Raw genomic sequence first — 72,089 nt, 5'->3', positions numbered from 1 at the left:
AAGCGCGTTGACAAATCTTCTCTTATGGGGGCTGCATGGTGCCTGACACAAAAAAATCTATTCAAATGGCGACCGAATACTTTTCTTAATGAATATTATTTAAAAAAAAATCACACCCGTGTGAACCGAGTGGTGCAAATCCCCCCCCTCCCCCCTCTCTGTCTCTCTCTCTCTCTCTCTCTCTCATTAGCAGGCAACATGCAGCACTATCTCTCTCTCTCCGTTTCTGGCACAACAGCGCCACTTTTGGTACTCATTGGTACTGGTCACATAGTCACACACAAACACGGACACGAACATTGCTGTTCGTTGGAGTGGTTGCACCACTCAAAAAAAGCTGTTTAGTGTGAAACTTTAACAACACACATAGTTTTTTCTGATTAAAGGCGATCAGGCTTATCATTAGACCAGGAGTGTGTGCTATCATGGAGCGTTTCCAAACCGCTGGCTCTTGGAACACGAGCGTATGTGACAGGCTGTGGCAGGCCATTAGTTATCCTGAGCACAATGAATTCTTAAGTTGTTGTTCCCTCTGAGCTGAATACAACGAGGCACCGCGGAGCGTTCTGCTTCTGCTCCCTGTATTTACCCATAAGGTTGCTTGACTTTCTACTGGTACGGTTTCATCAATAACTCTTACAACACGGAGACAGAGTTTCGGCTGATAATGTAACTATACTTCTATAACCGGTCTGGATCTGTAGTCAAAGGCGTCGTTTCAGAAAAAATACATGTATTTAAAGATGGAGTGCCATAGTTTTCTACTTGTATCTGTTTTGCACGTGTCTATGGAGTTAACATTACTCTGATTTTGCGGCTCGGGGCACCCAATCTGCTCTGGAACTCCCTGCCCTTATTGGCTCTTAGGCTAGCAGAGTCAGTGTATTCTTTTAAAACGCTATATAAATAAAATTCATTCATAATCTTTTATTGACAATCTGCATGGATGTGTTGCAACTCCCCAGTCCCGGCAGAGTAGTTCGGGAGCAGCAGATTGTGTGGCCCTGGTCTTTCCCTAATGGGACTGATCGAGGGTAGCTATACTGGGACGTATAAGTCGGGACTTGATCAACCCCGGCTGGGTCACCTGAGTGAGGGGTATGATGTTGCGGGACCCGAAACCCCGATGACCTTGAGATACATCACTGAGGATACGTCCCAGGTGAAACCCTGATGACCTTGAGATACATCACTGAGGATACGTCCCAGGTGAAACCCTGATGACCTTGAGATACATCACTGAGGATACGTCCCAGGTGAAACCCCGATGACCTTGGGATACATCACTGAGGATACGTCCCAGGTGAAACCCTGATGACCTTGAGATACATCACTGAGGATACGTCCCAGGTGAAACCCTGATGACCTTGAGATACATCACTGAGGATACGTCCCAGGTGAAACCCCGATGACCTTGGGATACATCACTGAGGATACGTCCCAGGTGAAACCCCGATGACCTTGGGATACATCACTGAGGATACGTCCCAGGTGAAACCCTGATGACCTTGGGATACATCACTGAGGATACGTCCCAGGTGAAACCCTGATGACCTTGGGATACATCACTGAGGATACGTCCCAGGTGAAACCCCGATGACCTTGGGATACATCACTGAGGATACGTCCCTGGTGAAACCCTGATGACCTTGAGATACATCACTGAGGATACGTCCCAGGTGAAACCCTGATGACCTTGGGATACATCACTGAGGATACGTCCCAGGTGAAACCCTGATGACCTTGGGATACATCACTGAGGATACGTCCCAGGTGAAACCCTGATGACCTTGGGATACATCACTGAGGATACGTCCCAGGTGAAACCCTGATGACCTTGGGATACATCACTGAGGATACGTCCCAGGTGAAACCCTGATGACCTTGAGATACATCACTGAGGATACGTCCCAGGTGAAACCCCGATGACCTTGAGATACATCACTGAGGATACGTCCCAGGTGAAACCCTGATGACCTTGGGATACATCACTGAGGATACGTCCCAGGTGAAACCCTGATGACCTTGAGATACATCACTGAGGATACGTCCCAGGTGAAACCCTGATGACCTTGAGGTACATCACTGAGGATACGTCCCAGGTGAAACCCTGATGACCTTGAGATACATCACTGAGGATACGTCCCAGGTGAAACCCTGATGACCTTGGGATACATCACTGAGGATACGTCCCAGGTGAAACCCTGATGACCTTGAGATACATCACTGAGGATACGTCCCAGGTGAAACCCTGATGACCTTGAGATACATCACTGAGGATACGTCCCAGGTGAAACCCCGATGACCTTGGGATACATCACTGAGGATACGTCCCAGGTGAAACCCCGATGACCTTGGGATACATCACTGAGGATACGTCCCAGGTGAAACCCTGATGACCTTGAGATACATCACTGAGGATACGTCCCAGGTGAAACCCCGATGACCTTGGGATACATCACTGAGGATACGTCCCAGGTGAAACCCCGATGACCTTGGGATACATCACTGAGGATACGTCCCAGGTGAAACCCCGATGACCTTGAGATACATCACTGAGGATACGTCCCAGGTGAAACCCTGATGACCTTGAGATACATCACTGAGGATACGTCCCAGGTGAAACCCTGATGACCTTGAGATACATCACTGAGGATACGTCCCAGGTGAAACCCTGATGACCTTGGGATACATCACTGAGGATACGTCCCAAGTGAAACCCTGATGACCTTGAGATACATCACTGAGGATACGTCCCAGGTGAAACCCCGATGACCTTGGGATACATCACTGAGGATACGTCCCAGGTGAAACCCCGATGACCTTGGGATACATCACTGAGGATACGTCCCAGGTGAAACCCCGATGACCTTGAGATACATCACTGAGGATACGTCCCAGGTGAAACCCTGATGACCTTGAGATACATCACTGAGGATACGTCCCAGGTGAAACCCTGATGACCTTGAGATACATCACTGAGGATACGTCCCAGGTGAAACCCCGATGACCTTGAGATACATCACTGAGGATACGTCCCAGGTGCAACCCTGATGACCTTGGGATACATCACTGAGGATACGTCCCAGGTGAAACCCCGATGACCTTGGGATACATCACTGAGGATACGTCCCAGGTGAAACCCTGATGACCTTGAGATACATCACTGAGGATACGTCCCAGGTGAAACCCTGATGACCTTGGGATACATCACTGAGGATACGTCCCAGGTGAAACCCCGATGACCTTGGGATACATCACTGAGGATACGTCCCAGGTGAAACCCCGATGACCTTGGGATACATCACTGAGGATACGTCCCAGGTGAAACCCTGATGACCTTGAGATACATCACTGAGGATACGTCCCAGGTGAAACCCCGATGACCTTGGGATACATCACTGAGGATACGTCCCAGGTGAAACCCCGATGACCTTGGGATACATCACTGAGGATACGTCCCAGGTGAAACCCCGATGACCTTGAGATACATCACTGAGGATACGTCCCAGGTGAAACCCTGATGACCTTGAGATACATCACTGAGGATACGTCCCAGGTGAAACCCTGATGACCTTGAGATACATCACTGAGGATACGTCCCAGGTGAAACCCCGATGACCTTGGGATACATCACTGAGGATACGTCCCAGGTGAAACCCTGATGACCTTGAGATACATCACTGAGGATACGTCCCAGGTGAAACCCCGATGACCTTGGGATACATCACTGAGGATACGTCCCAGGTGAAACCCCGATGACCTTGGGATACATCACTGAGGATACGTCCCAGGTGAAACCCCGATGACCTTGAGATACATCACTGAGGATACGTCCCAGGTGAAACCCTGATGACCTTGAGATACATCACTGAGGATACGTCCCAGGTGAAACCCTGATGACCTTGAGATACATCACTGAGGATACGTCCCAGGTGAAACCCCGATGACCTTGAGATACATCACTGAGGATACGTCCCAGGTGCAACCCTGATGACCTTGGGATACATCACTGAGGATACGTCCCAGGTGAAACCCCGATGACCTTGGGATACATCACTGAGGATACGTCCCAGGTGAAACCCTGATGACCTTGAGATACATCACTGAGGATACGTCCCAGGTGAAACCCTGATGACCTTGGGATACATCACTGAGGATACGTCCCAGGTGAAACCCCGATGACCTTGGGATACATCACTGAGGATACGTCCCAGGTGAAACCCCGATGACCTTGGGATACATCACTGAGGATACGTCCCAGGTGAAACCCTGATGACCTTGAGATACATCACTGAGGATACGTCCCAGGTGAAACCCCGATGACCTTGGGATACATCACTGAGGATACGTCCCAGGTGAAACCCCGATGACCTTGGGATACATCACTGAGGATACGTCCCAGGTGAAACCCCGATGACCTTGAGATACATCACTGAGGATACGTCCCAGGTGAAACCCTGATGACCTTGAGATACATCACTGAGGATACGTCCCAGGTGAAACCCTGATGACCTTGAGATACATCACTGAGGATACGTCCCAGGTGAAACCCCGATGACCTTGGGATACATCACTGAGGATACGTCCCAGGTGAAACCCTGATGACCTTGAGATACATCACTGAGGATACGTCCCAGGTGAAACCCCGATGACCTTGGGATACATCACTGAGGATACGTCCCAGGTGAAACCCCGATGACCTTGGGATACATCACTGAGGATACGTCCCAGGTGAAACCCCGATGACCTTGAGATACATCACTGAGGATACGTCCCAGGTGAAACCCTGATGACCTTGAGATACATCACTGAGGATACGTCCCAGGTGAAACCCTGATGACCTTGGGATACATCACTGAGGATACGTCCCAGGTGAAACCCCGATGACCTTGAGATACATCACTGAGGATACGTCCCAGGTGAAACCCTGATGACCTTGGGATACATCACTGAGGATACGTCCCAGGTGAAACCCTGATGACCTTGGGATACATCACTGAGGATACGTCCCAGGTGCATCCATGCAATGCCTTTTCCTTCGTTCTATCCATCTATCCACATCTATCAATCAATCTATCTATATATCTGTGAGGGAAGTAAGGAAGGGGCCAACATTTATTGCCAATATATGGCTGCTGTGCATACAGTATATATTGTGTATATATGTATTGTGTATATATGTATTCGCGACCTTATTCTTTCAGTCATGACCCACACTTCATGACCATAGGTGAGAGTAGGAACGAAGATTGCTCGGTAGACAGAGAGCTTTGCCTTCTGGCTCAACTCTTGTGAATATCTAGTGTATGTTATCGTTGTGCTTCAAAACACAATGATAGATTGTGGATTGAGTCTTGCCCGAAATATAGAGCTTGGAGAAAAGATTGATTCATGAAACAATGTCATGTCATTCAGTCAACCATGATGCAGTTATCCAGGCACATTTACATAATAAGTGTAGCGTTTGAAGGACTTTTTATTTTATTTTTTTTATTTGTGTCAGTAAAGTCTAAAAATAAAAATGCATTAATTCATTAACAGGACATCTATGTTCATGTATTGTATTGTACAGTACGCTTTATGGCACATCAAAGGCCCTGAGTTCAACAAAACAATATTTTACAGACGTCTTTCAATACTTTTTATCGAGCATTTTTGTCCTTTTTCTGATTTGACAACGTTCATAGTATAATAACCTATTTAGACCTGAGGACAAAATGCCTTCTAAATCCTGACAGTTTTCTGGAAAAACCCATATTATTTCTGTCAGTGATTCTCAACCTTTCTCATGTCCAAGGACCCAGAGAATTATCTGAATTTGACTGTGGACCCCCCATCTGAAAATATGTTGCTGGGACTCCCCTCATGCAGAAGCAAAGATTTGAGTTAAAAAAACGTTCGCTCTGAAATAATATATGTTCAAAGATTTGCGCCACATTTTCACGATTTGTCCAAAAAATAGCAGACCTACAAGCTCGTAGCGCGGCACTCGGTGCGCTACGAGCTTGTAGATCTGCTATTTTTCCAATAGCTAAAGTATAACACAATGCTTAAAACACCAAAAGGGGGCCTGGGCCATGGCTCAGCGGTCCAGGCACCTTGGCTGGTAATCCAGTCTGGCAGTGTGCCGCGGGTTCGACTCCCGATCCAGACGGCCTTTATTACTGCATGTCTTCCCCCCCCCCATCTCTCTCCCCATTTCCTGTCAGCCTACTGTCTGTCCCTCCATAAAAAAAATATAAAATAAAGGCGAAAGCCACAAAGAAAACACACCAAAAGGGGTTCCCGCCCAGAATGGGATAATATTTGGGCACGGTGCAAATCCTTCCCTCATTCCTGGATCCGTTCTGCCTACCGAGGCGGAATACAGAACAACCGCAAAGTAAAACTCCAAGTAAACAACATAATAACAACCTGACACGGAGAGAGAAGGATGACGTGAAGTTTACAAAGACATGACCAAAATACAATTAAACACTTTAACCCATTTTGGGCGGGAACCCCTTTTGGTGTTAGCATTATGTTATGCTTTAGCTATTGAAAAATAGCAGATCTACAAGCTCATAGGTCTGCTATTTTTGAAAAGTCGAAGAACCACTGACATAGAAACATAGCTTTTTCAGAAAACTGTCAGGATGTAGAAGACATATTTAGAATCTGATCGGTCAAAATGGGTTAAATAAATACGATGAAACTAAAGCAAGAAAAACAAGTGAAAGCTGAAAACAAGCGCTATAATTATATACCCTAACAAAAAGACAATCTTTTAAAGGACCACTTTTTTTTAGTTTTTAGCTGTTGCCAACCAGACAGGCGCGGCCGTTTTCTGCTGTCGGCCGGCGTCTTTTCCGGGTTTTTAGACAGCTGGTGGATGGAAAAGAAGCTCCACCCACGTCCCACACGGCTGACTGCCGCGGGGGGGCAAAGCGTTTCCGGGAATCTGGCCCGTCGCGGCATTCAGCCGCGTGGGTGGAGCTTCTTTTCCATCCACCAGCTGTCTAAAAACCCGGAAAAAAGACGCTCATGGCCGACAGCAGAACACGGCCGCGGCTGCCTGCTCAGGTGTGGAAACAGTGACTCAGTCTGTGCCTCTACGTACTCTCTCTGCCGCAACCCCGTTCTCTGCCCCCCCCCCCCCACAAAGGGAGGGGCTGAAAGGAGCACCGTCCGTGGCTTGTGATTGGGTGAGACAACGGGCAACGTTCGACACGGCAACGCGCTCGCGGTGTTGTCTCTCATGGCTCAAGTTCGCTTGACACGGCGCCCCTCCGTCGCGGACTAAAACTATACGGTGAAAGCAGTGTTGTTTTTTGTCTTTTTGAATAGTTTTCATTTAGTTTAAGTCACATTTTAGTCACCTGGAATGTGTTAGTGTTAGTCTAGTTTTAGTCGACTAAATGTCATGAGATTTTAGTCGACTAAATCTACAGTTTATTTAGTCGACTAAAATGTATTTTGGCGGGCCTTGATGCCGTCGAAATGGCTGATTTTACACCGGCTGAAAATAGCCGGTCTACAAGCCCACAACGCGATGCGATGCGTTGTGAGCTTGTAGATCAGCTATTTTCAGCATGCAACAAAGTGTAAAATTACTTATACTGGATCTCTTATCCACTAGTCCCTTCCTGACATTTTAGTCTAGTTTTTATTTGTCGACAAAATTGTCAATATATTTAGTCTTAGTTTTAGTCATCGTAGTTTAGTTTTCATTTAGTTTTTCTCAGTGAAAAATGGTAGTCGACAAACATTTTTCGTCATAGTTTTAGTCGACGAAAACAACACTGGGTCAAAGTCCCGTTCGTGGGGCAGAAAACTGTGTCGCCCGTAGACATATAAAGGCAGACGCCTCTGACGCCTCTGGGCCGTCTGTACGTCAACGGAAGGCAACATGGAGGCAACGGGAGGCGATGGCGATGCGTGATTGCATTTCCCAAGGCCCCAGTGAGGCTCTTCAACGTTGAAGCACTGGGCCCTAGTGGTAAGAGGAGGGACTGCAGGCGGACCCGTGGATTCGGAGCTTCGCGCCAGTTCAGTCTCTATCCTTCTTTATACTCTATGAGCTTTCCCCAGATTCCTTGCGAACCATATAGCGGAAGCATAGCGGAAGAACGGAAGGGGCCAATCAGACGTGACACTACTATCTTTTTCAAAGATATGGTTGAAGCAGATTCAGCTGTTCAAACACCCTGTTACAACATCCATATGAAGCATGTTTATTATGAGAACGCCAAATGATAACAATAAGCACTGTATTTTCATATTATTTGAATATAGCCAGCATTAAAAAAAGTAATGATCTGTTGTTGCCCCAATGAAGAAGTGTGACGGAAAAGCAATATACTGAGCATTATCAGCACGCACGCACTCATGCACACACACACACACACACACACACACACACACACACACACACACACACACACACACACACACACACACACACACACACACACACACACACACACACACACACACACACACACACACACACACAGAGAGAGAGTTTGTTTTGTTTCACAGATTCCTGAGTTCATATCTTTTTCTCCGGTGATAAGACATGCTGACTAATTGGCTATAGAGTTCACCTTCATGGGGGAAATGGAGTGGGGAAAAAAAGTAAATACAAATAAATATGTTCTAACCTGTGTGTCCATAAAGTATTACATTTCAGGAAATTGGAAAAACCTAAAAGGTATTGGCAGGGCAACTTAATTATGCACATCTCAACAACAAGGTAATTAACCCATTTAGACCTGAGTTAAAAACATTCACTTTGAATATATATTCAAAGATTTGCGCCACATTTTTAAGATTTTTCAAAAATAGCAGACCTACAAGCTCGCTAAATTATAACATAATGTTTAAAACACCAAAAGGGGTTCCCGCCTAAAATGGGTTAAATGTGACACAACATCACGCAAAGGAGACATTATAAATTGACATTAGGAATACAACTGAAATGAAATGAAATAAAATGATTACTATATTTACCCAGGGTATCAAGGGCACTTCAGCGGTGGTAATTTTAACGTGTCGGACCGCTGATTCGAACTGGCGACCTTCCGGTATCAAGACCGCTCCGCAATCCGTTCGGCCACCGCTGCCACTATAACATAGTGTATTAGTTTATGAAGGACATAGAAAGATGAAATAATGCAGATGCAAGCTCGATCTCTGCCCTTCACTGACGTTTATATTCCATCTTTTATGCTGACTAATTGGCCAGGGGTTCACCTTCACAGGTGGAAAGAAGATAAAACAAATAAATAAAAATACACAGTGAGTGTTGTAACGTTGCACTGCTTCGGGGGAAGGGGTTACAAATATGATCCAGTGTCAGAGACCACCAATAACCTCTGCATGTGAACAGGAGAACACTGTGCTTTGGAATGTCTTCTCTGAGCCATATAGAACCATTATACCATGGGCTCTATTTGGAATGTCTTCTCTGAGCCATATAGAACCATTATACCATGGGCTCTATCTTTGGAATGTCTTCTCTGAGCCATATAGAACCATTATACCATGGGCTCTATCTTTGGAATGTCTTCTCTGAGCCATATAGAACCATTATACCATGGGCTCTATTTTGGAATGTCTTCTCTGAGCCATATAGAACCATTATACCATGGGCTCTATCTTTGGAATGTCTTCTCTCAGCCATATAGAACCATTATACCATGGGCTCTATCTTTGGAATGTCTTCTCTGAGCCATATAGAACCATTATACCATGGGCTCTATCTTTGGAATGTCTTCTCTCAGCCATATAGAACCATTATACCATGGGCTCTATCTTTGGAATGTCTTGTCTCAGCCATATAGAACCATTATACCATGGGCTCTATTTGGAATGTCTTCTCTCAGCCATATAGAACCATTATACCATGGGCTCTATTTTGGAATGTCTTCTCTGAGCCATATAGAACCATTATACCATGGGCTCTATTTTGGAATGTCTTCTCTGAGCCATATAGAACCATTATACCATGGGCTCTATTTGGAATGTCTTCTCTGAGCCATATAGAACCATTATACCATGGGCTCTATTTGGAATGTCTTCTCTGAGCCATATAGAACCATTATACCATGGGCTCTATCTTTGGAATGTCTTCTCTGAGCCATATAGAACCATTATACCATGGGCTCTATTTGGAATGTCTTCTCTGAGCCATATAGAACCATTATACCATGGGCTCTATTTGGAATGTCTTCTCTGAGCCATATAGAACCATTATACCATGGGCTCTATTTGGAATGTCTTCTCTGAGCCATATAGAACCATTATACCATGGGCTCTATTTGGAATGTCTTCTCTGAGCCATATAGAACCATTATACCATGGGCTCTATTTTGGAATGTCTTCTCTGAGCCATATAGAACCATTATACCATGGGCTCTATCTTTGGAATGTCTTCTCTCAGCCATATAGAACCATTATACCATGGGCTCTATTTTGGAATGTCTTCTCTGAGCCATATAGAACCATTATACCATGGGCTCTATTGGGAATGTCTTCTCTGAGCCATATAGAACCATTATACCATGGGCTCTATTTGGAATGTCTTCTCTGAGCCATATAGAACCATGTGAAAAACTAAAAATACAAGTTCCTATAGAGCACCGAAGTCCTGACGTCACTGTCAGTAGAGGGCGTCAGTCCCCAGGTTTGTGTACTTTTTATTTGCATTGTAATCTCCATAGGGGGATTTTAGATCGCCTCAAGAACTGTGTTTGAAAAATAAACCGATCACCCTGGCCTTTTCACTCATATGGATATGAAGCATCGACTGAAGGTGGAAATGTACAAATATACCCAAAGAGTAACAAAATAAGCGTTAGAAACGAGCCAAACAACCCAGAGACTACATTTCCTTTTAGGCAGGGTGGCTGCATCTGCCCGTCGCACAACAGAAACTGAATGATAATTACGTTTATTTTTATTTTATTGATATTTAATGTTTCATGGTTAGTACGAGTCGAGTCACCACCAGCTGAGCTTACGTCAACGAGGAATCTCAGGAACGCAATGTGTTGACAGCTGGGCAGCGACATTGCCTTCATATGTAGTTTCAAGGCTTTTGCGGCCACATTAATTCCATTTTCTCCAGAAACTGGCTGTATCAAATATGAATGGACATCATTAACGACGCACAGCCACTCCCCTGACAGAAAGGCCGGGGTGGTCGGTTTATAGACATATAAAGGCTAGATGGCTCAAGGCGGAGTCTCTGACGTAATTCACCCGGCAGCCATCTTGCTGAGGTGCTACTGTACAGTATGTTCTATGGCAGCTCAAACAAAAATACTCATAACTCGCTTGTTGGTTTATTACAAACGTTATCAACGTGGCTATGATTCAGGATGCAGACGTCTCTGACGTTTATAACAAACCAAACCGTTTGAAATTCGGTTGAAAATTGAGCAAGTTATGGTTATTTAAAAAGTACATGCCCCGCAGACACAATGTTATGCTGCACCCAAGATGGCCGCCACGTAGCGACGTCACTCTCCATCTAGCCTTTCTTATTTACAACCTTGCCTCTTGACTTTAAACTCAGAACTGAGGCCTTTAGACAGTGTTTTTTGTTGAGAACGCAGTGAGCACTAACTATGAGACCTAGCAGAACATGTCTGTCTGTCTGTCTGTGTGTGTGTCACGCTGTAACACCACCCGCCCACCACCAGAGGGCGCAGCTGTATCACACACAAAACACACACACACACACACACACACACACACACACACACACACACACACACACACAACTTAACTTAACTTAAAAAAAAAACTTAAAGAAAACTTAAAAAGAAAAAAAAAACACACACACACACGCACACATACACACACTAAAAAAAGAACTTACAAAAAAACGTAACTTAAAAAAAAACTTAAAAAAGGACGTAATTTATTCTAATTGTTGTTATTGCAATTTACGAGCTGCGTTCGCTTCCTGTGTTTGCGTGTCTTACTTGTATTAGTACAGTATAGATGCCCGAACTACCTAAGCTGGCTTCTTTCCTTTCCATGTTTAGAAGCAGCGGCTCTACTCCGAGTCTCCATCGTGCACACTGTTGGTTTTCATGGCTGCCAGTTCCCACCTGAGGTCGTGCGGGAGTTCAGACTGTTCCAGACCGTACTGAATAACAGTTAGCTTGCATAACGTCTTCAGGCTAGGACTCAAGTCTAAGATGAACATGTCACCAGTGATACCAGTGTTTGTGTTCCCTCCAAAGAGGATGAAACGATCTCCCACCATGCAACAGCTCATACCAAACATTGGACCCGGGGGGGCGTTTCCCTTTGGGTTCAACCTTCTTCCAGGAGAAGGTCTCCGAGCTGAATTTCCACAAATCATTGAGGATTGGCTGATGGCTGTGGTCGCCAGCGCCACCAAATATGTACAGCTCTCCATTGTAGGTAAAGGCCGAATGACCAAATCGTCCTTCTGGAAGAAGCTGTGCACAAGGCGTGTTCAGCCAGTAATTAGTCTCTGTGTCAAACACTGTGATGGTGTTGAAGAAAGGCCAAGGGCCATTGGGAGCCGAGGTCAACTCGCCCCCAAATACAAACATCGTTGTTCCAATGATGGTGGCAGAGTGACGTGCTGAAGCAGAAGGTGGAGTTCCTCTGGTGTTAATGAAAGACCAGACCATTGTGCTGGTGTCCAACTTGTACATGTCAGTAGTAGGTCCAAGAAGCTGCTGGCTCTGGTTGTCTCCTCCATGGATAAACATGACCTTCCCCAAGACACAGGCCGAGTGGTACCTCCTCTCCTCTGGAACAGCTCCAGAGACCCTGCTGAGTTTCAAGCATCTGTGGGCGTCCACATCAAATGCATAAAGCACATTGCAGACAAAACCACCTCCCCAGATGTAGACTGTATCTTCTACCTGCACAGCTGTGTGGCCGAGGCGCGCGGATGGAACCTCAGGCTGACCATCTCCTCTTCTATCTCTCACTGGAGGCAACTTCTTCCAGCATAAAGACATTGTGTCAAAGACATGGACATCCATCTGACCCTTGTCGTACTCTCCATTATACACGCCCGCCCGCCCGCCCGTCCGTCCGTCCGTCCGTCCGTCCGTCCGTCCGGAACCATGGAACCAGGGGCTCGGCCAAAGAGACAGACAGAGCCGGGGACCCCCAGGCTCCAGGGACCCCGTCCCAATAATGTACCCAGGCCATGGAACCAGGGGCCCGGCCACAGAGACAGACAGAGCCGGGGACCCCCAGGCTCCAGGGACCCCGTCCCAATAATGTACCCAGGCCATGGAACCAGGGGCCCGGCCACAGAGACAGACAGAGCCGGGGACCCCCAGGCTCCAGGGACCCCGTCCCAATAATGTACCCAGGCATATATATACATATATTCATGAATCCACTTGCTGACCGGCCGTCGGTATTGGTCAAAACGTTTTATACGGTTTTCTTGTGACCCTACCCATAACTAACCTGACTCCGCCAGATGGGGCAGCAGAGAGTACACTGGGTTCCCCCTCCTGCTCCCATCTGGGAACTCTCAGGCAGACTTGATGCCCGGCCACAAAACGGCCTGGCCAATCAGCAGCAGCTACAGGCGGGATAGCTGCTGCTGATTGGCCAGGCTGTTTAGTCAGGTTAACCCATAACATCCTATGGCAGGCAATAATGTCCTTTTGCTTTAAGTAGCATGTACTGTAACATGTCCAACTAGGGGGTTTTCATGATTCTGAATCCATTCCAAGCATTAGCTTTGCACAAAATACACTTCTTGGGCTAAAAACAGCCATAGCCACTTGCCCAACATGTGCTGACCTCATCACATTTGTGCTGACCTCATCACATTTGTCATGGCGTCTATGGCCGTTTTTAGCCCAAGGGGTGTTTTTGTGCAAAACTAATGCACAAAAATGGACAATAATGGATTCAGAATCATGAAAAACCCCCATGTCACATGCTACTTAAAGCATAAGGAAGGTTTGACATTAAATGTCAAACCTTCCTTATATCCTATGGCAGGACAAATTTTGTCCTGCCATAGGATGTTAATGAAAAACAAAGTTTCCCAATAGTGACATCCGGTCAGCAAGTGGATTCATGAATGTATGTATATAGACAATATTTATTTTTAGGCCAATAAAAAAGCCTATGGGCTCCATGTTGCGCCACCCCTTACCCCTTATCCCTAAACTAATTTGCCATTTTTTACTATTTTAAAACATTTAGTTCAACTAGCCAATCTACATCGACACGTTGTTAGCTTGTAGATCGGCTATTTTTACTTGCGCAAGCAGAGCGTGCAAGTAATGTTTTTCGTCAGGTGCTACGATGCGTATGTCCCGTAGCAGCATATGAGCATATGACGTGATGACTCCTTGACGGAGTTCCAGGGGGTCCCCAGCTAAATGATAGTATAGGAACCAAATGGACCCTTATGGGTCTGTAACTCAGAATGTACAAATGGACCATAACGGGACCCATTAGGGTCCAGAAATGGATCCATTTGTACACTCTGAGTTAAATTAACTTTGATTTTACAATATACATTGGGGTCCCAGAGACAGAAATGGAGTCAGTCAGTCAGTCAGCCAGTCAGTCTCTCTCTCTCTCTCTCTCTCTCCCCCCCTCCCCCCCAGCCTACCTATCTATCTATTCATCTGATTTGCTTGATGTATTCTGTGTTTATGTAATGCATCCCCGCTTGCACTAGACACGAGCCGCCACACAATACAGTCACAGCACTTCAATCAAACGATCACATAAAGCAGATATGACCTCATATCATCCACTATAATTAGCCCTCCAGATTTAGCCCTCCTGACGAACTTCATCACAGCGTGGCTGTCGGATGGAAACCTCCTATCTTCGATCAGTCGTTTCATGACTGTTTTCCTTCATATCGCCCTATACTTCGTTGTACAAGAGTGTATCGCCCTATACTTCGTTGTACAAGAGAGTGAATCGCCCTATACTTCGTTGTACAAGAGAGTGTATCGCCCTATACTTCGTTGTACAAGAGAGTGTATCGCCCTATACTTCGTTGTACAAGAGAGTGTATCGCCCTATACTTCGTTGTACAAGAGAGTGTATCGCCCTATACTTCGTTGTACAAGAGAGTGTATCGCCCTATACTTCGTTGTACAAGAGAGTGTATCGCCCTATACTTCGTTGTACAAGAGAGTGAATCGCCCTATACTTCGTTGTACAAGAGAGTGTATCGCCCTATACTTCGTTGTACAAGAGAGTGTATCGCCCTATACTTCGTTGTACAAGAGAGTGTATCGCCCTATACTTCGTTGTACAAGAGAGTGTATCGCCCTATACTTCGTTGTACAAGAGAGTGTATCGCCCTATACTTCGTTGTACAAGAGAGTGTATCGCCCTATACTTCGTTGTACAAGAGAGTGTATCGCCCTATACTTCGTTGTACAAGAGAGTGAATCGCCCTATACTTCGTTGTACAAGAGAGTGAATCGCCCTATACTTCGTTGTACAAGAGAGTGTATCGCCCTATACTTCGTTGTACAAGAGAGTGTATCGCCCTATACTTCGTTGTACAAGAGAGTGTATCGCCCTATACTTCGTTGTACAAGAGAGTGTATCGCCCTATACTTCGTTGTACAAGAGAGTGTATCGCCCTATACTTCGTTGTACAAGAGAGTGTATCGCCCTATACTTCGTTGTACAAGAGAGTGTATCGCCCTATACTTCGTTGTACAAGAGAGTGTATCGCCCTATACTTCGTTGTACAAGAGAGTGTATCGCCCTATACTTCGTTGTACAAGAGAGTGTATCGCCCTATACTTCGTTGTACAAGAGAGTGTATCGCCCTATACTTCGTTGTACAAGAGAGTGAATCGCCCTATACTTCGTTGTACAAGAGAGTGTATCGCCCTATACTTTGTTGTACAAGAGAGTGTATCGCCCTATACTTCGTTGTACAAGAGTGTATCGCCCTATACTTCGTTGTACAAGAGAGTGTATCGCCCTATACTTCGTTGTACAAGAGAGTGTATCGCCCTATACTTCGTTGTACAAGAGAGTGTATCGCCCTATACTTCGTTGTACAAGAGAGTGTATCGCCCTATACTTCGTTGTACAAGAGAGTGTATCGCCCTATACTTCGTTGTACAAGAGAGTGTATCGCCCTATACTTCGTTGTACAAGAGAGTGTATCGCCCTATACTTCGTTGTACAAGAGAGTGTATCGCCCTATACTTCGTTGTACAAGAGAGTGTATCGCCCTATACTTCGTTGTACAAGAGAGTGTATCGCCCTATACTTCGTTGTACAAGAGAGTGTATCGCCCTATACTTCGTTGTACAAGAGTGTATCGCCCTATACTTCGTTGTACAAGAGAGTGTATCGCCCTATACTTCGTTGTACAAGAGAGTGTATCGCCCTATACTTCGTTGTACAAGAGAGTGTATCGCCCTATACTTCGTTGTACAAGAGAGTGTATCGCCCTATACTTCGTTGTACAAGAGAGTGTATCGCCCTATACTTCGTTGTACAAGAGAGTGTATCGCCCTATACTTCGTTGTACTAGAGAGTGTATCGCCCTATACTTCGTTGTACAAGAGAGTGTATCGCCCTATACTTCGTTGTACAAGAGAGTGTATCGCCCTATACTTCGTTGTACAAGAGAGTGTATCGCCCTATACTTCGTTGTACAAGAGAGTGTATCGCCCTATACTTCGTTGTACAAGAGAGTGTATCGCCCTATACTTCGTTGTACAAGAGAGTGTATCGCCCTATACTTCGTTGTACAAGAGAGTGAATCGCCCTATACTTCGTTGTACAAGAGAGTGTATCGCCCTATACTTCGTTGTACAAGAGTGTATCGCCCTATACTTCGTTGTACAAGAGAGTGTATCGCCCTATACTTCGTTGTACAAGAGAGTGTATCGCCCTATACTTCGTTGTACAAGAGAGTGTATCGCCCTATACTTCGTTGTACAAGAGAGTGTATCGCCCTATACTTCGTTGTACAAGAGTGTATCGCCCTATACTTCGTTGTACAAGAGAGTGTATCGCCCTATACTTCGTTGTACAAGAGAGTGTATCGCCCTATACTTCGTTGTACAAGAGAGTGTATCGCCCTATACTTCGTTGTACAAGAGAGTGTATCGCCCTATACTTCGTTGTACAAGAGAGTGAATCGCCCTATACTTCGTTGTACAAGAGAGTGAATCGCCCTATACTTCGTTGTACAAGAGAGTGAATCGCCCTATACTTCGTTGTACAAGAGAGTGTATCGCCCTATACTTCGTTGTACAAGAGAGTGTATCGCCCTATACTTCGTTGTACAAGAGAGTGTATCGCCCTATACTTCGTTGTACAAGAGAGTGTATCGCCCTATACTTCGTTGTACAAGAGAGTGTATCGCCCTATACTTCGTTGTACAAGAGAGTGTATCGCCCTATACTACGTTGTACAAGAGTGTATCGCCCTATACTTCGTTGTACAAGAGAGTGTATAGCCCTATACTTCGTTGTACAAGAGAGTGTATCGCCCTATACTACGTTGTACAAGAGAGTGTATCGCCCTATACTTCGTTGTACAAGAGAGTGTATCGCCCTATACTACGTTGTACAAGAGAGTCGCAGAATAGTAGGGGGAAAGAAATAGCTTGTAGAGCTGCAATGATTATAGTTATGAGATTTTTTACAGTGGAAGTGAAAGTGTGTAAGAGGGTCTGGTGTGTTCCGTTATAAATATTGAACCAAGGGAGGGAGGGAGGGAGGTAGGGGGGGGGGGGGGGGGGAGGGAGCGGGGGGGGGGGAGGGAGGGAGCGAGGGAGGGAGGGAGGGACCCACCTGAGAAAGCCACTTAGTTGTGACCCATTTCATACAAGATTAACTTTATAGTTCCCTGTGGGTGAAATTAGGGCAAGTCATCATTTCACAGAAAAGACGATGGAGGAGGTCCTAGAGGAGAGCCCGATAAGGTTATCCACCAAACATTACAACGTCACATCACAGAGCCCCTGATTAGCTAATTAACGCTAGCTGGGAGTTGGTCTACCCGCTAAATGCTCAGAGTTTTCAACGCAAAGTCAGTAATGATAATGAAGCCACGACGCTCCTTTCAATTACTGAGAGGTTAACGAGAGAGAGGCAACAACAAAGGCACAGGCTTTTCACTGTGACAGGCGCGCACGCACGCAACGCACGCACGCACGCACGCACGCACGCACGCACGCACACGCACGCACACATACACACACAGCACTTGTGAGTACATCAACAATGTAGGATGGGACTTTAATGAATTCCATTTTTGACGTTTTTGCCAATTGAAACAATTAAAGCCGAAAATAGCCGATCTGCATGACTCACTCTACTCAGCTTTTATTCAGTGGGTAGGTAAAAATAAATCAGGTACAAATACAACCCTAACCCATCGTGCGCGCGCACGCACGCACAAACTCAACTATGAATAGGCCTTCAGACCTACTGATGCTGGACAGGAGGGAGTGGACGGGAGCCATCCAGGAAATGGCATTTACAGTATATAGTGTGACTGTGGCTCAGGAGGTAGAGCAGGTCGTCCAATGATCCATGGGTCGGCGGTTCGAATCCCGGCTCCTCCTGTCTACATGTCGAAGTGTCCTACTCCTTGGGCAAGACACTGAACCCCAAATTGCTCCCGATGTGCTGGTTGGTGCCTTGCATGGCTTCCGCTGCCATCGGTGTATGAACACACACACACACACACACACACACACACACACACACACACACACACACACACACACACACACACACACACACACACACACACACACACACACACACACACACACACACACACACACACACACACACACACACACACACACACACAGGGAGAGCTTTCTAATATAAGGCACCCTTGAGATTGAAAGCAGGCCACGTCTGACAGTCCTGAGCTCCAAACAAGCAGGAAGTCCATTAAAATGTGTGCTGTTGGTGACAATGACACCGACCCGGGTCCTCGCTGGAACGGGGCAGGCTTCCAAAATTAACATCAGCAGGAGGCACGCACGAGCACGCACGCACGCACGCACGCACGCACGCACGCACGCACGCACGCACGCACGCACGCGGTTTTGAAGGAGCGGTTTTGAAGGAGTCAAGGGATTTGCATGTCTTAATGACATTTTGGTGGCATAGGAGCGAAAATAATCTAGTCCCTTGTTTGTGCCGAATCTGGGTTGTACATGGTTCGTTGCACTCCCTCTGGTGTTGTGGGTGTTGACTTCGTTAACATTAAGGAAGTATCTAGACAGGTACATGGGTATCTTGGTGGAGTATCGAATCTTGTGGACCAGACCCATTGCAAGATGCTGTACTCTGTCGTCGACCCTAAGCCATTCCAGCCTGTCAAAGTGGGCAGGGGTGAGGTGGGTTCGGGGGAGTGAGGCCATGTAGGAGCCTGACCACGTCGTGAATCTGTGAAATGCCAGTGTTTGCTTCAAAATAAACGGAACACTGCGGAGCAGAGCTGTCTGCAGACTTCTCTTCTCTTCACATTCCACCGGTCATTTGAAGTTCTCTTTCGCTTGTTGTTTTATTCATGCTTTTCCTGTTTGTTTGTCTGCGTTTTCCTCCTCAGTGATTTAGTTTATTTTTTTCATTTAGTTCTTCTCTCATAATTTGAGTTGATAAATTATTCACAAGCCCTTTGGGGTTTAACCCATTTATGCCCGACGTCGAAATAAAAACAAAAAAGTCTTCTGATATATATTCAAAGATTTGTGCCACATTTTCACGATTTTTTTTAAAATAGCAGACCTACAAGCTTGTAGATCTGCTATTTTTCAACAGCTAAAGTATAACATAATGCTTAGTTAAAACACCAAAAGGGGTTCCCGTACAGAATGGTTTAAGACTACCTGCACAATCTGTCAATGTTTATTTTCCTCTTGTGTTTCTGTTTTGTTTTTTTGTCATTTTAAATGCACAAAATAATAAGTGGCAATACATGTTCATTTTCTAGACAGGTAGGTGTGTTTGGAATCGAGCAGAATGACTCCGAGACATTGACTGAACGGAATGACTCCGAGACATTGACTGAACGGAATGACTCCGAGACATTGACTGAACGGAATGACTCCGAGACATTGACTGAACGGAATGACTCCGAGACATTGACTGAACGGAATGACTCCGAGACATTGACTGAACGGAATGACTCCGAGACATTGACTGAACGGAATGACTCCGAGACATTGACTGAACGTGACTCCGAGACATTGACTGAACGTGACTCCGAGACATTGACTGAACGTGAATGACTCCGAGACATTGACTGAACGGAATGACTCCGAGACATTGACTGAACGGAATGACTCCGAGACATTGACTGAACGGAATGACTCCGAGACATTGACTGAACGGAATGACTCCGAGACATTGACTGAACGGAATGACTCCGAGACATTGACTGAACGGAATGACTCCTAGACATTGACTGAACGGAATGACTCCTAGACATTGACTGAACGGAATGACTCCGAGACATTGACTGAACGGAATGACTCCTAGACATTGACTGAACGGAATGACTCCGAGACATTGACTGAACGTGCACAACAGTAAACACACACACACACACACACACACACACACACACACACACCGGAATGACTCCGAGACATTGACTGAACGGAATGACTCCGAGACATTGACTGAACGGAATGACTCCGAGACATTGACTGAACGGAATGACTCCAAGACATTGACTGAACGGAATGACTCCGAGACATTGACTGAACGTGAATGACTCCGAGACATTGACTGAACGTGAATGACTCCGAGACATTGACTGAACGGAATGACTCCAAGACATTGACTGAACGTGAATGACTCCAAGACATTGACTGAACGTGAATGACTCCGAGACATTGACTGAACGTGAATGACTCCGAGACATTGACTGAACGTGAATGACTCCGAGACATTGACTGAACGGAATGACTCCGAGACATTGACTGAACGGAATGACTCCGAGACATTGACTGAACGTGACTGTGAGACATTGACTGAACGGAATGACTCCGAGACATTGACTGAACGTGACTGTGAGACATTGACTGAACGGAATGACTCCGAGACATTGACTGAACGGAATGACTCCGAGACATTGACTGAACGGAATGACTCCGAGACATTGACTGAACGGAATGACTCCGAGACATTGACTGAACGGAATGACTCCGAGACATTGACTGAACGTGAATGACTCCGAGACATTGACTGAACGTGCACAACAGTAAACACACACACACACACACACACCGGAATGACTCCGAGACATTGACTGAACGACTGAATGACTCCGAGACATTGACTGAACGTGCACAACAGTAAATTGAAAGAATTAATTTAAACGATAAAAAACAATATTGATTTTAATAAAATTATACATTTTCTAAAATAACGAAAATAGACAATCTATCACAAAGATAACTGAGCCCTAAATATGAGCCTTGATGTTTGATGAGAAAGTCTCGCCTCACGCGTGCGTGCGTGCGTGCGTGCGTGCGTGCGTGCGTGCGTGCGTGCGTGCGTGCGTGCGTGCGCGCGTGCGTGCATGCGTGCGAGTGCGTGCGTGCGAGTGCGTGCGTGTGATCGTGCGTGCGTGTGATCGTGCGCGCATGCGAGAGCGTGCATGTGATCGTGCGAGAGCGTGCATGTGATCGTGTGTGATCGTGCGTGCGTGCGTGCGTGCGTGCGTGCGTGCGTGCGTGCGTGCGTGCGTGCGTGCGTGCGTGCGTGCGTGCGTGCGTGCGTGCGTGCGTGCGTGCGTGCGTGCGTGCGTGCGTGCGTGCGTGGGTGCGTGCGTGCGTGCGTGCGATCGTGCGTGTCGTGTTCTTGAAATAGGCCAATTTTTGGGACAAAATGTTGGGACATGAAACCAGGGTCAGCATGTCAAAATTGGAGACCAAATTGGTGTCCCGAATTTCCCTCTCTATAGGCCGCCCTCAATCAAGCCCTCCAGCAGCGGTGTCTCCAGTCATCTCCACCCTTCATACATCTGGACAGCTCACCATTACTTTATCCCAGTCATTTTTTTATATATATAATTTTCATCCCACGATTTTGCAACCCATTTTTTCCCACCAAGTGTCAATTCTCTAATGTAATCCTGGGCGCTACACTTCCTCTGCCAACCTGGGGAGGGCAGCTCATGATTCCTTCCATGCATGTTTCTTTTCACCTGACAGGGGGGGAGTTTCCCCAGCCAGACGTATAGCGTGTGGAAGGAACACGTTATTCCAACCAGTTTCTTTCCCCTCCATCAGGCGCCCTGGCTGGCCAGGGGGAGGTAGTTATACTTTAGCTGTTGAAAAATAGCAGATCTACATGCTATTTTTGAAAAATCTTGAAAATGGGGCGCAAATGTTCGAATATAATTTATTCTATAATGTTTTTAACTCAAATCTTTGCTTCCGGGTGGGTCCCTGCCTGGTACAACATATTGTCAGATGCGGGTCCACAGCCAATTACATATAATTTTGGGGGTCCTTGACATGAAATAGTTTGAGAACCACTATTTTATTTGAAACATTTTCCTGAAAACTGTCTGATTTAGAAGCCATTTTTTTTTAGAATGGGTTACATCTCTCCATCCTCCATACATCTGTATTATGGCGGGAACGTTCACCGAAAATAGCAGATCTACAAGCTCACAACATGTCACAACGTGACACGTTGTCAGCTTGTAGATCTGCTATTTTTGGTGAAGAGAGTTGGCGTACATGGAAAAATAACTCATCAACTACATCGCAACAACAGGTCACATCGCCGTGCGTTGTGTGAGCTTGTAGATCGGCTCGTAGATTGCTCTTTTTGCGTGACACGACAAATCTATGAAAAAAAAACGACATTGAAATATGGAGCTACGAGTTTTTCCGCCCCAAATGTCTGGAACTTTGATAAAGGCATGTCAGGTTTAACCCATTTAAGCCTGACATCGAAATAAAATAAAAATCTTCTAAATTCTGACAGTTTTCTGAAATACCTATAAGTTTCTGTATCAGTGAAGCTAAATATTTCATGTCAAGGACCCCAAAGATTATATGTAATTGGCCACCGACTCCCATCTGAAAATATGTTGTTCCAGTGACCTCCTGGAAGCAAAGATTTGAGTTAAAAACGTTCGCCGATAAGAACATATATTAAAATATTTTAAACGATTTTTCAAAAATAGCAGATCTACAAGTTCATAGCGCAGCACTCGGTGCCGCGCTATGAGCTTGTAGATCTGCTATTTTTCAACGGCTAACGCATAAAAACACCAAACGGGGTTCCCGCCCGAAAATGGGTCAAAAGCCAGACTGCACCTTATTGAAGGCAGGATGAGAAGAATACCCTATAGTAAATAGTAAGCAGTGTGTGACTTGAAGAATACCCTATAGTAAATAGTAAGCAGTGTGTGACTTGCCTAAAGGTTTGAAGCTTGTCTCTGTAATGCTTTCTACCAATCTTTTTTTTATGTGCTTGTCAAACCGTATCGGAGAGTCACAAACAATTGGGAGACACTTAAAAAGCAGCCTTTAGAGAGGACGATAATAGATGGATGGATGGAGGAGACAGAACGTGATGGAGAGACGGAATAAAGGTGGACGGATAGGACAGGGTGGTGTAAAGAAAAGATGGAGAGAGGATATAAAGGTGGAAGGATAGGACAGGGTGGTGTAAAGAAAAGATGGAGAGACGGAATAAAGGTGGAAGGATAGGACAGGGTGGTGTAAAGAAAAGATGGAGAGACGGAATAAAGGTGGAAGGATAGGACAGGGTGGTGTAAAGAAAAGATGGAGAGAGATGCTCTGAGATATAGAACATGAAAGAATGAGAGATGACTCGTATACAGTTGGACAATTAAGGGCCACACTAAATCCAAGCGTTTAGGTTCTCATAATAAACAATTATTTGTTAACACTTTTGTTTAATCGCCGGTAATAAATGTGTTTAGTTTACACCATCAACAGTCAGTCGTATACTACGTGAGGTGTTCTCGTGAGGTGTGTTTGCAGTCGTATACTACGTGAGGTGTTCTCGTGAGGTCAGTCGTATACTACGTGAGGTGTTCTCGTGAGGTCAGTCGTATACTACGTGAGGTGTTCTCGTGAGGTCAGTCGTATACTACGTGAGGTGTTCTCGTGAGGTCAGTCGTATACTACGTGAGGTGTTCTCGTGAGGTCAGTCGTATACTACGTGAGGTGTTCTCGTGAGGTCAGTCGTATACTACGTGAGGTGTTCTCGTGAGGTCAGTCGTATACTACGTGAGGTGTTCTCGTGAGGTCAGTCGTATACTACGTGAGGTGTTCTCGTGAGGTCAGTCGTATACTACGTGAGGTGTTCTCGTGAGGTCAGTCGTATACTACGTGAGGTGTTCTCGTGAGGTCAGTCGTATACTAGGTGAGGTGTTCTCGTGAGGTCAGTCGTATACTACGTGAGGTGTTCTCGTGAGGGCAGTCGTATACTACGTGAGGTGTTCTCGTGAGGTCAGTCGTATACTACGTGAGGTGTTCTCGTGAGGTCAGTCGTATACTACGTGAGGTGTTCTCGTGAGGTCAGTCGTATACTACGTGAGGTGTTCTCGTGAGGTCAGTCGTTATACTACGTGAGGTGTTCTCGTGAGGTCAGTCGTATACTAGGTGAGGTGTTCTCGTGAGGTCAGTCGTATACTACGTGAGGTGTTCTCATGAGGTCAGTCGTATACTACGTGAGGTGTTCTCGTGAGGTCAGTCGTATACTACGTGAGGTGTTCTCGTGAGGTCAGTCGTATACTACGTGAGGTGTTCTCGTGAGGTCAGTCGTTATACTACGTGAGGTGTTCTCGTGAGGTCAGTCGTATACTACGTGAGGTGTTCTCGTGAGGTCAGTCGTTATACTACGTGAGGTGTTCTCGTGAGGTCAGTCGTATACTAGGTGAGGTGTTCTCGTGAGGTCAGTCGTATACTACGTGAGGTGTTCTCGTGAGGTCAGTCGTATACTACGTGAGGTGTTCTCGTGAGGTCAGTCGTATACTACGTGAGGTGTTCTCGTGAGGTCAGTCATATACTACAGTCATATACTACGTGAGGTGTTCTCGTGAGGTCAGTCGTTATACTACGTGAGGTGTTCTCGTGAGGTCAGTCGTATACTAGGTGAGGTGTTCTCGTGAGGTCAGTCGTATACTACGTGAGGTGTTCTCGTGAGGTCAGTCGTATACTACGTGAGGTGTTCTCGTGAGGTCAGTCGTTATACTACGTGAGGTGTTCTCGTGAGGTCAGTCGTATACTACGTGAGGTGTTCTCGTGAGGTCAGTCGTATACTACGTGAGGTGTTCTCGTGAGGTCAGTCGTATACTAGGTGAGGTGTTCTCGTGAGGTCAGTCGTATACTACGTGAGGTGTTCTCGTGAGGTCAGTCGTATACTACGTGAGGTGTTCTCGTGAGGTCAGTCGTATACTACGTGAGGTGTTCTCGTGAGGTCTGCTGGACTCTGGGTTACAGGGTGGACTACAGGGTGGACTGCTGGACTCTGCCATACAGGGTGGACTACAGGGTGGACTACAGGGTGGACTACAGGGTGGAGTTACAGGGTGGACTGCTGGACTCTGCCATACAGGGTGGACTACAGGGTGGACTACAGGGTGGAGTTACAGGGTGGACTGCTGGACTCTGCCATACAGGGTGGACTACAGGGTGGACTACAGGGTGGAGTTACAGGGTGGACTGCTGGACTCTGCCATACAGGGTGGACTGCTGGACTCTGTTACACTCGAGTTAGAAACAATGCCTTTACAGTTACAGTGGAACGCTTAACCCATTTAGACCTGAGCTCCATTCTAGATCCTGACAGTTTTCTGAAAAACCCTCTGTTTCTGTCAGTCGTTCTCATACATTTTCATGTCAAGGACCCCCAAGATTATCTGTAATTGGCCGCCGACCCCCCATCTGAAAATATGTTGTTCCAGGGACCCCCCTCCCAGAAGCAAAGATTTGAGTTAAAAACGTTGGCTCTGAAATAATTCATTTGCACTACATTTTCACGATTTTTCAGAAATAGCAGACCTACAAGCTCGTATGAGCTTGTAGGTCTGCTAGATAGCAGATCTGCTAGACAGTAGCTAAAGTAGAACATAATGCTTCAAACACCAAAAGGGCGTTCCCGCCCAGAATGGGTTAAAGCCCAAACCACACCAATGGGTCGAGACGCAACAAGACGGTTTTAGCGCTTGTCGCAGTGGTGTGATATAATAATGAATTGCTTTCCAAGTGCTCAAAGCTCTTTACAGTGGTTCATTCATTCATACATGGGGACTGGGGAGGTGAAGCTCTTTACAGTGGTTCATTCATTCATACATGCGGGGACTGGGGAGGTGAAGCGGTGGTTCATTCATTCATACATGGGGACTGGGGAGGTGAAGCGGTGGTTCATTCATTCATACATGGGGACTGGGGAGGTGAAGCTCTTTACAGTGGTTCATTCATTCATACATGCGGGGACTGGGGAGGTGAAGCGGTGGTTCATTCATTCATACATGGGGACTGGGGAGGTGAAGCGGTGGTTCATTCATTCATACATGGGGACTGGGGAGGTGAAGCTCTTTACAGTGGTTCATTCATTCATACATGCGGGGACTGGGGAGGTGAAGCGGTGGTTCATTCATTCATACATGCGGGGACTGGGGAGGTGAAGCGGTGGTTCATTCATTCATACATGCGGGGACTGGGGAGGTGAAGCGGGGACTGGGGAGGTGAAGCAGGGACTGGGGAGGTGAAGCGGGGACTGGGGAGGTGAAGCGGCGAACAGTCGACGCCAGTCCAATCGAATACGGAGGAGGAATGTTCACACCCACAAAATACTAGCCAAAGAAACTTAAAACCAGAGGCCTTTTTGCAATGTAATTGTAACCATTTAATGACTCTGAAACGACTATATCTGTTGGAATAAAAACCTCCTTCCTTCAACATTCAAACTGTACGTGTGGCTAAAAACGAAAAACACAGAAAAACAAATCAAATGTATTTTGGTCCAGAGATGAAGTAGGCCTATAAAGGGGTGAGAGCACAGCAGCATTATGGTACACTTGAAAACACTTGTGCTAGAAAAACACACAAGAAAAAAAGATAACAGTGCGATGGGATTAAGGTGCAAAATGTCAAGTGCACGCCGACCGCATAATCCATAGACTGACACTGGTATAATCCACAGGTACTGTAGGAGGAAAAAAAAGTCAAAGTCTCTTGTCTGTGGTATATTCTCCAGGTAGGTTCAAGGAAGAGCTAAATCCAATTTAAGAATGATGTTCTACTTTAGCCATTGAAAAAAAATTACATCTACAAACTCATAGCGCGGCACCGAGGGCCGCGCTACGAGCTTGTAGATCTGCTATTTTTTTTTAAATCTTGAAAATGTGGCGCAAATCTTTGAATATATATTCTTTCAGAGTTGAACGCTTTTAACTCAAATCTTTGCTTCTAGGGGGGTGGGGGGGGGGGGGGGGGGGGGGGTCCCTGGAACAACATATTTTCAGATGGGGGGGGGGGGGGGGGGGGGGGGGGGGGGGGGTCGTAACCTGACTCCTAGAGGCGGGATAGCTGCTGCTATAATGAAAATGTTTGACAACCACTGATATAGAAACATGATGTTTTTCAGAAAACTGTCATGATTTAGAACACATTAGAATCCTTCAGGTCTAAATGGGTTAAGTCACTGGTCCCTGGTATAATCCACAGGCAGGTCTAAAGGAAGAGACCAGTCTGACCACAGCGCCGGTCATCATTCTGCTGAGCAGTGAGTGTGACTGACGGTCTGAGACCAGTCTGACCACAGCGCCGGTCATCATTCTGCTGAGCAGTGAGTGTGACTGACGGTCTGAGACCAGTCTGACCACAGCGCCGGTCATCATTCTGCTGAGCAGTGAGTGTGACTGACGGTCTGAGACCAGTCTGACCACAGCGCCGGTCATCATTCTGCTGAGCAGTGAGTGTGACTGACGGTCTGAGACCAGTCTGACCACAGCGCCGGTCATCATTCTGCTGAGCAGTGAGGGTGACTGACGGTCTGAGACCAGTCTGACCACAGCGCCGGTCATCATTCTGCTGAGCAGTGAGTGTGACTGACGGTCTGAGACCAGTCTGACCACAGCGCCGGTCATCATTCTGCTGAGCAGTGAGTGTGACTGACGGTCTGAGACCAGTCTGACCACAGCGCCGGTCATCATTCTGCTGAGCAGTGAGTGTGACTGACGGTCTGAGACCAGTCTGACCACAGCGCCGGTCATCATTCTGCTGAGCAGTGAGTGTGACTGACGGTCTGAGACCAGTCTGACCACAGCGCCGGTCATCATTCTGCTGAGCAGTGAGTGTGACTGACGGTCTGAGACCAGTCTGACCACAGCGCCGGTCATCATTCTGCTGAGCAGTGAGTGTGACTGACGGTCTGAGACCAGTCTGACCACAGCGCCGGTCATCATTCTGCTGAGCAGTGAGTGTGACTGACGGTCTGAGACCAGTCTGACCACAGCGCCGGTCATCATTCTGCTGAGCAGTGAGTGTGACTTACGGTCTGAGACCAGTCTGACCACAGCGCCGGTCATCATTCTGCTGAGCAGTGAGTGTGACTGACGGTCTGAGACCAGTCTGACCACAGCGCCGGTCATCATTCTGCTGAGCAGTGAGTGTGACTGACGGTCTGAGCCCAGTCTGACCACAGCGCCGGTCATCATTCTGCTGAGCAGTGAGTGTGACTGACGGTCTGAGACCAGTCTGACCACAGCGCCGGTCATCATTCTGCTGAGCAGTGAGTGTGACTGACGGTCTGAGACCAGTCTGACCACAGCGCCGGTCATCATTCTGCTGAGCAGTGAGTGTGACTGACGGTCTGAGACCAGTCTGACCACAGCGCCGGTCATCATTCTGCTGAGCAGTGAGTGTGACTGACGGTCTGAGCCCAGTCTTACCACAGCGCCGGTCATCATTCTGCTGAGCAGTGAGTGTGACTGACGGTCTGAGCCCAGTCTGACCACAGCGCCGGTCATCATTCTGCTGAGCAGTGAGTGTGACTGACGGTCTGAGACCAGTCTGACCACAGCGCCGGTCATCATTCTGCTGAGCAGTGAGTGTGACTGACGGTCTGAGACCAGTCTGACCACAGCGCCGGTCATCATTCTGCTGAGCAGTGAGTGTGACTGACGGTCTGAGACCAGTCTGACCACAGCGCCGGTCATCATTCTGCTGAGCAGTGAGTGTGACTGACGGCTGTCGGGTGGGAACTGTTCCTTGGCCTGCATGGTGGTGCTGCTCTTGATACTGCAGTATAGGCCGCACCGAGCCCCGTTCCTGGGGCTCGCCTCCCATTATGAGCTCTGCCCAACGCACCATTCTCTGCAGGCTGATCTTTTCTCGGGCAGTACAGTTCCCCAGTGGCGTGCACAGACACTAGGGGGTGCTAGAGCACATCCTGCCCTTTTCAGCAATGTGCCCTTTTTTTACAGTGTACACTATACAGCAGGGTTCCCCAATAGGCGGCCCGCGGGCCATTTGCGGCCCGCGGAGCGCCCCCTTGTGGCCCCTGGAGAAATTTAAAAAAATTAAAAATAAAAAGTGTTTTGTTTTGTTTTCGGGGATATAAATGGGGGTCAGTAGCCTATGCATGTCAAACTGGGCACCCCCTCAAGGACCACTGGTGGTCCCCGGACCACTGGTTGAGAACAATTTTCAATTAATTAATGAAATATGGCCCTTGAGGAAAATTAATTGGGGAACCCTGCTATACAGTATGTGGACCATGGTGACATTGATCAATTCTTGATAAAAAGCTTCTAATATATTATTTAGGCCCCAAAATCGATAAATCTCACACTATTAAGGCAACCGACCGGTTCCACGCGCTACACAAGGTGCCCTTTTTTCACTTGAGCACCTGCCCCTCTAAATGTCTGTGCACGCCACTGCAGTTCCCATACCAGGCCGTATCAAGAACGTCTTGAACTGAGCTGTCAGAGTAGCAGTACAACCTGAGGGGATGTGGTGTCCTACTTGCAGATATAGATGTAATCTATGATGCAAAACCTTAAACTGTAACAGCCCAGCGCTAATTATATTAATTTGAGTGTAGCAATAATGTAAATGACGACTGCCAAGTTAAATCTGGTATAGCAATCCCAAATAATTCCTCTCACAACCTCGCTGGGTCGGAACCACCAGGGGGTCCACTAATGCTTTTTTTGGGGGGGGTCCCCAGATGATTTGCTTAATGCGGAACATTGTTTCTCTCTCAGCAGTAAACAAACATATCTGGACATTTCTAAAGTCACAATTGGGCTTTTTAGACCTATGCCTCTAAAATGCAAAAAATAATAAAATAAATAAGACCATATGGTTTGAGAGAACCAGGACAAAGATAACTGGCATCATGACCACATAGAGCGTCGCAGTTTCATGACGACGCCAGGCCCAGGAAATAATTCCCAATGCATTTTCCCCATAGATATTTCAAAAAGTATTTATTTAAAGACCTTATAAGCGTCGTACGAAGCCACCTGGAGTTGTGACAAATCATGACAACAAACACAATATTTTGGACCAAACAAATAATTACAAAGAAGAAAAACAACAAAAAAGTGTTGTAACCTGCTGTTTTTTTCTTCTTTCTAATTATTTGATCGCCCCAAACAACAGTGTTTATTGCATCTCTCTCCCAATTTCCTGTCAGCCTACTGTCTATCCCTCCATAAAAAAATAAAATAAATTAAAGGCGAAAGCCACAAACAAAATAATTTTAAAAAAAAGTAGCAGTTCGAGTCGACAAGCTTGAAACGCATAGTTTTGATCTTGTAGATTCTGTTACTTTTGTTATTGTTGAATTTGAATCCTGAAAACAAACAGTCTTGGACATGTGAGGTTTCCACCTATATGGAGAACATTTGATTTATTGCTCACTGTTTGATCAAACACTCAAATATATTTGCCAATATAGAACGTGAATAAAGTATACTGTACATCATATATGTCAAACTCAAGGCCCGGGGGCCAAATCAGGCCCAGTGAATTATCTTTGGCCCGCGGGATGATATTTAATTAGTATTAGAACTGGCCCTCTGGTATATTGCACGGACCACCAATGTCCACCATAATACTACAAGTCCCACAATGCACTGCGAGTGCATTGGCACATATCACATACTATGAAAGCAGTGCTTGGTGAGGATCATAGAACAGGAAACTGAGCTTAATAATAATGCATTTTCAGTTTTAAATGCATTTACTTTTTTGCTGTTTGCCTGGGACGTCCTCATGACCGCGGTGCCCGTGTGTTGAAACACAGTCCGGCCCTCGACCTCGACCGATTTCTTTATTTTGGCCCACTGTGTATTTGAGTTTGACATCCCTGGTGTACATTATTATCAATGGAATAAGAATTACTGAGAGCAGATGGAGGGTGAAATGAGATAAACAAACCAACTTAAACTTTATTTGTATATAGAAATACACTCAAATGTCTTTAAAGAGATGAGATGAACAGGAAACAACAAAGTCAAATATAAGTTAAACAGTGATTTGCAATAATAATAATAAAGTTAAATGGTAAATATAATTTAAAATAAATGGCAAAAATGTGATATGGGTTTAAAATGGTGAGAAATAGAGATCTTCTTCTACATTAATTTAAGACTATAAAGCTTTATTCATCTTCTAGATCAAAAAGGAACAGGTGTCTGTTGTTGGTTCAGGGGCAGGGCATCAATATTATATCATGATATTAAACTGGATATAGTCTGTTGTTGGTTCAGGGGCAGGGCATCAATATTATATCATGATATTAAACTGGATATAGTCTGTTGTTGGTTCAGGGGCAGGGCATCAATATTATATCATGATATTAAACTGGATATAGTCTGTTGTTGGTTCAGGGGCAGGGCATCAATATTATATCATGATATTAAACTGGATATAGTCTGTTGTTGGTTCAGGGGCAGGGCATCAATATTATATCATGATATTAAACTGGATATAGTCTGTTGTTGGTTCAGGGGCAGGGCATCAATATTATATCATGATATTAAACTGGATATAGTCTGTGATTTTGGATATTATATTATTCTGAAGTGTTCTATACACATTTAAAGAACGGATCGGGAAAAATCGCTATAGGAAGATAATCAACATCAAATGATAGGAATCGGATCGGGAGCAGAAAGCGTGATGGAGACGTCCCTTTAGCTGTTAGATGAATGTCCTTCACGTTCTATTGGCTCCCCATTAAATAAGATGAATGTCCTTCACGTTCTATTGGCTCCCCATTAAATAAGATGAATGTCCTTCACATTCTATTGGCTCCCCATTAAATAAGATGAATGTCCTTCACATTCTATTGGCTCCCCATTAAATAATTAACTAATAATGAAATAATGAATGAAGGAATAACCTTGACTTTTTTGGTTTCCTACATAATTTCAAAACTTTAAAATAAAAAAAAAAAGCAGATTTTCTCATGAATTAAAAACGAATTAAAGAGAAATCTATAAGAAATTCCATTAATTAGAAAACAAATGTTTAAGCCATTCTGGGCGGGAACCCCTTTTGGTGTTTTTTACTAAGCACCGAGTGGCGCGCTATGAGCTTGTAGGTCTGCTATTTTTTGAAAAATCGTAAAAATGCGGCACAAATCTTTGAATATATATTCTTTCAGAGCCAACGTTTTTTTTTATTTCGACGTCAGGCCTAAATTTAAGTACTAGTGGAATTAGACGATCTTTCATGGCTATTTTCACTAGTTTGCGTCGCGGGGAAAACCTATAATTTATCTTGTGGGTCTCGAGCTAAAAAATATTGTGAACAACTATAGCTGAGCTCCAGTAACTCCATTGTGAACAACTATAGCTGAGCTCCAGTAACTGATCCATTGTGAACAACTATAGCTGAGCTCCAGTAACTGATCCATTGTGAACAACTATAGCTGAGCTCCAGTAACTGATCCATTGTGAACAACTATAGCTGAGCTCCAGTAACTGATCCATTGTGAACGTGATGATTTCAGCACAGAGGCTTCTCACAGATCCAGTAGGCCGGGTGGTTGTTACAGCGCAAGTCGTTCCATCCTGTGGCGTTAACGTTCGGATGAGAGCCATCGTAATACTCAACGCAGTCTTCTTCATCGTTAGAGTAAAAGCCCGGTTCAGGCTCAGCGCGCTCAGCGCCAGGTGCACCAGGGAACCAGAACCTGTACAAGTAGGAACATAGAATTAGCATAGGAGGCCTTTGCTATATGTTTCACCAGTTTCAATTGAAACGGGCCTCCACTCTGAGGGGGGCCTCCGAGCTACAACTGACCGCCAGACGGCATTCATCCCCCCATCACCCTGGGCCCTCTCTCTCTCTCTCTCTCTCACTCGCTGCCTTGCTCTCTCCCACGATGTTAAAGTTACACCTATTTCCTGTTAATAACCTGGGTAAAATGTGCAGCATTGGGAGGTAAATGGGAGACACTATGGGCAGTATTATGCGTGTCTTAAGTACCAGGTCTTATTACTTAACTTAAGACCTGGAGGCGTGATCAATGCCATTTGGCTATTCTGAGTGGCCAAACAGCATTGACCATGCCTCCAGGTCTTAAGTTAAGTCATAAGACCTGGTACTTAATCCATTGAGACCTGGAACGCATCCATGTCACGTTAGCGTTTAACCACATTAACCATTAACCCATTTTGGGGCGGGAACCCGTTTTGGTGTTTTAAACATTGTTATAATTTAGCTATTGAAAAATAGCAGATCTACAAGCTCATAGCGCGCCACCGAGTGGCGCGCTATGAACTTGTAGGTCTGCTATTTTTGAAAAATCGTTAAAATGTGCCTCAAATCTTTCCGAAAATTGTCATGATTTAGGAAAAAAAAAATGATTGTGAAGGGACGACAGGATGAGGAGAGGTGTTGTTGCTGCGTAATTGTGGAGAGTAATGGCTGCGAGCGATATTGAACAGCCAAAATTATATGTGTCAATACGGCTGTATCAACAGAATAATGATGTCATAGGTATATATGGGGGCCTCATTTGGTCATGAAACAGGCCTCCAGATTCCTAAGGCCGCCCCTGAGAACTAGTAGCCTACAATACTTTTGCAGGGTTGGTTTTTCCACTGCAAACTGTTGGATAGTTCATTTTAATAATGACCTCAAATGCCATTGATGCCAATTAACTGGATAGTGAAGTAGACAGCCTAAGGTCTTGGTGACAGCGTATTAGCATTTTTGGATGCACATTTCTTATTAAATCATTAATCGATAGTCGCGTTCACCTAATCAATCGATCATCAATTAGCCTAATTGATAAGCAATGAGAGAACCTCAATCTGTTACTATAGTATAAACAGCATCTATAAATATTACACGAGAGAGACATATAATGCCTGTGACATGTCTTGTCCTGAATATTCTGGTGTTTAATTTAAACAAACAATTAGTCCTGTAAATTAATGTTACATCAATAATTATCAACTACAGCATAGGCAGCATAGCCTGGTGAAACCACTCCCCCTGCTGGACAACATTTGCATTCTGCCAGCAGGGAGAGTCTGGGAACTCTCAGGCAGAGACGATGTACTCCGGTCCAATTCTGTCCGGAGCGATATGAGGCTGTATGAGGCCGCTAGAGGAGCGATATGTGGCTGTATGAGGCCGCTAGAGGAGCGATATGAGGCTGTATGAGGCCGCTAGAGGAGCGATATGCGGCTGTATGAGGCCGCTAGAGGAGCGATATGCGGCTGTATGAGGCCGCTAGAGGAGCGATATGCGGCTGTATGAGGCCGCTAGAGGAGCGATATGCGGCTGTATGAGGCCGCTAGAGGAACGATATGCGGCTGTATGAGGCCGCTAGAGGAGCGATATGTGGCTGTATGAGGCCGCTAGAGGAACGATATGCGGCTGTATGAGGCCGCTAGAGGAGCGATATGTGGCTGTATGAGGCCGCTAGAGGAACGATATGCGGCTGTATGAGGCCGCTAGAGGAGCGATATGTGGCTGTATGAGGCCGCTAGAGGAACGATATGCGGCTGTATGAGGCCGCTAGAGGAGCGATATGCGGCTGTATGAGGCCGCTAGAGGAACGATATGCGGCTGTATGAGGCCGCTAGAGGAGCGATATGCGGCCGTATGAGGCCGCTAGAGGAACGATATGCGGCCGTATGAGGCCGCTAGAGGAGCGATATGCGGCCGTATGAGGCCGCTAGAGGCGGGATCAATGCAAGACTTATGACATATTGAAGCTGTTGCCACAGCGCAAATGTAAACAACTTAACAAGACTACAACTCGAAATTATTATGGAGATATCAAATGTTTGTCCCGCTGCTTCCGGGTTCATCGTTTCTGCCTGAGAGATCCCAGATGCAGGCAGGAGGAGGGAACTGGTGAACTCAATACTGCCGCAATCTGGCGAAGTCAGGTTATAGCGCAGAGCTCCGCAGACTTTAACATAGGACTGGACCTAAAAGTGTGTGTGTAGCCGGGCCGTTTTACGTCTTACGTTGGCTCGGTCAGTGGTGTTCCGTCCACCCACTGGAATGACCCTTCCACCTTGCTGTCGGTCAAACCCAGCCACACTCTGACGTTGAAACTGGCGACAAAGTCCTGGACGGAAACAATTCAAACAACAGCCGGTTGAAATACAAACTCTACACACAAGTGCGCACGCACGCACGCACGCACGCACGCACGCACGCACGCACGCCATACTACGGTCCGACGGAGCATTGGTTCGACATGCGTCCGCACCTCGGACTAGCACCTGCTCCCGTGCTTGCGGTTATGGTTAGGTTAGCGTTGAGGTGGGTTGTCGTTTTTCGGACCAATGACTAGTCGGACCAAACACATGCACTCCGCACGCACGCACGCACGCACGCGCACACACACACACACACACACTCTCTACCTGTTTTTCTCTGCTCTTCACGACCATCAGGTCAGAGTGGTTGTCCCTGCACCACTGTCTGCTCTCCTCCCAGGTTCTCTTCTCCGTAGAGATGTAATAGCACAGACCGTCGCGTAGTGTAAATCCATCTGATTCTGTCAACAACACAATAATATTAGTCAGTCAGTCAGTCAGTGTGTCCTATGCTATCCTCACATTGATTACACGTATACAACAATGAATACACACTGTGATGTTTCAAACTTTCAACTGACCACAAGGTCTCCTCTTCAGGCAATCTCTCAGTAAACGGTTCTCTAGTCGTTCTCTCTCCAGCATGTTGGTCTGATCTGCATTTACAGAATGGGAGATCTATCATTTTAAACACCTTCCTATATCTTACAATAAATGCAAAACAATGTGTTGCCGGATCAATGCTGCTACAGCTTCTGTTGCTGCTACTATTACAACAAATAAATAACAGTTATTGTGTGTGTGTGTGTGTGTGTGTGTGTGTGTGTGTGTGTGTGTGTGTGTGTGTGTGTGTGTGTGTGTGTGTGTGTGTGTGTGTGTGTGTGTGTGTGTGTGTGTGTGTGTGTGTGTGTGTGTCAGACTGCCACAACAGCTTCGTTCACTTCCCGCGTTTACGAGTCTTACTTGTTCAAATTATGTAGACTTATTTTTCAATCACACTGTACTGTACAAACACAATATAGTATAGTTGGTATCAGAATCTCCTGCAGGACTGTCCCAAACAATGCAGATAAACTATCAGGATCTATAACTGTGTTACACATGAAGAACTATTGATTACACCCGTCTAAAATTAGGCCAGTTTGGGGGAGAACTATCTCTCCACACCAATGATTCACCATGCAACACGCATGTCATGAAGTCATTAATGTCATTACAGTATGTCATTAAGATACTTGTTGTGTGGAAATAATACAAAAAGCCCCCCCCCCCCCCTCTCTATTCTGTGTAGCCTAGAGGTCTACAACTTGGTGTCATGTGATCAGTGACATCACAAAAGTGTACTCTGCAAAGTGTAATGTTGAAAATGAGTGGTATTCCCCTTTGGCCTTAAAACTGTTTTGTTGCAAGGAGATGTGGCTAGTTGTTGCATCAGTGCGGTTTGGCATTTAGAGTAACAGAGCCTATACCTAATGCTGGCTATAGGTCTAAAAACCAAGGGAGACTTTGATCTTAATTATACTTAAAATGCCACTTTTCTTAACCACTAGAACCACCAGCATCAATGCTATTCTGGGGGGGATGATTTTTCGCCCCCTGCAAAAATTGGCTAATCGATTTGAGCTCTTTAAAGGCCCGTTTTATAAACTATAGAGGGTTTAAAGTGTTTTATAAACTAGAAGGTTTAAGTGGTGCTGAATTTGCAGCTCAACAAAAGCTAATACATCCTAGTGTATGACAATTACATACATTACAATCTCCACAATATGATTATTGCGAGCGTGTTTCATCACGGTAAAACTATTATGGTTCCATCCCTATAAAATATAGATAATCTTATATACATATTGTAATAAAATAACTCACAGAGATAGACTGGGATGGCAACGCTGAGCAGAGCCAGAACAGCACAGAGCAACCCAACACCAACCCACTGGTACCGTCTTATGAATGGAGGACCTACACACACACACACACACACACACACACACACACACACACACACACACACACACACACACACACACACACACACACACACACACACACACACACACACACACACAGAGAGAGGAGGAGTGAGAACAGTTAACATAGTTGAACCACGTGTAAAATGTATTTTGTTCATGTTATGATTTGTAGTTTTAGTAACATCTCTTACCAGAGTGGTTTTCAACCAGTGGTCCTTGAGGGGGGTCCAGGTGGTCACCAGCTAAATGATGGGAGACTTGGTAAGCAAATAGAACCTTAGATCTTTAACTCCTGGCAGTGTAACATTAAGGGTCCATTTGGTTTCTTTGTATGCTCACATTCAAATGTATACATTATTTGTCCATGTTGTGATTTGTAGTTTTAGTGACCTCTCTTACCAGACTGCAGTATCTTCGGTGGATCTTCCTCCTTCTTGGGCTCAATATTTACCATCGGTATAAAGGTGGCATCGCCTCTCCGTCCAAAGAGACTGTCATGAGGACCATCGTCGTCTGGAGGGCACGCACGCACGCACGCACGCACGCACGCACGCACGCACGCACGCACGCACGCACGCACGCAGAGAGAGAAGAGTGAGAACAGTTAAAATATTTGAACCACGTGTAAAATGTATTTTGTTCATGTTCATGATTTGTAGTTTTAGCAACATCTCTTACCAGAGTGGTTTTCAACCAGTGGTCCTTGAGGGGGTTCCAGGTGGTCACCAGCTAAATGATGGGAGACTTGGTAAGCAAATAGAACCTTTAGATCTTTAACTCCTGACAGTGTAACATTAAGGGTCCATTTGGTTTCATTGTATGCTCTCAAGAGTTCAATTATTGTTAACTAGTCCAGGGGCCAATACTGATATTTTCAGAAAAAGGTACCACCTAAGGTATCTTTGTCTTCCTACATGTCTCTAGTTTATATTTTGGTATGATAACCCTTCCAATTCAGTAGCTTAATGACAGTTATCACTCTTTAAACAAACCTACCCCCATATGAAACTGTGATGTGTGTATCTTTTATATGACTTCTACAATACATTTAGGTAAGCAGTGGTCTTATAAAGAGTTCATCCTAAGGTAATTTTCTCAGTAGAATCCATTTCTGCTCACGACATTTTTGTAATGTCCGCATATTTAATTAGATAATTTGCATATTTGAACATATTAGTGGAAATAATTGCACGATCAATCAAAATAAAGTTGAATACATTAAAAAAGAACACATACGTAGAAACAAATAGAGATATTTCTGTGGCATTCTGGCAATGTACACACGAAATCTGGTGAAAATCGGCTTTTGAGTTAGTGGCCGTAGCAAATGTATACATAATTTGGCTATAGTTTAGAGCAGGGGTTCTCAACGTTTTTGGCCGGGGACCCCCGGAAATGCTTTGGCAATGTCTCGGGACCCCCGCCCCGCCCCCTCCCGACCCCCAATATAAATTGACTGCTACAATAACCTTAACCCATTTTGGGCGGGAACCCCTTTTGGTGTTTTAAGCATTATGTTATAATTTAGCTATTGAAAAATAGCAGATCTACAAGCTCGTGGCGCGCTACGAGGTTGAGAACCCCTGGTTTAGAGGCTCCAACAGCACCCGAGTGGCATGTTTTTGGGACCCTTAGGCCCTTTCTGAAACCTGTCCCTTGACTTGAAGTGCTCTCGGGAGGTTCCCTCGTCAGAAAGTGCCCCTCCAGCTGAATCAAGTTCCCTTGATTAGGGTGCTGGGTATAAAAAACTGTTTGGAAATACACTCGCCCTCCTTGTGCAGAAACAGGAAACAGACACCATTCGTTGCCATGGTTACCATCACGCAATTGTGTTACCTGTTATTTTGTTTGTACAGTTATGTTTGTGACGTGGATTTCATTAATATGGAAAAAGGAAATACAGCGTGACTGTCAAAAATGACGTCATATACATCCATGGTGTTTATAAATCATTGTGTTAAAAGTTGTTTTGTTTGTGTGGTTTCATTTATAGTTTTTTCACGGTGGGGTAAATAAAGAGCCCTTGTGAACATCAGTTGGAGCATTGTCTATTCTGCATCAGATGAAGATTGTTTAGGAGGAGTTTATTTATCATTTATTTGTGGTGGTTCTTACATTTGTAGGTTGCGGTTTCCATGCGGACACAGAGCAGGGCTGCACAAGGCAATCGAGTCTAGATCGGCACAGACTCGCTCTTGAGGGCTTTATAAGCCACTTCCACTCAAGGCTGCTTGGTTTCGGACGACACTTAATATGGCGCAGCCTCGCGTGAACGCGCATATCGAGGGCAAGTGTGTAGCGCGAGTGGCGAGGAGCTGGTTTCAGAAAGGGGGTTATGGTGTCTAGTTACGATTCATTCTTGTTGCCCAGGTCAACTAATGTCCCATGGGTGTTATTTTTAACCCTTTCTTACCCCCAATATGAACCATACGATGGAGATAACAGAAAATGCCATAACTTTTGAAGTAAACAACATATAGAGACAAATGACCACATTTTCCTATATATAATTTGGACCCAAGGAATTCATTAAAGTGGTTATTATTAAGATTCAAGCACATCTTGACTCTATTTCAGGACAGAAACAGCAATAAATTACCAGAAAACGTTTAGGTTAAAATGTCCTTTAATTACTACATGGGCCCGTTTGTGCTACCAAATTATGAAAATGGTGTAATTACTACAAACTACTACAAACTACAAACAGAAACGCACAGTGACTCCATACCAGAAGTCCTAATTATGCCTAGCTGTTGGCGCCCACCAAGCCTCGAGTCCTTGGCCTATTCTATGCTGAGTCATGTTATGACCTAAATGAAAAAACATCAGGGGATCAGCCACCATTACCCAACTGATCAAATGTGTCTGCAGTGCATGTCATATTGTTCTTGTCAATCTCAAATTTGTAACTGCTCTGAGATGTGCATGTGTAGGGCAGATGATAGAGGTGTGTGTGTGGTAATGTAAACAAGGCACATCTGTTGGGGATTGAAGATGGAGGCTCTTCAATTAAATGTGTTTTCAAAACTTTCTGTAAATATTAGAATAAACAATCTGATAATTCTGTGACCATTTCCCATATTGTTCTTTATTGCGACCACAGGTCGCATTTACTAGGTTATGAAATTGTGCATTTCTCGTCAGTCAGTTGTTTGGTTGGTCATGCCTCGTGACATCACGTGACATCATCAGGGATGGAGATCCCTGATGTCATCAATATTGGCAAGCAACTGTACATCTGACCTCAAACCCTTAGATCTCCATATATGGAGCTGACCTGTTCTGACATTCCGGACATCATGTTGATCCTTCCCCATCCATCCTTCCTCTTTGATGTCTCCCTTTTGACTGATACCTGTCCATTTAAACTCTAGACGGGTGCAGTACTTACTACTTAGTTTAGACAGTACTTGGTTTAGACTAGTCATTGGTTAGACCAGTCATTAGTCCTACAACTACAACCTATCTCAAACCCTCACCCTAACCCTAACCTTCCACGGGGCAGCACACCTAAACCTAACCTTAACCCTGCATGTCTAACCAATGACTAGGGTTGGGATTTGTTAGGATTTTAACGGTTCCGGTTCCTAAAGGTTCCCTTAACGGTTCCTAATATTATTTTTTTCCCCTTTTTATCTGACATATATTATGCTTATATTATAACTAACCTAACCAAGTACTTAATAAACACAAATTCAATTATTGTATTTGCACTTTACAATTAATATGGCACTATTATTTAAACTTCACCACCACCAGCTAGCCACCACGACAATATCATTGTTGCAATTTGTACTATATATTAAATACAGTACACATTGCAATAATGATATTGTTGTGGTGACAAATGTTGTGTCTTCAGATTAATTTAATATGAAGGACCCCAGTTACCCTAATGGAAACAAGCCATAGTGCTTTCTTGGGTTATAAAATCCTCTTAGCAGACCTTGTATTGAACTGTAGGCTACGTTCCTGTGCTTTTTTCTGCAAACTGTTTATAAAGTAATCAATGTATGGAGGTATATATGCACCTAAAGGCTGGGCTCTCAACAGTTGCACGATTAATTTAGAGCCAAATCAAAAGCAGTTGAGTTGCTTATAAGTTGTAAAAATAAGTGCAGACAAATTGATTTTTATTTAATTCATGGCTCTATAGTTGATTGATTTTGATATGTTTCCTCAATGTGGACGTGCAACTGGTGCAAGTTGCAACAACCTTTGCAGGAAACTATGGCATCACATTTATTGCACTTTGCGTGCTCAGCCTCAGAGTCATTTCCCTCTCTGTTAACCACACTCGCTCCGCGGTATCCGCCCCACTCACTCACTCATCGCAAAGTGCAATAAATGCGATGTCATAGTTTCCTGCAAGGGTTGTTGCAACTTGCACCAGTTGCACGTCCACATTGAGGAAACATCTCAAAATCAATACGCCTACACGAGTCACAAGATTCATCTACTCACTCATGTCAAGTAGTAGAAGTCACCCAGTAACTTGGCTCTGCTTGCATGCATGCACAGACACAGCGGAGCTAAATGACGACTGATGAGAACCGTTTGGGGAACCATTAATAAAAAAACGATGGAACCGGCTCCGGATCCGCAATGTCGGAACCGGGTCTGAAATGGACCAGGTTCCGAATCCCAATCCTACCAATGACTAGTCTAAACTAAGTATGCACCCCCTCTAGACGGAGTTATCAACAGACCCTGTACACTCAAGACACTGCCACCCTTAGATCTCTATATGTGGAGCTGACCTGTTCTGACATTCCATATGTTGATCTGACCTCATCAAACCCTGTACACTCAAGACACGCTCCATATATGGCCAGTACATAATTCACTCCATATGTTGATCTGACCCCCCCATGCCAAAGCACCAGCGCTTGCCCAGCAGTCTGCCATCACCCAGGCGGATATGTTGATCTGATCCCCCCCATTCCAAAGCACCAGCGCTCGCCATCAGCCCTTATAGTGCGAGGTCGCTTCTCGCCCTCAGGCGTCTTACTGGATTTATATGAGGGATATGCAAATTACACTAATAAGGAGGTTGCATATCCTAGTTATGGAAAGAGAATATTTTCTAGACATGCAAACAGACTTACACTGTCTATAAGATCATGAGTATTAATTAACTTAAAGCAAAGAAATATAGCTATTTCTGGTTGTGGTGTGATTATTACATAATTATTACATAGACAAAAGGTTGCATGATTTATTTACAAGATGATAATAATTCCTGGAGTTGTAAACATACACTTAAGAGTCTGTGGGAAGCTTTCAAAGTTGACTAAAGGTAAAACATGCAGCAATTTGCTGATGTTCACCTCGTTTTTGCATAATTTATGGCAATTATGCTAATTAGGAAAGGTTGTATGACTTCACAATGGTAACAGATGAATTTCTGGAAATCACAAACATGGACTTAAACTCTTAGATCACCTTTATAAGTTACCTAGAAGCAAAGTTCTTGCCATTTCCGTTTTTGACAATTTATTAGCCAATTATGCTAATTGCACATGCTAAACTCAACAGAGAAAAATGGAGACATGTTTTTTTGGCATTCTGGTAACCCCAAGAATCAAGATATACCCGTTTCCAAACGTAATTCCAAAATCACGGGCATCAGAATCTGATTGATCCTACTAATATGGGGGAGATAAGATCTTATCTTCCATTTAGGTCATACCATGACTCAGCATAAAGATGTCTCAATTTCTGGTTGTTTTTTTGCTGTTTCTGTCCTGAAATTGAGTACAGATGTGCTTGAATCATAATAATAACCACTTTAATGAATTCCTTGGGTCAAAATTATATGGAAAATATGTCCATTTGAAATGTTATGTTGTTTACTTCAAGAGTTATGGTATTTCTATTATCTCCATCTCGTTCGTTTTGGGGATAGGTAGAAGAAATGGTTCAAATGAACCCCTTGTGACATTATTTGACCTGGGCAACAAGAAGACATCTTAACTGGACACCATAAGGGTCCTAAAAAGCATGTGGGGAAAAAAAGGATATATCTCAAACATTTTGTACAAAGAGAAGTATAGATGTGATTTGAACGTTTTCTTGTAGTTTTGGGCTGTTTTTGTCCTGAAATGGAGTCAAGATGTGCTTGAATCTTAATAATAACCACTTTAATGAATTCCTTGGGTCCAAAATATATAGAACATACATGTGTCCATTTGTATCTGCATGTTGTTTACTTCAAAATATATGGTAATTTCGGTTATCTCAATCATATGGTTTGTTTTGGGGGTAGGTGTAAGAAAGGGTTAAACATAACACCATAAGGGTCCAAAAAAACCCATGTTACGAAAACATGCCACTCGGGTGCTGTCGGAGCCTCGATCTAAGCGGCCCTACGATATCCAAATTATGTATACATTTGCTACGGCCACTAACTCAAAAAAACGTTGGGCCGATTTGCACCAGATTTCTTGTGTACATTGCCAGAATGCCACAGAAATATCTCTATATTAAAAAATATAACACATACGTGGAAACAAATAGTATTCAACTTGAATTTGATTGATCGTGCAATTATTTCCACTTATATATGTTCAAATATTTATATTATCTAATTAAAAATATGCACAATACAAAAAAGTCGAGAGCAGAAATGGATTCTATTGAGAAACCTTAGGATACCTTAGGATCGTCTCTTTATAACTAAGACCACTGCTTACCTAAATGTATTGTCTAGAAGTCATATAAAAGATACACACATCAGTTTCATATGGGGTAGGTTTGTTTAAAGAGTGATAACTGGCATTAAGCTACTGAATTGGAAGGGTTATCATACCAAAATATAAAATAGAAGACAAAGATACACATAATGTACGGTCACCAAAATGGTACCAAACTCTCGCCTGCCCCTGGACTAAACCATATGCATCAGATTTACAAGAAGACTTTACAATTACAATAATAATAACAACAATAAGAATAAGAATAATTAGTATTTTGATCAACATTGTCTGTTACAGTATCTCTCCTATGGTACCACATCAACATCAACACAGCATGGCATTGTGGGCAAAACCTTATCCAACGATAACAAATATTCTAAGAGAGGCTATAAATGTCATCACATGGTGGACGGTCCGTATAGTGGCTCTAATGCTGAATAAATAATGGACCCGGGAATGAAAAGGGTCTTACCGGACTGCGGGGTCTTCGGTGGATATCCCTCCTCCTTGCGCTCAATATTAGCATAGGTGGGATCGTCTATCTGTCGACGGTCCATATTAGCATAGGTGGGATCGTCTATCTGTCGACGGTCCATAATAGCATAGGTGGGATCGTCTATCTGTCGACGGTCCATATTAGCATACACACTGAACAGAAGATAAGACCTGCCGCCCGCTTTTATTTCTGTGGCCTCTCTTCCGCTTTGTTTGTTGTTCCTTTAAAACACAGGTGACAACACACTTCAGTGGCTTATTTCTTGTTTACATTTCCTTTTTTTGTTGTAACAGTTAACCGCCCAACTGCACGCAACACACACTACACGCAACAACACCATGGCAAATACGCAGGTTACAAACTAGTCTAGAGCAGGGGTTTTCAACTGATTGCGAACGAGGGACCACCACCCTGACTTAGAATCAACCTGGGGACCACTATTGTGTTGGGTGGGGATATAATAATAATAATAATAATATCTCAAACTTATAGCGCTTTTCTGAGTACCCAAAGACGCTTTACATGGGGGGGCTTTACAGAGGTAACAACAAAATAAAAACAACTTTATTAGTAAAAGGAAAAACACTAAAAGCTAAAAAACATTAAAAAGAAAGAGAGTGAGAAGGGTTAGCTAGGGAAGGCAATATTGAAGAGGTGGGTCTTGAGGGCGGTTTTGAAAGTGTGGAGGGTGAGGGCATCTCTGAGTGCCTTAGGGAGGGCATTGGGTTGGGGCAGCAAAGGAAAAAGCTCTGTCACCCCACGTACGGAGTTTGGTTTTGGGGACGTCAAGGAGGTTTGCATCACCAGACCAAGTGGTGATATGGGCTAAGATTAGTGCTTTTGTAAGTTAACACTTGCTATGCATCCCACGTGTATACATCCCACTGTTTCTCAACCGTTGACTACTACTGGTAAAATGTCCTAATAATAATAATCAGACAATCCGGTGCACTTCCCCCTTCTTGAGATTCTTGAGAAACTCCCTTTTTCTGTTGAATTTCTTGAACTCCAACTTGTCAGTAAATGACTACATGGATGGACTCATCATAGGTCACCAGGTCATTCAGTTCACGGTTTCTCAACTATAGTGGAAAGAACATTTAAAACAAAACAACAAATCCTACATTACTAAATGCATGGTCAGGGACCACATGCAATAGAGGGTATGCGTGTGACATCATCATCAAACCAGGAAGTTATGCAGGAACGCCTACTGAGTGGAAAATAACTACTTTCTGGCCTTGACAGCCCATACATCCACGCAGAAAAGTCTTATCTGATTGCATTAAACAACATTAAACAATGTTAAACTCACTTTGCCTGTTGCTTTGCCACTCGATTTGCCACTCGATGTGCCATTCACTTTAAGCATGCGCATCCTCTCTATACCTCCACGGACCACCAGTGGTCCACGGACCAGCTGTTGAAAACCCATGGTCTAGAGCAACTGGCGGCCCGGGGGCCACATGCGGCCCTCACCTTCACTTAATGTGGCCCTCAGGTTAATATTGGAACACTGATACATTATTGATTTCAGCTGTTATAATTCAAACACAACACGCTTTAATTACTGCAGTCTAAATGTGTATAGCTTAATGACTAGTATTAAAATGTTATTGTCTTTTTTATGTCCAATATAGTTCATAACGTTAACATAACTACAACTAAATGCATTTGAAATTAAATAAAAAGGTTACTTTTCAGGATTCCAATTCAAAAATAGAAAAATATTATTGTGGATTTAAATTAAAATATGTGACTACATTTGACTGAGGGAATGCCATTGGATTTTTTTGAATTTTCGTTTTTTCATGTCATATGAAAGCAGGGAATCATAGCTTCAAATTGACATATTGGTTGTTCAGTTTGACCCACCAGTTTTGGAGATGTGGCTTATAGAGTAATGTCTTGCAGAGAAACAGCGAGTTGAGAAAACAGGCTTGAAAGTTTCACTTCTGTGGTCTCTAACATTACACCTAGCTACATGTTTGGGCATTTATTTCATATTTACATGTCGATTTCAGCTCTGACACTTATTTCAGACATGCTCTGGTATGTGAAGAGTCTGCCTGTGATATTAACTCATTTTGAAAAAAGAAAAAAAAAAGTTTTTCTCCTCTGGTGAAAAGCTGTAATTTGCGCGATGGCAGTCTCTCAGTCAAATCTGGTCACATATGGCAAGAATAGCTGATCGTAGATTGGCTATTTTTTGCTATATATGACAGTAATATGCAATGTGGCCCTCTGGAGTGAGTGTGGAACTTTATTGGCCCTCGCCATCGTCAAATTTGCCCATCCCTGGTCTAGAGCGTTTGTTTAGAATGGAGCACAATGGAAATGTGTGCCTTTAATGGTTGCCCCTAAAACAGCTGCTCATCACCATACGTGCTGTGGTGGACATTTCTGTCAAAATTCCATTCTTGCCACAGACATAGATATAGTTAACCCATTTAGGCCTGGCGTCGAAATTTAAAAAAAAAGTCTTCTAAATCCTGACGGTTTTCTGGTGTTCAATATTTCATGTCAAGGACCCCCATAATTATGTGCATTTGGAAATTTGAAAATATGTTGTTCCAGCAAAGATTTGAGTTGAAACCTTCGCTCTGAAAGAATATATATTCAAAGATTTGCGCCACATTTTCACAAATTAAAAAAAAAGTAGCAGACCTACAAGCTCGTAGCGCGGCACTCGGTGCCGCGCTATGAGCTTGTAGATCTGCTATTTTTCAATAGCTAAAGTCTGACATAATGCTTAAAACACCAAAAGGGGTTCCCGCCCAATATGGGTTAATAGATATATTAATAGATAAAGATATATAATAGGAACACAAAGAGCTATAGCCCTGAATGGCCATAACACAAGTCTGTAATTCTGAGAGTGTTCAGATGGAACCAAATGGACCCTTACGGGTCGATTTGGTTCCATTCGTAGACACTCTCAGAGTCGAGGGGGTCCTTGCAAATTAAACAGGGAACCACTATACTAGTTGGCCTTCTAAGTATTGTGCCATAGTGTCGTGGTAAATAAGTGCAGTCAGATATTCTGAAGAAAACCTGGAGACTTGACATTCAGTAATTGGGTCTTATGATCAAAATAAGAACATTATAAATAAGGGCGTGTAAAAAACTAAATCAAACATTTGCCACGGACACATCTGTCGGTGTACGGACAGTATTGATGACCTGTGCATCAATATGTCCATATTCTATAGAATACAGACATATTGATGACCCCTGCATCAATATGTTCTATAGAATACAGACATATTGATGACCCCTGCATCAATATGTTCTATAGAATACAGACATATTGATGACCCCTGCATCAATATGTCCATATTCTATAGAATACAGACATATTGATGACCCCTGCATCAATATGTTCTATAGAATACAGACATATTGATGACCCCTGCATCAATATGTTCTATAGAATACAGACATATTGATGACCTGTGCATCAATATGTCCATATTCTATAGAATACAGACATATTGATGACCCCTGCATCAATATGTTCTATAGAATACAGACATATTGATGACCCCTGCATCAATATGTTCTATAGAATACAGACATATTGATGACCCCTGCATCAATATGTTCTATAGAATACAGACATATTGATGACCCCTCTTGACAAGTCTTGACATTTGAAACGGCCATAATTCGGTGATTTGTCAACCGTTTCTTTTAAATGTAAAATTCTCCATATTCCTTAGGAAGTTTGCTTTCATTCGCTGTATCGTACATGATTCTATTGTCATCCAGTCAAACGATATCCAGCGAAATCGTAGATTCGGGTCAGACGATTTTGGAAACATTACCATCATTACGCATGGATTGACAGCCTATTATGCTTGCATTTCCATTCCGATCTGAAAGGTAGTGGCATTTCAAAGGCTCAGTTATTCATTTATGAATCAAATGAACTATAGAATAAAGATTTTCACAGCTGTTTTCCCATGCTTAGAACAGAAACAGATGACGTGATGTGTCTGCGTTAACAGCCTACCTCTCCCTCCCTCCCTTATAAAGTATGTCAGCTGGCGCTGCCGCGCTGTCATGACTTTCCAACACTGCAAGTTACTTAACCACAAAAAGATAGACATAGAGGCCTACTAGCTATGCACATCATGGCTGTGACAGCTTGTAGATATGTTCTTTAAAGATAGACATAGAGGCCTACTAGCTATGCACATCATGGCTGTGACAGATAGACATAGAGGCCTACTAGCTATGCACATCATGGCTGTGACAGATAGACATAGAGGCCTACTAGCTATGCACATCATGGCTAAAGATAGACATAGAGGCCTACTAGCTATGCACATCATGGCTGTGACAGCTTGTAGATATGTTCTTTAAAGATAGACATAGGCCTACTAGCTATGCACATCATGGCTGTGACAGCTTGTAGATATGTTCTTTAAAGATAGACATAGAGGCCTACTAGCTATGCACATCATGGCTGTGACAGCTTGTAGATATGTTCTTTTGAGGCACAAAGGAGACAGCAGTGCAATAGGAATAATGTTATGGCTAACCCAAATGTGACAAAGTCATGTCATGTATATGGTGCCATGGGTGCAGAAATAAAATGGCGCAACATGAGTAGCTATATTGTCATTATTTGTATACCATTGTGTGTGGGGGAAAAATTGAAAAAAAGAGAGACCTAGGGATTTGGCTGTGGAGACCCCTGTTCTAAATTAGGCAATACCACTCGCACACTATTAAGCAAAGCTTAATTTGCGCATATCTGTCCATTAAGGTCAATTAAGGCTGTCATAAGGTGCGTCTTCTTATTTCTTTAAAACTCTAATTGTTCTCACATGGTACTTCGGTCCACCTCTGAACAACACACTGAACAGAAGATTTGCCCCTCATGACTTTTAAAAATGATAAGATCTGTTTTCTCCTTAAAACCACACTTCAGTGGCTTACTTCTCGTTTCCATTTCCTTTTTTTTGTCTCCCCGTGTTGTAACAGACTACAATGTCACGCAACACCACAGCAAATAAAATGTTTTGAATTGATAGGTTGCATATGTATATGTTAAGGGGTCTGCTATAGCACTTTTGATGAGTGTCATGTCCACGTCATTGCAGTCAGTGGAAGTTTTGTTTTTAAACTTGTTAACTATGTCAATTATGTCATATCTGTCAGTACTTCTTAAAAAAGATTGTGGCTGGGTTTCTGTCTTCATGCGATTGTTCCACACTTACCCCTGATGGGGTACTTATTTCTTTAGCCAGGTTGGGACCAACATTCACAAAGAAATTATTGAACCCTTCAACAACATTGTTCATGTTGGAAATGGTCCTACCATTCTCAATAAAATAATCAACATAATTAGCATTGTTTGTATCATTTCTAATCAAGCTATTTAGTATTTGCCCTTAATGTTGTTTTTATTCTTTTCTAGTTCGTCATTATAATACTCTTTCCTACATTTCCTAATAATATCCATTCATTTGTTTTTATATATTTTTGAATGTATACCCATTTTGGGCAGGAACCCCTTTTGGTGTTAGCATTATGTTATGCTTTAGCTATTGAAAAATAGCAGATCTACAAGCTCATAGCGCGCCACCGAGTGGCGCGCTACGAGCTTGTAGATCTGCTATTTTTGAAAAATTGAAGAACCACCGACATAGAAACATAGCTTTTTCAGAAAACTGTCAGGATGTAGAAGACATTTTTAGAATCTGATCTCAGGTCAGAATGGGTTAAGAAGGAATTGTAGGCTGAGTCCACATCCTCTGTCTCTATACATGAACCCAGTCCTGTAGGCTGAGTCCACATCCTCTGTCTCTATACATGAACCCAGTCCTGTAGGCTGAGTCCACATCCTCTGTCTCTATACATGAACCCAGTCCTGTAGGCTGAGTCCACATCCTCTGTCTCTATACATGAACCCAGTCCTGTAGGCTGAGTCCACATCCTCTGTCTCTATACATGAACCCAGTCCTGTAGGCTGAGTCCACATCCTCTGTCTCTATACATGAACCCAGTCCTGTAGGCGGAGTCCACATCCTCTGTCTCTATACATGAACCCAGTCCTGAGTCCACATCCTCTGTCTCGTATACATGAACCCAGTCCTGTCGGCTGAGTCCACATCCTCTGTCTCTATACATGAACCCAGTCCTGTAGGCGGAGTCCACATCCTCTGTCTCTATACATGAACCCAGTCCTGAGTCCACATCCTCTGTCTCGTATACATGAACCCAGTCCTGTAGGCTGAGTCCACATCCTCTGTCTCTATACATGAACCCAGTCCTGAGTCCACATCCTCTGTCTCTATACATGAACCCAGTCCTGTAGGCTGAGTCCACATCCTCTGTCTCTATACATGAACCCAGTCCTGTAGGCTGAGTCCACATCCTCTGTCTCTATACATGACCCCAGTCCTGTCGGCTGAGTCCACATCCTCTGTCTCTATACATGACCCCAGTCCTGTCGGCTGAGTCCACATCCTCTGTCTCTATACATGAACCCAGTCCTGTAGGCGGAGTCCACATCCTCTGTCTCTATACATGAACCCAGTCCTGTAGGCTGAGTCCACATCCTCTGTCTCTATACATGACCCCAGTCCTGTCGGCTGAGTCCACATCCTCTGTCTCTATACATGACCCCAGTCCTGTCGGCTGAGTCCACATCCTCTGTCTCTATACATGAACCCAGTCCTGTAGGCTGAGTCCACATCCTCTGTCTCTATACATGAACCCAGTCCTGTAGGCTGAGTCCACATCCTCTGTCTCTATACATGAACCCAGTCCTGTAGGCTGAGTCCACATCCTCTGTATCGTATACATGAACCCAGTCCTGTAGGCTGAGTCCACATCCTCTGTCTCTATACATGAACCCAGTCCTGTAGGCTGAGTCCACATCCTCTGTCTCTATACATGAACCCAGTCCTGTAGGCTGAGTCCACATCCTCTGTCTCTATACATGAACCCAGTCCTGTAGGCGGAGTCCACATCCTCTGTCTCTATACATGAACCCAGTCCTGTAGGCTGAGTCCACATCCTCTGTCTCTATACATGAACCCAGTCCTGTAGGCTGAGTCCACATCCTCTGTCTCTATACATGAACCCAGTCCTGTAGGCTGAGTCCACATCCTCTGTCTCTATACATGAACCCAGTCCTGTAGGCTGAGTCCACATCCTCTGTCTCTATACATGAACCCAGTCCTGTAGGCTGAGTCCACATCCTCTGTCTCTATACATGAACCCAGTCCTGTAGGCTGAGTCCACATCCTCTGTCGCTATACATGAACCCAGTCCTGTAGGCTGAGTCCACATCCTCTGTCTCTATACATGAACCCAGTCCTGTAGGCTGAGTCCACATCCTCTGTCTCTATACATGAACCCAGTCCTGTAGGCTGAGTCCACATCCTCTGTCTCTATACATGAACCCAATCCTGTAGGCTGAGTCCACATCCTCTGTCTCTATACATGAACCCAGTCCTGTAGGCTGAGTCCACATCCTCTGTCTCTATACATGAACCCAGTCCTGTAGGCTGAGTCCACATCCTCTGTCTCTATACATGAACCCAGTCCTGTGTCCACATCCTCTGTCTCTATACATGAACCCAGTCCTGTAGGCGGAGTCCACATCCTCTGTCTCTATACATGAACCCAGTCCTGTAGGCGGAGTCCACATCCTCTGTCTCTATACATGAACCCAGTCCTGTAGGCTGAGTCCACATCCTCTGTCTCTATACATGAACCCAGTCCTGTCGGCTGAGTCCACATCCTCTGTCTCTATACATGAACCCAGTCCTGTAGGCTGAGTCCACATCCTCTGTCTCTATACATGAACCCAGTCCTGTCGGCTGAGTCCACATCCTCTGTCTCTATACATGAACCCAGTCCTGTAGGCGGAGTCCACATCCTCTGTCTCGTATACATGAACCCAGTCCTGTAGGCTGAGTCCACATCCTCTGTCTCTATACATGAACCCAGTCCTGTAGGCTGAGTCCACATCCTCTGTCTCTATACATGAACCCAGTCCTGTAGGCTGAGTCCACATCCTCTGTCTCTATACATGAACCCAGTCCTGTAGGCTGAGTCCACATCCTCTGTCTCTATACATGAACCCAGTCCTGTAGGCTGAGTCCACATCCTCTGTCTCTATACATGAACCCAGTCCTGTAGGCTGAGTCCACATCCTCTGTCTCTATACATGAACCCAGTCCTGTAGGCTGAGTCCACATCCTCTGTCTCGTATACATGAACCCAGTCCTGTAGGCTGAGTCCACATCCTCTGTCTCTATACATGAACCCAGTCCTGTAGGCTGAGTCCACATCCTCTGTCTCTATACATGAACCCAGTCCTGTCGGCTGAGTCCACATCCTCTGTCTCTATACATGAACCCAGTCCTGTAGGCGGAGTCCACATCCTCTGTCTCGTATACATGAACCCAGTCCTGTCGGCTGAGTCCACATCCTCTGTCTCTATACATGAACCCAGTCCTGTAGGCTGAGTCCACATCCTCTGTCTCTATACATGAACCCAGTCCTGTAGGCGGAGTCCACATCCTCTGTCTCTATACATGAACCCAGTCCTGTAGGCTGAGTCCACATCCTCTGTCTCTATACATGAACCCAGTCCTGTAGGCTGAGTCCACATCCTCTGTCTCTATACATGAACCCAGTCCTGTAGGCTGAGTCCACATCCTCTGTCTCTATACATGAACCCAATCCTGTAGGCTGAGTCCACATCCTCTGTCTCTATACATGAACCCAGTCCTGTAGGCTGAGTCCACATCCTCTGTCTCTATACATGAACCCAGTCCTGTAGGCTGAGTCCACATCCTCTGTCTCTATACATGAACCCAGTCCTGTGTCCACATCCTCTGTCTCTATACATGAACCCAGTCCTGTAGGCGGAGTCCACATCCTCTGTCTCTATACATGAACCCAGTCCTGTAGGCGGAGTCCACATCCTCTGTCTCTATACATGAACCCAGTCCTGTAGGCTGAGTCCACATCCTCTGTCTCTATACATGAACCCAGTCCTGTCGGCTGAGTCCACATCCTCTGTCTCTATACATGAACCCAGTCCTGTAGGCTGAGTCCACATCCTCTGTCTCTATACATGAACCCAGTCCTGTCGGCTGAGTCCACATCCTCTGTCTCTATACATGAACCCAGTCCTGTAGGCGGAGTCCACATCCTCTGTCTCGTATACATGAACCCAGTCCTGTAGGCTGAGTCCACATCCTCTGTCTCTATACATGAACCCAGTCCTGTAGGCTGAGTCCACATCCTCTGTCTCTATACATGAACCCAGTCCTGTAGGCTGAGTCCACATCCTCTGTCTCTATACATGAACCCAGTCCTGTAGGCTGAGTCCACATCCTCTGTCTCTATACATGAACCCAGTCCTGTAGGCTGAGTCCACATCCTCTGTCTCTATACATGAACCCAGTCCTGTAGGCTGAGTCCACATCCTCTGTCTCTATACATGAACCCAGTCCTGTAGGCTGAGTCCACATCCTCTGTCTCGTATACATGAACCCAGTCCTGTAGGCTGAGTCCACATCCTCTGTCTCTATACATGAACCCAGTCCTGTAGGCTGAGTCCACATCCTCTGTCTCTATACATGAACCCAGTCCTGTAGGCTGAGTCCACATCCTCTGTCTCTATACATGAACCCAGTCCTGTAGGCTGAGTCCACATCCTCTGTCTCGTATACATGAACCCAGTCCTGTAGGCTGAGTCCACATCCTCTGTCTCTATACATGAACCCAGTCCTGTAGGCGGAGTCCACATCCTCTGTCTCTATACATGAACCCAGTCCTGTAGGCTGAGTCCACATCCTCTGTCTCTATACATGAACCCAGTCCTGTAGGCTGAGTCCACATCCTCTGTCTCTATACATGAACCCAGTCCTGTAGGCTGAGTCCACATCCTCTGTCTCTATACATGAACCCAGTCCTGTAGGCGGAGTCCACATCCTCTGTCTCTATACATGAACCCAGTCCTGTAGGCTGAGTCCACATCCTCTGTCTCTATACATGAACCCAGTCCTGTAGGCTGAGTCCACATCCTCTGTCTCTATACATGAACCCAGTCCTGTAGCCTGAGTCCACATCCTCTGTCTCTATACATGAACCCAGTCCTGTGTCCACATCCTCTGTCTCTATACATGAACCCAGTCCTGTAGGCTGAGTCCACATCCTCTGTCTCTATACATGAACCCAGTCCTGTAGGCGGAGTCCACATCCTCTGTCTCTATACATGAACCCAGTCCTGTAGGCTGAGTCCACATCCTCTGTCTCTATACATGAACCCAGTCCTGTAGGCTGAGTCCACATCCTCTGTCTCTATACATGAACCCAGTCCTGTAGGCTGAGTCCACATCCTCTGTCTCTATACATGAACCCAGTCCTGTAGGCGGAGTCCACATCCTCTGTCTCGTATACATGAACCCAGTCCTGTAGGCTGAGTCCACATCCTCTGTCTCTATACATGAACCCAGTCCTGTAGGCTGAGTCCACATCCTCTGTCTCTATACATGAACCCAGTCCTGTAGCCTGAGTCCACATCCTCTGTCTCTATACATGAACCCAGTCCTGTGTCCACATCCTCTGTCTCTATACATGAACCCAGTCCTGTAGGCTGAGTCCACATCCTCTGTCTCTATACATGAACCCAGTCCTGTAGGCTGAGTCCACATCCTCTGTCTCTATACATGAACCCAGTCCTGTGTCCACATCCTCTGTCTCTATACATGAACCCAGTCCTGTGTTAGCAGTTCTCTTTGGAATTCAAATAAAAGCTGATTCTTCTGTATCTAATAATATTTTCCTCCTTCTTCATCCTATAGTTACAGTCATATATTGAGAAGACTGGCAGATGGTCACTTATATCATTCATAATTAATCCACTCACAATATTATTTTCCATATTGTTAGTGTATATATTGTTTGCGGAGTGAGACGTTATTCTACTGGGCTTGTTAATAAGAGGATATAGACTCATCACTCATGCTATACATTGTATCTTGTTAATAAGAGGATATAGACTCATGCTATACATTGTATCTTGTTAATAAGAGGATATAGACTCATGCTATACATTGTATCTTGTTAATAAGAGGATATAGACTCATGCTATACATTGTATCTTGTTAATAAGAGGATATAGACTCATGCTATACATTGTATCTTGTTAATAAGAGGATATAGACTCATGCTATACATTGTTAATAAGAGGTTATAGACTCATGCTATACATTGTTAATAAGAGGATATAGACTCATGCTATACATTGTTAATAAGAGGATATAGACTCATGCTATACATTGTATCGGTGAATTCATCGATCAGGGCATGCTTATTGTGATTATTAAGGTCAATATCCTCTATATATAATATATAATATTCAGCTTATGAAATATGTCATAAATGTACATTCATATTTGTAATAAGTCATGTTTTTCATTGGTTCAGTTAGGTCATGCATATAGTCTATTCTTCAAACAGTTGCATAGGGTGGTTCAGTTAGGTCATGCATATAGTCTATTCTTCAAACAGTTGCATAGGGTGGTTCAGTTAGGTGGTTCAGTTAGGTGGTTCAGTTAGGTGGTTCAGTTAGGTGGTTCAGTTAGGTGGTTCAGTTAGGTGGTTCAGTTAGGTGGTTCAGTTAGGTCATGCATATAGTCTATTCTTCAAACAGTTGCATAGGGTGGTTCAGTTAGGTGGTTCAGTTAGGTCATGCATATAGTCTATTCTTCAAACAGTTGCATAGGGCAGGGGTTCTCAACCCGTGGGTCGCGACCCCTCGGGGGGTCGCCAAATTATTTTAGGGGGTCCCCAAATTATTTAAAAAAATATATATATATATTTTCACGATTTAAAAAAAATAGCAGACCTACAAGCTCGTAGCGCGCCAATCGGTGGCGCGCTATGAGCTTGTAGATCTGCTATTTTTCAATAGCTAAATTATAACAATGCTTAAAACACCAAAAGGGGTTCCCGCCCAAAATGGTTTAAGGTTATTGTAGCAGTCAATTTATATTGGGGGTCGGGAGGGGGCGGGGGTCCCGAGACATTGCCAAAGCATTTCCGGGGGTCCCCGGCCAAAAACTTTGAGAACCCCTGGCATAGGGTGACAAGATGCTATCTTTGAAGTCACTAAATAAGCCTATATGGACACTTTAAGATAACAATCTGTTAAAGCTTACACCAGCTGTGAGTTCATCCTGTCATATAGTGGACATTGTCCTTTATTGTCTCCACCAGGCCGAAGGCATGGGGAGAGAGTATGTTTTGCACTCCGTCCGTGTGTGTGTGTGTGTGTGTGTGTGTGTGTGCGTCCGTCCGTCCTTCCTTCCTTCCGTCCGTCTGTTACCAGCTAATCTCCGGCACCGCTGGCCCGATCCATGCCAAACTTTGCACACACTCCCTGGATGCCAACGACGAACCTCTGCCCCAAATATTCCTCAACGGCCTGTTATAGCGCCACCATGAGGCCGATTTAGGCAAAACACATTTCTGTAGATTACTCGTACACATTTTATCCATACATCACACAATTCGGTATACACTATCTCCATAGTCATGTGATCAACACGGATCTGCACCATTTCCCATCTTCCTTCCTGATTGGCTAAGATTCGCTTCCAAAGCTCACATGATTGGTCCGTTTCGAACAAAATGCCACAAATCACAAACACAGTGTGCAATTTCCGTGAAATTATACACGCACATTTCCACTAGGCTGAGGACGACATGACACAATTTATTTTCCAAACCAGCCTCATGGTGGCGCTATAACAGGGCAATTCCTGTTTTTACCTATAACTGCATCATTCTGTGTACAACTTTGTATGCGCACTCCCTAGAGGCATGGGAAAACATTTTCCCTGCATCCCTTCACATCTGCCGGTTAGAGCGCCACCATGAGGCTGATTTCTGCAAAACACATTGTTTATATTAGTCGCACAGATTTCATCCAAATCTCATGCAAATCGGTATACATGATCTCTGTAGTCATGTGATCAAGACGAGTCTGTTTGATTTCTCAGATTCTACACTGATTGGCTAAGATTGCCTTCCAAAGTCTTCAGGAGTGGCCCGTTTTGTACAAAATGCTGCACATGTCCTGCTCATCCAGAATTCTATCCTCAGAGATGCTATGAGTGATCTGACTCTGCATTTCCTCAACACAATGAAGAAAATTGTTGCAAAAAACAAACAAACATGTTTATATCACTCCTAAACATTTTGCCAAACATCACACACTCCTATCCTCCTGGTGGAGACCTGTGCCCAGAAGGGCACTTTTTCTAGTCACTAAGCAATGCTTTTTAGCTGAACCCTGTGTGTTTTTATTCGGGACCACCTGTGGTAACTTGTTGACCAACCGAAACAGCCTGCATGTTTGCACACACACACACACACACACACACACACACACACACACACACACACACACACACACACACACACACACACACACACACACACACACACACACACACACACACACACACACACACACACACACACACACACGGGATGTGCTGTCCCATAAACGGCAGGAGACAGAGCTGGAAGTGGCAGAATTAAGGATACTAGGATTCTCACTATAGGAGTGACAGGGACTGACGGGATCAGAGATAAGGAGTAGTGGTACCAGTGGACAATCAGTGTCATACAAGCTTTGAACACCCAGGACGCAGCTGGCTGTGTTGGCTGCAGGCTTAGAGAGAGGGGAATATATATATATGGGTCAACCACTTTAACACGCCAATCAACACTTGGCATGGAAGCCAACGCTGCAATCAACAGCGCAACAAACTCCACAGAGCAACAGAGATCACTGCTAAGCTTAAACCATTCTGGGCGGGAACCCCTGTTGGTGTTTTAAGCATTGTGTTATGCTTTAGCTATTGAAAAATAGCAGATCTACAAAGCTTGTAGGTCTGCTATTTTTGAAAAATCTGTGAGTTTCAGTTTTTAACTCAAATCTTTACTTCCGGGGGGGGGGGGTCCCTGGAACAACATATTTTCAGATGGGGGTCCGCGGCCAAATATATATAATTCTAGGGGGTCCTTGACATGAAAAAAAGTTGAGAACCACTGACATAGAAACAGGTTTTTTCAGAAAACTGTCTAAATTTAGAAGATATTTGTAAAGTCAATGGTATAGGTTTAAATGGGTTAAACAGGGCCAAATGCCTTAGTTACTCACGGCGCACCAAACCGTGCACTTCGCCAGCACAATGGAGAACTCATTTACAAGGGGCTGGATTAGCTGCCTGATCCGGCCGTAGCGGAGAAGACCGTCGGTTTGACAACACAAAATAAACAAATAAACTTTTAGGAATGTGAAGAATTATCTTTCTGGTCTTTGTGATGATAAAAAAATATATATAGTGCATGATGCCAGTCTATTATGCCTGAATCTGTAGTCCTGAATAATAACTGTAAAATGGCTTTGCCGGCTCAAATAACTACTAGGGGACTACTAGGGGTCTATTCAAATGCTAATTGCTCATATGCTCAAAACTTCGCGGAACATTTCTGTTTGTTTGGAAACAGTTTGGAAACAGTACGTGGTACTGTTCAGAAATATGCCTCAACAATGAACAAACACCTCTGGCCAGAACCCAGCAGCAGCGCATCTCCCAGATATCCCCGGAGAAATCACGTTTCCAGACAAATAAAATAATATATATATACACTAAGCCTGTATTTGGGAAACAAAAGGTATTGTTTGAATTACAGGGTTTCCCTCCTGGAATGTGGAAGACACGGAAAGCGAGCGAACTTACCAGTTCCAATAATTTCACACCCACTCCTCGTTTGAGGCTCAGATTATATTAAAAGAAAATAGGGCCTGGGCAAAATAAGCATAAAAACAGAGCATAAACAATTTACAATTTACAATTTAGGCATTTAGCAGACGCTCTTAATCCAGAGCGACTTACAATAAGCAAGAACAAAAGCATGGGAATACATCACATATGTAAAAAGCATTTATCGCGAAACATGCGTAAGCTAAGAACGTGACTAGAACATATCTATATAATGACACTATACATATAAACTATAACTAGAACATATCTATATAATGACACTATACATATAAACTACACATATATGCTATACTATGCTGCACATATATACTATGAAGTGCTATGACTACTATACACTATATACTATGAAGTGCTATGACTACTATACACTATATACTATGAAGTGCTATGACTACATACAATGCACTTATTGTGCTGTCTACATGACACGTTATAAAAGGACATTTGAAAACAATAAAATAAATAGAACACAACAAAACAAAACAAAGTTAGATTGCGGTAGCTGGCCAGCTGATTTGTGACCTGTACTACAAACTACAAAGAAAAAGGAGCATCGGTCAATAGCCAAGCATCACTTACAGGTATATATGTGATCCGACCGACTCTGGCAGCTATATAGAACATAACAGACACCTGAGCAGTGTCTGTGCCATAAGTCTGATGCTGATAGGAACAACAGTGTGGCCCGTGGGGGGACGACCCCTGACACGGTAAAGCTGGGCCGTACTACGTGGTGTCTGGTACCACCAGCCTCTTTATTCTAAGCCTGCAATACAGGATCATGGAGACGACCATGGCACATATCTCCACATACATGACGCTCATGACCACGATTGCTCCGTAGCAGCCCAGGAAACCCACGATGAGCAGGAGCGCCCCCCCCGGCCATCAGCAGCTCGCTCAGGTTCAGGAACGCCTCGAGCTCCTCCGGCGGCATGCCGTCGATGCGACCGAGGAGCGCCACGATGGAGGCCGGAGACAGCGTCATCCAGGCGCCTCCCAGCAGGCCGGCGGCGCCCGCCGCCAAGATGATGCCGCTGAAGGCGACCACCAGGAATTTAAGGAGGACTTCGAATTTCATCTCGGGGGTTCCGCTTCGACCAAAGTGGTGTTTCTATTCTTACCGTCCCATCTTCTCCAGGTGGGTCCTGTGAAGATTATTACCGTTTCCACGTGCACATGACTCAAAGCCTCAACTGCTGAATGATTTGGCGATGCAGGTGACCTTGTTGAATCTTATATATGAAGACACTTTGTGTCGTGAAGCATGATGACGCCAGTACTGCCCGATCTGGTGTCACCCCGGGGTAGGAGTGACATGTGTTCGCACTGCGCGTTGACCAAGGAAGTACCTCCATGTGCAATTAAGAAATGTATCCTGTAATTAATGATGGCTGAAACAATGCCCAAATATAGTCATATGTCATATATGACGTCATGACGTCATAGATGAAGCCACAATGTTGTTAGACACCATCTTGTTCCGTCACAAAGCTTTGGAAATTTTTGAAGTTGTCTATTCTATGAGTCTGTACGAGGGGTCTTCAACAAGGGGGTCCGGGACCCCTAGAGGGGTCCTCAGAGTAGAGGGCAGCACGGGTCCATAAAATTGGACCCGGTCCGAAACGGACCCGGTGATATCAGAACAGAACCGATCCGGATCCGAAAACATTCTAATTGGCCGCACCCGGCCCGGACCCGGCCCCGAAAGTTTTGGATCCGGTCCAAAACAGACCCGTTAAAAACAGGATCCGATCCGAAATAAACCTACCCGTTCCGAAAGACCCGTTACACCCGTGGTGTGTCCAATCCTATATTATGCTTATTTTCACCGTGACTGTGATTATGAGACTGAAGTGAACACTGTGACTGAACGTCAGCATCACCCCCGCCTCTACAAAGGAGCGCTGAAAATAGCCGATCTACAAGCTCGCAATGCGTCGCATGGTTAAGTACAGTTTGCAGCGCAAATCCTTGGCGCACACTTTAATGCAGTCATCAAGAATGACAGCTTTTCTTTTGGATGGAATTGCTTTCCGAATAGCAACAAAAGACGTGATGGCACTTTGTTGACCCTCGCCGGCACTCTCTTTTTTCTTACACGCCTTCCCATTCATGTGTTTTTTCAGTGAAGATTTAGCAGCACCAACATTTTTACCGTCCGCGTCGACAATGATAACAAAACTGTCCCAGACATCCGACTTCCCTTTAGGAGATTGCGTGCTGTAATCGTTTGATTGTAGTTTGCGTTTCACCTCGCTCAAGAAGGGGGCCGCCATGGTGATGATAGCTACTGTTCGTGTTGTGTGTGACTGTGCGCGCGCTGCGCACACACTGTGACACACCCACCACCAGTGGATACGTTCCATTTCCAAATCCTCGAGGCGTGTATTTTAGAACATAATCATTACAACGCAGTTGAACGCACGCATACCATAATGTCTATTTTCAAAACCTATTTTTAAAGTTGAAAGGTTTAATATATAATAAAAATCGGGTCCTGCACGGGCATTTCGGGTATTCTGCATTGCAGATGCCCGAAACGAGGCCTGCAGCTTTGAAATGGAACCGACCCGTTCCCCGACGGCATGTCAATATTTTGCACCCGACCCGGCTCGGTTCTCGGTTCGGATCTCGGGTATTCGGGTCCGGGTGGACCCGTGCTGCCCTCTACCTCAGAGTAACTACAGGGGGTCTGCCAAATCTTTGTGCGATGTGGAACATTAGCCGGAAATAGCAGAGCTTGTAGATTGGTTATTTTCTGAGAGTTGGTGTAGAGGGGAAAAATTAAATAAATAAATACATTTTGAGGGTTTGAAATGTAATGGTCTAACTGTCTGAACATATACACTGGTGCGAATACAACATTAATAGAAAAGCTACTGTAAGTCAACAAGTCAATGAAAGTATCTATGAAATCTATGAAAGAGTTTAATCTGCAATCATCATATCATACTATAATTAAGCCAATGTCTGTCTGTCTGAATGAATTAATGAATGTGTGTCAGAAACACTGCCGTAGCTCCTCACCGCCGGCACCAATCGCTCCCACTTTTCACACAGTCATTGACCATGATAATATGGAGGTCTTAACGAAGCCCTTTTTTCAATTTAACAAATGATAGATTAATAATGAATTTATTAGTGAATTAAAAACGCACCCCCAGCGGCCACAAGGGGGGGAGGGGGGCAATATCTCACAACGGGTAAGGGCTAGTATATAAAATTCACCAAATCTCTCGGCTATAGATGGGCATAACATGGGCAGAGGTTGACACACACACACACACACACCAAAAATGTTGCTCTTTATTAAACGTTTCGGTCTATTCGACCTCCATCAGGACAGACAATGATTGATGATTGTCTGTCCTGATGAAGGTCGAATAGACCGAAACGTTGAATAAAGAGCAACATTTTTGACAAGTTTTCTGACAGTGTGCGGGACCCTTCTTTGTTTTTCAAAGATAACCTTTTTAAGTATGCTTTATTGCCCTACGCACCTGTCACTAGCCTTCTGAGGTGTGCATCGGCCTTTTGCTAAAAAGGACCCCCAAATTGACACCCATTGATCCACATTTGAAGAGATATGCCAGGGACCCCATAAGAGAAGAGTCACATTTAATGGCATTTCTATCTCTGGGACTCCCAATTTATATTGTAAAATCAATGTTAATTTTCAAAAGTGGGTCCATTTAGGTTCCATTTTTACACTCAGAGTTACAGACGCATAAGGGTCCATTTGGTTCCTAACTATCATTTAGCTGGGGACCCCCTGGAACTCCCTCAAGGACCCCTAGGGTCCCCGGACCCCACTTTGAGCTAAGAGACCCTACGGCTGTGCCGTTTGTGAAACAAGCTTCTAAATATCTGAAACTCTTTACTTGTACTTTTTTGTGGCAAAAAAGCGCTCAGACTTTATAATTTTCTGCCTTGACCCCCCTCTCTCTTCTTTTTGTTTTTGATGGTGCAACCACTCCAAGGAACAGCAATGTCCCTATGTCTGTCCCTATGTCTAGAGTACCACCAGGGGGCGCTGTTGCACCACTCACTTCAGACTGGTCTGATGTTTTGGGATGATGGTAACTATGCACAAAAACTAATTTCACCCGCATGTTTTACTTGTAAAATTGTGACAATAAAGCTGATTCTGTATGGTTTCTGATAAGTTTGAGATCCCGCTCAAGCTAGAGTTTGAAGTAGAATTTGAAGTCCATTGAGCCCATGTATAAGCTGGGCAAGCCTGAGCCCATATATGTGGGCATCAGTGCAGATTGAAGGTTCTGGTTAACGGGATCTCCACATCAAAGCGAGGGACCCAAGGATTCCTTTAGCCTTATTGGATCTCCACATCAAAGCGAAGGACCCAAGGGTTCCTTTAGCCCTATTTTATACCAATGCGGAATGTTTGAAAATAATCCATCTAAAATATCCACAGATCTTGAAGAAACATACATAATTTAAGATCGTTTTAACACAAGCTTCTTCTCTTAATCGGGATCCCTGGTACAAGATCCTTTGGTTGCTGTGACTCGGATCTTTTTCCAGATTTCCACTCAGTTCACCCGTGTGAACTGAGTGGTGTAAGGCAGGGGTTCTCAACCCGTGGGTCGCGACCCCTCGGGGGGTCGCCAAAATATTTTAGGGGGTCCCCAAATTATTTTCCAAAAAAAAATAATAAAAAAAAATATATATATTTTCACGATTTTTCAAAAATAGCAGACCTACAAGCTCGTAGCGCGCCACTCGGTGGCGCGCTATGAGCTTGTAGATCTGCTATTTTTCAATAGCTAAATTATAACAATGCTTAAAACACCAAAAGGGGTTCCCGCCCAAAATGGTTTAAGGTTATTGTAGCAGTCAATTTATATTGGGGGTCGGGAGGGGGCGGGGCGGGGGTCCCGAGACATTGCCAAAGCATTTCCGGGGGTCCCCGGCCAAAAACGTTGAGAACCCCTGGTGTAAGGTATTATATAGCCTGATCAGCTGTGGTCTGACGTAATGTCTGACGTAATGAAATCACACCCGTGTGAACTGAGTGACCATAGCAACCATGCTCATTTTTTTGGACGTGGACACGTAAACTAACAAAGCCAGTTACTGAAAGAATATATAGGCCTACCTATTCAAAGATTTGTGCCGCATTTTTACGATTTTTCAAAAATAGCAGACCTACAAGTTCTTGAGCTTGTAGATCTGCTATTTTTCAATAGCTAAAGTACAACAGAAAGCTTGAAACACCAAAAAGGGTTCCCGCCCAAAATGGGTTAATAAAAACGCCATAGACAATCATTTTTTTTTAATTTTATTTTTTTTAATGAATATGTTTGGTTTCATTTTTTTTGAATTATTAGATGTTTCTTTTTTTTTATCTTTTGTTTTGGCTTTCGCCTTTATTTTATATTTTTGAGTGGTGCAAACCACTCCAACAACTGGCTTTGTTAGTACCCGTGTTTGTGCCTGTACGGGTGAGCATGGTTGCTATGGTTAGTATGTGACGTCACTGACATCACCGACATCACGACAGTTCACACGGGTGTGATTTTTTTATGGAGGGATAGAAAGTAGGCTGACAGGAAATGGGGAGAGAGATGGGGGGGATGACATGCAGTAAAGGCCGTCGGGATCGGGAGTCGAACCCGCGGCACACTGCCAGACTGGATTACCAGCCAAGGTGCCTGGACCGCTGAGCCACGGCCCAGGATGGACCGCTGAGCCACGGCCCAGGATGGACCGCTGAGCCACGGCCCAGGATGGACCGCTGAGCCACGGCCCAGGATGGACCGCTGAGCCACGGCCCAGGATGGACCGCTGAGCCACGGCCCAGGCCCTTATTTTTATTGAATACTTTGTTCGTTTTTTTGTTTTTTTTTAATTATTAGATGTTTGAACATCTACAGTTAGTTATTTTTTTAAATGCCCCAACTCCTGTCCTTTCCTCTTCCATCCTCCACCAGTGTCAGATAGGTAGGTATGGTATATAGGCCACCTGGCATGCTTCCAAAGAATGGCCATTCTCCTCCACTTATTAGTTCCTCCTCTTTGAGATGCAGTAGAGCGCCATGGAGGAGGCCGCGGACAACGCCTCCAGAGCCATGACGCCACCGACCGTCCACAGAGCCAGGACCTTGTTCTCCTCCATCAGCTCCACCACCTTGGGGCCCAGGAGCTTGGCCATCTCCCCGGGGAGCTCCAGGGCGACCGTCAGCCCGGCCGCCTGTACCGCGATGGCCATCGGCGCCGCCACGGCGGAGAACAGCAGCCGCAGACACCGGCCGTCTCTGACGGCGGCGCAGCAGCCCAGCAGGCCCACGTGGAGCAGGACCGAGCCCGCCGCCATCAGCAAGTAGCTCAGAGGTTCGACGTCCCCGGTGGTCCAACCTTCCAGGACGCCCCCTGGGACGGAGGACGGAGAACACCGTCCGAGGTCCCCCCTGGTCCCACCTCCCGGGACCACCACCCCTGGGATGGAGGACGGAGACACCTTCATCCAGACGCCCGCGACCAGGCCGGCGGCGCCGGCCACGAAGAGGACGCCGCTGAGGACAAACAAGAAGAATCTGAGGATTCTTCTTGGTTCTTCTTGGTTCTGCTTTATTAGCTTCATTTCTGCTGAGGTGATGTTTTCGATGTGGATTGATCGAGGGCGTCGGTAGATCTGCGAGGTTATCGGACACTGCACAGCTTTTATATCGTTGCTCTTTTTACAATGATGATGATGTCATGATGAGTCATCCGTGCCCAAATATGGAGTGCGGTGTCAACCATGTCCAAATATGGAGTACATGTATTGTGTCAACAGTGGTAACGTGGACTGTCTCACACTCACTCCGACATACTCATGAGTAACCATGGCAACTTTGATGTCATCAATATGATGTCATAATTAAAAGTCAGACTCCATATGTGGACGTGCCTGGCTCAGAACTGGGCTCTTATGCCCATACAGTATATGGATTCATGGAGCTGTCTGTATCCGTCTGCCTGTTCCACATATGGACACTGGGTTAGGGGCCCCGGTCCCGAGCCCGGGCAGAGGCCTTTTTAGGGGCGGTTCCGGACAACCGTGGGTCCGACCGACTTGACACCGGGCACTGCACCCCCTGCTGTGGTGTGGAACGCGTGTGTCGACGGTTCTGGACAACCGTGGGTCCGACCGACTCGACACCAGGCACTGCACCCCCTGCTGTGGTGTGGAACGTGTGTGTCGACGGTTCTGGACAACCGTGGGTCCGACCGACTTGACACCGGGCACTGCACCCCCTGCTGTGGTGTGGAACGCGTGTGTCGACGGTTCTGGACAACCGTGGGTCCGACCGACTCGACACCAGGCACTGCACCCCCTGCTGTGGTGTGGAACGCGTGTGTCGACGGTTCTGGACAACCGTGGGTCCGACAAACTCGACACCAGGCACTGCACCTCCTGCTGTGGTGTGGAACGCGTGTGTCGACGGTTCTGGACAACCGTCGGTCCGACCGACTCGACACCAGGCACTGCACCCCCTGCTGTGGTGTGGAACACGTGTGTTGAATTTGAAGTCGGTGCGGGCGAACGGTTCTCGGGTTACGTGGATTACAGACGTACAGACGTACAGACAGAGAGACATACAGACAGAGACTTGGTGCATTCACAGATAGATAGTTAGATGATAGTTAGGCGACTTCCAACACAGAGGTTTTCATTGAACATGACGGACGCAGGAAGCAGCAACACGTGCCTGGCTGCTGTAACGTGGATGGCGTGAGTTTGGATACTGTAAAAGCACACAAAGCTCAAACAAAGAACCCACGCAACATTCACAGTAAAAGGGCGACATAAAAGACCATGGCAGTCGCTCGCGACCTTCGAATTTCAATGGAGAAGTGACGGCCATGTTATGTTCGCTTCCGCGAGCTACAAGGATGTCTGTCATCTTACCAATCGTCTATTATTCTCACCAAAAACGAGCTTCAGAAAGGGTACAAAGAAATATGTGTGTTCGTGAACTAAGTGCCTGCAATTAGCACCGTCTGTCTGTCTTTCTCTCTCTCACTGCCTCTCTCCATATATCTACCATTCTCTCGGTACCTTCGAATTACGTTGAACAAATTCTATTGCTCTGGATTTAAATGATTACGGTAGGTATAGCCGGTATAGGTTGTCCTAATCTTTTACTCGCACACACTTCTTGCTCGTAAATTATTTTCTCCCGCTACAACATCCATTATGTAGCCTATATCTGCTATTTGTCCGTTTTTAGGTCTGTATATGTTATCCATTTATGTATATCTTGTTATTTGTCTGCCATGCCGTGATAACAGGGATTTATACAGATGCTGACTTATTGTTTGTTTTGTTCGCCGCTGTGGATAAGAGAACCGGCGTGACACCAAACAAGACGCACACGAGAGATATAAGGAAGCATCACTGTCCGTTGGAAACCTTGTATGTCCAAAACCGTACCCTTTTTATTATTATATATTTTTTTAAATATTGAAAATAGCTGATCGACAAGCGACATGTTGTGAGCTTGTAGATGGGTAGATTTCACTACTTTTTGAGCACCACTAGTAGGAGTGGACCTGGTGAGACGTAGGAGGGGCCCAGACAGGAGGCAACCCACAGAGCCTAGTCCCTCCACTTACCAGAATAGTACCTCTCAGTCCCGGCATAGTGGTTCCGGAGTGGTTCCAACGGATTGTGCGGCCCTGTCTTTCCCTAGTGGGACTGATTGAGGGTAGCTACTGGGACGTAAGTCGGGACTTGATCACCCCGGCTGGGTCACCCGAGTGAGGGGTATGATGTTCGAGAGACCCGAAAGCCCGATGACCTTGGGATAAATCACTGAGGATACGTCCCAGTTGCATCCAGGCGATGTTATTTTCGTAGGGCATTAATTCACAAAAGACATATATATATAAATTTAAATATGGAGATACGAGGTCTCTCATGGACGGAGAAAAGGAAAGCAGAAAGACATAATTTAGTCGTCTCTGTCGGGTGGAGACCTCATAATATGACCAAAACTGTTACTTCGAAGGATTCAAATTCAAAAGTATAGCAGATCCGCAAGATCGAAATGCGTGGCTTTGCTTTTGATGCTTTGGTGTGACCAGGGACATGCAGAGTGTGACCAGGAGGGACATGCAGAGTGTGACCAGGGACATGGTGTGACCAGGGACATGCAGAGTGTGACCAGGGACATGCAGAGTGTGTTAGAGTGGTGTGACCAGGGACATGGTGTGACCAGGGACATGCAGAGTGTGTTAGAGTGGTGTGACCAGGGACATGGTGTGACCAGGGACATGCAGAGTGTGACCAGGGACATGGTGTGACCAGGGACATGCAGAGTGTGACCAGGGACATGCAGAGTGTGTTAGAGTGGTGTGACCAGGGACATGGTGTGACCAGGGACATGCAGAGTGTGTTAGAGTGGTGTGACCAGGGACATGGTGTGACCAGGGACATGCAGAGTGTGTTAGAGTGGTGTGACCAGGGACATGGTGTGACCAGGGACATGCAGAGTGTGTTAGAGGTGGTGTGACCAGGGACATGCAGAGTGTGTTAGAGGTGGTGATGCTTTGGTGTGACCAGGGACATGCAGAGTGTGTTAGAGGTGGTGATGCTTTGGTGTGACCAGGGACATGCAGAGTGTGTTAGAGGTGTTTGGTGTGACCAGGGACATGCAGAGTGTGTTAGAGGTGGTGATGCTTTGGTGTGACCAGGGACATGCAGAGTGTGTTAGAGGTGGTGATGCTTTGGTGTGACCAGGGACATGCAGAGTGTGACCAGGGACATGCAGAGTGTGTTAGAGTGGTGTGACCAGGGACATGGTGTGACCAGGGACATGCAGAGTGTGTTAGAGTGGTGTGACCAGGGACATGGTGTGACCAGGGACATGCAGAGTGTGTTAGAGTGGTGTGACCAGGGACATGGTGTGACCAGGGACATGCGGAGTGTGTTAGAGTGGTGTGACCAGGGACATGGTGTGACCAGGGACATGCAGAGTGTGTTAGAGGTGATGCTTTGGTGTGACCAGGGACATGCGGAGTGTGTTAGAGGTGGCAGGGGCTGAAATCCCCTAAGAGGCCACTTTTGGACAAAAACAAATTAGCGAAAATAGCTGAGAGCTTGTAGATCAGCTATTTTCGGGGGGCAACCCAGCACTCCATAGCTAGTGGAGATGCGGCTGTAGGTCATGGACTTCTAAACTAATTTGTTCAACGCAAAATACTGCGTTCCAAGTTCAGGAGACTTCGGGAAATAAAAGCAATTCTCCTGAATGCTGCCTTCCGGCATGGCATGGAAAGCAGTGGCATTTTGACATTTCTTTCACCATGTAGTAAATGTTGCCTTCGTGGTCTGGAGAGGACAGTTGTTTCACAGACGGGTAAAAGGGCAGGGGCTGAAGCCCCCTTTGATGTCTATGTGTGCACATCCCTATGGGTGTGTCCCTCTTAGAGTATATATGAATAGAGACGGCACCCGGAGGAAACCCTGAGGCCAAATGGACATAGTGGCCGAATTTGGTAGTGCAGCCAGCACTGGTCCGTTGACTATCATTGCGCACGTTCATGTTATTGGGGCAATGACACGTGAACGTGTCATATACGTGAACGCGTGCAAACGGCGCAATCATGTTTTGTCTCTGTGACTGATCTAGGGGGCGCAATTTGCATTCAAAGATTTTCCTAGAAGCTTTGTCATTGGTCGATTTGCCTGTCTACTTCCTGATTGGTTAGTCATTGCGACCAAAATTACAAAGTTTCTAGGAACATCTTTGAATGCAGATTGTGGCCTCTAGAGGTGTCACAGAGAAGGAAAAAAATGTGGGAGCCTTTTACTCATTGCTGGCTGTCTGAATATCAAAACATAAATATAAAAAAAGGTCATTAAGATTTTGACATATGTGACCATATTTGACTGAGAGCCTGCCATCGCGCAAATTCCAGCTTTTCACCAGAGGAGAAAAACATTGTTTATTTTCTTCAAAATGAGTTACTAGCACAGGCAGACTCTTCATATACTAGAGCATGTCTGAAATAAGTGTCAGAGCTGAAATCGACATGTAAATATGAAATAAATGCTTAAACATGTAGCTAGGTGTAATGTTAGAGACCACAGAAGTGAACCTTTCAAGCCTGTTTTCTCAACTCGCTGTTTCTCTGCAAGACATTACTCTATAAGCCATATCTCCAAAACTGGTGGGTCAAACTGAACAACCAATATGTCAATTTGAAGCTTCTTTCAAATGACATGAAAAAACGAAAATTCAAAAAAATCCAATGGCAGTCCCTCAGTCAAATTTAGTCACATATTATTGCTTATAGCAGTGGATGGGAGGAGAAATCCGGTGCCGTCTCTAATATTAATATATACTCTAAGGTGCCGCTGTAGTGTGATAAAGCAGGGCGTTATTTACAGGGGGGAAAAAAAATATGGAGATCTGAGGTTTCTGCCCGGCAGGTAAAGAAGAGACAGTACACAGGCAGAGAGAAAAGGAAAAGTAGAGAGACATTAACTCTCACGCTGTTCCACTTGGCAGCTTCCTACTATATAGGGTTTGTCACCAAAATGTCACAATATTTAAATGTGTGGAGCATTTGCATACATGCACCTAGCAGGGGGGGGGGGGGTAGATATATGGACGAGAGAAGAGAACCAGAGCAAGCAAGAAAGATTTCTTTCAGAATGCATTTGGTTGAATTGTGGGTTGTGCAAATGCTGAAGCTACATACAGTTACATAAAAAGGTAATAGAGAGTGTATGATAGTTTGAAAAGTGACTTTTATATATTCTATGATCACTGCACATAAAGTGAAAGGGGGAGGGACTGCCATTGGATTTTTTTTGAATTTTCGTTTTTTCACGTCATGTGAAAGCAGGGAATCACAGCTCTGTCTGTCTGTCTATGTGTCTGTCTGTGTGTGTCTGTGTCTGTGTGTACGTGTACGTGCATGTGTGTGAAAGCAGGGAATCACAGCTTCAAATTGACACATTGGTTGTTCAGTTTGACCCACCAGTTTTGGAGATATGGCTTGTAGAGTAATGTCTTGCAGAGAAACAGCGAGTTGAGAAAACAAGCTTGAAAGGTTCACTTCTGTGGTCTCTAACACCTTACACCTTATACACCACAACGCTGGAATTTGCGCGATTGGAAGGCTCTCAGTCAAATCTGGTCACACACACGGTCTAGTCTATCAATAAAGGCAAAAAAGCCCAAAACGTATCATTTAAAAAAAACCTCACCCGTGGCTTTCCTGTGAGGCTAGGGTTAGGTTAGGGTTTGGGGTAGGCGCTTTACATAGATTGTGCATTACATTCACCCATTCATACACCGATTGCTGCGGAAGCCATGCAAGGTACCAACCAGCACATCGGGAGCAATTTGGGGTTCAGTGTCTTGCCCAAGGACACTTCCACATGTAGACAGGAGGAGCCGGGATTCGAACCGCCGACCCATGGATCATTGGACGACCTGCTCTACCTCCTGAGCCACAGTCGCCCGGTAGAGGGTGTCGGACTAATGAGGAGGCGCTG

General features: G+C 45.0%; 1 protein-coding gene across 1 annotated transcript; it reads right to left on the bottom strand.

Annotated features, from left to right (window-relative positions):
* Positions 1 to 33,004: 33,004 nt before the first annotated feature.
* On the bottom strand, positions 33,005 to 60,650 carry LOC306942688 (uncharacterized protein; the record flags this gene model as incomplete). The annotated part of the gene is made up of 6 exons (XM_079528697.1): positions 33,005 to 33,191; positions 35,488 to 35,591; positions 35,893 to 36,026; positions 36,147 to 36,221; positions 44,706 to 44,853; positions 60,384 to 60,650. 6 exons carry the CDS (start codon positions 60,648 to 60,650, stop codon positions 33,005 to 33,007), a joined length of 915 nt encoding a protein of 304 aa, XP_079384823.1.
* Between the last annotated feature and the right edge of the window lie 11,439 nt (positions 60,651 to 72,089).

This window comes from Electrona antarctica, assembly GCF_951216825.1.
Source record: "Electrona antarctica genome assembly, chromosome: 18".
Classification (NCBI taxonomy): Eukaryota; Metazoa; Chordata; class Actinopteri; order Myctophiformes; family Myctophidae; genus Electrona; species Electrona antarctica.
The sequence above is the reverse complement of the archived record's forward strand: the minus strand, read 5'-3'. Positions and strand labels throughout refer to the sequence as shown.